Source organism: Urocitellus parryii, chromosome 1, assembly GCF_045843805.1.
Source record: "Urocitellus parryii isolate mUroPar1 chromosome 1, mUroPar1.hap1, whole genome shotgun sequence".
NCBI lineage: Eukaryota > Metazoa > Chordata > Mammalia > Rodentia > Sciuridae > Urocitellus > Urocitellus parryii.
This window is the reverse complement of record NC_135531.1, coordinates 66,134,517-66,206,605: the sequence shown is the minus strand read 5'-3', so window position 1 is coordinate 66,206,605 and position 72,089 is coordinate 66,134,517.

Genomic DNA, 72,089 nt, shown 5'->3' with positions numbered 1-72,089 from the left:
AGCTAGTAATGGGATAGATAAATAGTAGGTTTGAAGATGATAAGTGTTCTATGGATTATAAAAAAATGGGTACAGCTTGGTAATGGGGATCAACCAAACTGATGATGATGGTACATGGGACTGTTTTACTAAGAAGACATTTGAACCAACACTTGCAGGAAGTGAGGTATATAGATAACCAATGGACAATGACTCAGGGTTCCAGTTCATTCTGGGGCTTCCTATATTGATTTAGATTAAAGGGAGGCAGGCTTGAAAGCTACCTGTGGCACCAATCTACAAAGATAGAACTGGAAATGTAGCAAGGTACACTTGCCAGAACTTCTCTGAGAAACAGTATTACAGGTGGTAGAAAGAAATTCTTGAAAAATGTGTTTACAGAAGTGAGACCAGCTTCAAGAAATATATCATGTCTCTTAGCCTTAACTAAGTTCTTAAACTTCTAAGAAGGATAAATAAGTTCCTTTATCTGTAGGTTTTTATTTGGAGGAATGTTTCATTCATTGGGTGACTCTGACATTCAGAGTTGAATTTCTTTTGCTATTTTCCCAAGTAATTTTTAGCATCTCTTTTAATATTGGAGAATATTGGGCTGCATGGGTGACGTTATTAGACTATACATGTGTGTCGGGGGCTGTGTTGCCACACCTCAGATTCTCTTGGTTTGCTTTCACTAGCTCTCTGAACCTATCCCCAGTTGCTTCATTTTGCTCCTAGCAACTGACACAACTTCCCTTGGACATTGGAGCTGGGAGCTGCCTTCCCTGCATAGCAGAGACTGAAATACAACAGTTTCCTTCCCAACTGTCCCTATCCTGTCTCCTGAGTATGCTTTAGACGATGCTTGATAGGGGTAGGAACACAAGCCCTCGACCTGAGGCAACTGACCTAGAGATGAAGCTGAAATCACACTTTCTCTTAGCATCTTCCCCTTCCCTCTTCTGCTTTTCCACTCTAATCCTGCTCTCTCCTAAATCACTGTAGCTCAGTCTTTGCTCAGATTTGTGTTTGGGATAAACCCATACTATGATAACAAGGTGCCCACACTATTAGTCAAGTTATAGCTGCATAGTTCAGTTTTAGGAGTGCTAAGAAGTGTAAGCTGCTGAGATGCTGCTGGTTCTTCCTCTTTGCCCTGTTTGTCTAAACCATTTCCTTGAAACTGGGATGATCCTAACAAAGCCCAAATCCAAAGCACAAAGCACAGACAATGCTGGAGATCCCAGATCCTTAGATGTCCATGAGGAGCCAAAGTGTAGTAATTCTTTAATTGTACTGAGATAATCTTGCTTTTTTAAATTATTTTTTACAATTTAAAAAATATTTTTTTATTTGTTCTTTTTAGATATACATGAGAGTAAAGTATATTTTTATATATTATACAAACATGGAGTATAACTTATTCTAATTAGTATTCCATTCATGTGGTTGTACATTATGTGGGGTTTCACTGGTCATATATTCATATATGAACATAGGAAAGTTATGTCCAATTCATTCTACTATCTTTCCTGTTCCCATCTCCCCTCCCTTCCACTTTGTCTAATCCAATAAACTTCTATTCTTCCATACCCACCATTATTGTGTGTTAGCATCTGCATATTAGAGAGAACATTCTGCCTTTGTTATTTTAGGTTGGCTTATTTCACTTAGTATGATAGTCTCCAGATCCCTCCATTTACTGACAAATGCCATAATTTTGCCACAATATTGGATTGTGTATAAGTACCACATTTTCCTTATTCATTCATCTGTTGAAGGGTACCTAGGTTGGTTCCATAGCTTAGCTATTATGAATTGAGCTGCTATAAACGTTAAGTGTGGCCCTTTCACTATAGTATGCTGATTTTAAGTCCTTTGGGTATAAGCCAAGGAGTGGGATAACTGGGTCAAATAGTGGTTTCATTCCAGGTGTTCTGAGGAATCTCCATACTGCTTTCCAGAGTGGTTGTACCAATTTGCAATCCCACCAGAAATGTATGAATGCACCTTTTTTCCCACATTCTCGCCAACATTTATTGTGACTTGTATTCTTGATAACTGTCATTCTGACTGGAGTGATGTGAGATTTCAATGTAATTTTAATTTGCATTTCTCTAATTGCTAGAGATGTTGTACATTTTTTCATATATTTGTTGACTGATCGTATATTTTCTTCTGTGAAGTTCCTGTTCAGTTCCTTTGCACATTTATTGATTGAGTTATTTGTTTTTTTGGTGTTAATTTTTTAAAAATTCTGTAAATATCCTGGAGATCAATGCTCTGAGGTGCAGGTGGCAAGGATTTTCTCCCTTTCTCTAGGCTCTCTGTGCTGAGATAATCTATCATATTTACAGGACATGATACATTTACATTTTCAAACATATAAAATCACATTTAACCACTTAATACTGTTGATACTAAATTCCTTTATCAAATATTTTTTGAAAATTGTTGTTTCCTGAGCATTTAGTCATTAATCACCAGCATGATCAATGAAGTTTCTCAAAACATTTTAAACAACTAAAATATTGGTTTTGTTGCATACATCAAATGTTTAAAAATCAGACAGATAAACAAATCAATTTATACATAAATTTATTCTCAAACACTAACAACACAGATTTAAAACCATCATTCCCTTTATTTTCCACCCCTATGCTGGTTTCTCTATCATCTTGGGATTTAAATATACTGATTTTGCTGTTGTCCAAATGTTTCAATAATATAACCTTCTTAGAGTTGCACATATACTACCAGATTCCCACCCTCCCCAACAAAAAGCCTAATACACACAAAAACAAGAATACCTCTTCTGACCACGAAGCCACAAGATCTCCATGATCAATGGGCTGATTTCTTGTTAGGACAATGGAACTTGGATGTCCCTTCCCCACTGACACACACAGGTCATTTAGCTGGACATCCTTTTAAATTAAATTAAATTTTACTGGTTTGGTCAAAGGACTGTAAATTATACATCTAAATGGGTCTTAGTTTTTCATGTATTCACTATGTCGATTTATGGAACCACCTTAACCATTAAGAAATAGAATGTTCCTATCAGTTCCCAAATTCCCCTGTGTATGCTGCCAGTTACCCATCCCCAACACACACAAAACACACTGAATCCCAAGAAATTATTGATTTGCTTTCAGTCACTATTGATTAATTTTCTTCTTTCTGTAATTTCACTTAAATGGAATATTTTGTGTTTGACTCCTTTCAATTACATGGTGTTTTTGTGGTTCATCCAAGGTGTTGCAAGTACCAGTTATTTGTTCCTTTAAATAGTATTATAATATTTTAGTATCTGAACACTCCATAGTTTATCTATTCATCCATTGATGACTATATGGGTTAATAATAGTATTTTTTATGAATAAGCTGCTACAAACAGTTGCATATATGTCTTTACGAGAACAGTTTTCAATATGTTTGAGTAAATATCTCTGAGTGAAACCAAGTAAATATCTGAATGGAATTGCTGGGTAGTATGGTGAATGTATATTTTGATCTTACCAGTTTTACATTTGCATCAACAAGTTATGGTAGTTCCAGTTTCTCCATATTATCACTAATGTTTTCAGATTTTAAAAAAAAGTTATCCCTTTTAGTGAATGTAAAGTGGCATCTCATGCAGTCTTAATTTATATTTTTCTGATGATTAGTAATTTTGAACATACTCTCACGTATTTGTTTGCCATATATGTGTGTACATATATTTATATATTTGTGTAAAATGTCTGTTCAAATCTTCTGCCTACTTTAAAAAAATCAAACTGTATGTCTTTAGTTTCTTTGTCAATAACAAGATATTTATGGATTTCTTTTAAATTTCTTTATATTGAGCAACATATAAGCCTCATACTATCTTGATTAGAATAGTACAGTAATTCTTGAAATCAGATATTAGTAAGTTCTCTAACTTGGTTTGACTTTTTCAATACTGCCTTAATTATTCTATGTCTCTTAAGATTCTATTTATATGTTATGAGGTCACATCACGGCAACTATAATTCGTCAGACTTTCTCTGACTTGTCATTTTATTAATACTTCTCTTAAGTATGTGATTTTATTGAACACAGAGTTTTTTTTCTACTTAGCAAGTATCTAATTAGTTGTATTCCAATTAATTCTTCTAACTGTTTTGTCTTATAGTGTGGAAGATGCTCCTTTTTATAAATATGTATAAAAAAGTATTACATGAACTTCAGTAAAACTCATGACTATTAAAATCCTTACAAATTTTATTTTACCACAAAAGCCCATTATTATCAGCCATATTATTCAGGACACCAAATATTAATATAGTGGCTATTTCTTTTATTCCAGGAGAATGCAAACTGTACTGAAATTTTCATGTATTTAAAAAGTTCTCACTTATTTTATATAAGGAAGATCGCAACTTAATCCTATAAAAAGGTAAATCTTCCGGATATTTCTGGACTATAGAACACCCTTCTTTGACAATAACCATACAGACACCCAGCAAGGATTCTAGATTAATATTTTATAAAGTAAATATAGGAGAGGTTTTAAATATGTAGTGTTATGTTCATAGGGGATTTAGTTTCTTTCTTTTTTTTCTTCCTTTTTTTTCGTGTGTGTGTGTGTGTGTGTGTGTGTGTGTGTGTGCATGCATGCATGATGCTGAGGATTGAATGCAGGGCTTTAAGCATGCCAAGGAAGTCTTCTTCCACTGAGTTACATCCCTGGCATGAAATTTTTCTTTCTTATCTGCCTCTTCATGCTTCAGAGTTACCAGTGAAATAGGCTTAACCATAAATTGCTATATGTTATATATTCCACATATCCACATCTATACTTAACACAATGATGAAGTAACAGATTTACTTTTTACATATAAATTGATAGCTGTATTTGCTTTGATTACAGATTAGAATGTAAGTCATTACAAATATGCCTGTGGCTAATGGGGAAGAACGTATGTCCAATCATCCAGTTGGCCTACACCAAAAAGCCTCCTTTGGAGTTCATGAACTCAGCCATATCATTCAGGACACCATATGATCCAGCAGTGTTTCAGTAAGAGCCCTTTTGTGGCAAGAAGCAGAAACTCACCTAATTTAACTCAAGAATTGAATTAAAAAGACACATCAAGGTTCATAGAAATCCCAAAACTGGACCCACTATGTAATCAGGCGCTGGGACCTAAAATTGTGAATCTGCTAGGAATCAAAGACTTCTCTTTCTCTCTTTCTCTCTCCCTGGGACCTGTAGGGTTATGGGTCTCTGCAACTCTCTTTGTTTATGGCCTATATTCATCTTTCCCTGCCTTTTATTCAGCTTGTACACAGTTGGAGGGTTTATCTAGCCCTTATTTCATCATGAAATCCTACATTTCTAATCCCATCTGCTACCTAGACAAGTGCCTCTGTCTCCAGATTTCTAGGGAATATTAACCCCACTTATCATTTTTGGCCAAGTCTCCCAAGGCTTAAGTATTGAATCATATCAATCATTTGGAAGCATTACCTTTGGATCAATTGTTACATTGTATCCAATGAGCTGTGGTCTCTATCAAGCCATCATCTATACAGGACATGGTTATTCAGGCCATGAGGTCAGTTGTACAGTCAATGTTAAATATTTATTGAATGAGTAAATGAATAATGAATTGGTGTGGTATCTGGGAAAAAAAGAATAAAAGCAAAAGAGCTAAAGATGAAATTTGTTGAAGCTCTAGGACTAAAGGCAACATAAACAGAACAAAGGGCATTATATTATTTATATATATTTTATACTGAATATAAAGAGTTCATATTGAAAGATGTTATGCCATTTTTCACCATGTAATTATAAGCTTCAGGAGCCCTACTGCTTGAGAAGACGAGAGCAGAAGAGGAATAGTATGATTCTATAGACCTAATTTTTATATTATTTATTTCTGTTTTTAGGTGTCTACTGATTATTTTGTGAGTTTGCACTTTCAAGTCATACCATGCAGCAGAAGTTCATTCATAGATTTAATTATGTCCTGGGGGAACATCTGACATATTACAGGGATTTTTGCTTACAATTCAGTACATTTATTAATCTAAAAAAATGAAAATTAGAGATGATAATTATTTAGGTGAGCTGTTTTATTTTTTCAGGAAAAAACATTATTTTTTACTTTACAATTTTTAAAATTTGTTTTAATTGGTTATACATGATAGTAAAATACATTTATGCACTTTGATATATTATACATAAATGGGGTATAATTTCTTATTTTTCTGATTGTACATGTTGTAGAATCACATTGGTCATGCAATCATATATGTACATAAGATAATAATGTCTGTTTCATTCTACTGTCCTTCATATCCCCATATCCCCTCTCCTCCCTTCACTCCTTTCTACCTAATCTAACTATATGCTTTCCTAGTGCTCACCCCTCTTATTGTGAATTAGCATCCACATATAAGAGAAAATATTCAGCCTTTGTTTTTTTTTGGCGGGGGGGCGGGGGGTGGGTGGATTGGCTTATTTCACTTAGCATGATATCTCCAACTCCATCTGTTTACTGACAAATGCCACAATTTCATTCTTCTTTAAAGCTGAGTAATATTCCATCAAATATATATATATATATATATATATATATATATATATATATATATATACCGAATTTTCTTTATTATTGAAGGCACCTAGTTTTGTTCCATAGTGCAGCTATCGTGAATTGTGCTGCTATTGATATGGGCAAGTCACTGTAATATGGTCTTTTTAAGTCCTTTGGGTATAAACTGAGGAGTAAGATAACTGGGTCAAATGGTGATTTCATTCCACATTTTCAGAGGGATCTCCATACTGCTGTCCATAATGGTTGCACAAATTTTCAGTCCCACCAGCAATGTATAAGTGTAACATTTCCCCTACATCCTTGCCAATATTTTTGTTACTTGTAAACTTGATAATTGCCATTCTGACTAGAGATGAAATCTGTGTTGTTTTAATTTGCATTTCTCTAATTGCAAAATATATTGAACATTTTTTTCATATATTTGTTGACTGATCATAGATTTTCTTCTGTGAAGTGCCTGTTCAGTTCCTTTGCACATTTATTTGTTAGTCATTTGTTGTTTTGGTGTTGAGCTTTTTGAGTTCTTTATATATCCTGGATATTAGTGCTCTACCTGAGATGCATGTGGTAAAGACTTTCTCCTATTTTGTAGGCTTTCTCTTCAAGTTCTTGATTGTTTCCTTTGCTTCTTCAAGAAATAGTTTAGTTTGATACCATTCCATTTATTGATTCTTAATTTTTCTTCTTGCACTTTAAGAGTCTGGTTGAGGAATTCAATTCTTAAGCTGACATGATGGAGATTTGGGCCTACTTTTTCTTCTATTAGGTGTAGGGTCTCTGGTTTAATGCTTAGGTCCTTGATCCACTTTGAGTTGAGTTTTATTCACAGTCAGAGATGGGGATCTAATTTCATTTTGTTACTTATGTATTGGGAGAAAAACCATTTTAAAATGATTTACTTCTTTTGAAAAACTTTTTTTCTTAGATTTTTTTCCCCCTCTTATACTGGATCTCATATAACTGTCTGAACTTTCAGGTACATCTTTCTTATCATGTCTTCAGAGAGTTATGTTGTTTTAAATGCATAAAGTCATTTCTTGTTAGAATTTTTGTCTTTTTCCCATGATGTACTTCCATGTTAAAAATCATTTGCTTTCTGAACATAACCTGAGAATCAATTGGAATTTCAGGACAGAAAATGTATCCATTCACACCTCCCTCAGGGTTCCAAAACCCTTCTGTTTTAATCAGCTATTTCATTACTGTAACCAAAAGACCTGACAAGAACAATTTTAGCAGAAGAAAAGTTTATTTGGGATCTCATGGTTTCAGATATCTCAGTCCAGAGATGGCTGGCTCCATTTTTCTGGGCATAGGTGTAACAGAGCATCATGGTGGAAGTGTGGCAGAGGAAAGTGGCTCAGGACATGGCCAGAGAAAGAGAGATTCTTGCTCACCAAAGATAAAATATATATGCTAAAGGCATACCCTCAGTGACCCACCTCCTCCAGCCACACTTTACCAGCCCAGAGTTACCATCCAGTTAGTCCCTATCAGGGAATTATTGTGCGGATTAGTTTAAAGCTCTCATAACCCAGTCACTTCATCACTAAACTTTTTTGCAATGTCTTACACCTGACATTGGGAATAACTTATATCTACACCATAACAATTTATTTCTGAGAAGAGTTCTCTTGAGGTCTGCAATAGCCAGCCAGTAACAGCTTGGCCTTTACGACATCATACCTTGCCTTCGTTTCTGCTTGCCTCCACTTGACTTTCAAATATTTGTGCTGGACCCATTAAGTAGTGTGGACCGATTACAGGCACACAGGGTCCATAGCCATGTGTCTCAGCAATATTTATTAGATGAACTTTAACAATTAACTTTGGGAATTCATGAGCATAAACACTATCAAAAGACTCCTCTGTTGGTAACGTTAGGATGTTTCACTTGGGTATGTTTTATGTTTTTATCCTGGATTATGGAGCCTTTCAATAATCGTTAGTTCTACCCTTTCATCTTCTTCGTTGCTTTTGGGATATCTTGAACAAACATCATCTGGCCAAATAGATACCTGTGCTAGCAGCTTGGCACAGACCTGCATATCTAGCAGTACTCAGAAGAAAAGGTGTTAGTGGGGCATTTTTATTTTGTTTTTGAGTATCAGTGTTTTAAAGTATCAGAGAAATTTAACCAAAATCTTCCAGCAGCAGCTTCCAAGTCCCACTGCATGTACTCCAGTGTCCTTGCGACATTCAGAGAGTCTTCTCTTTAATTACAACCAGATGTGAAGATTGAAATATCATGGTTGATAAAGTAAGTAATGTGGCAAATAATTCAGAGAATTATAGCTCATTTTCTATGACAGGACAAAGAGAAAATCACCCGGAGAGGAAGCTCTTTTTGTTTTGCCTTGAAAATGTTCCACCATGGACATATTTCTTACTTAGTGTGTTATGGTGACCTTGCTTTTCTGCTCTCTCTTTCCCATCACATCCTTAGCCATAAATGAGAAATAGGAAACCACTACCAGGTGCCAGTGGGAATTGAATGTCAAATCCACAAAGCTGAACTTAAAAGTGTTTTAACAGGTTAAAAAATAAAGATCACAGAAACCACATGGACCACAGAAGGGGAAGAAGCCTGTTTACAAGGTCAGTTCAAAGTGCAGTCAAGAGAATGAGATGTATCTGGGACTGAACTGTGTCAAAAATAGCCAGGGATGCTCCTGAAAGTGAGATGAGGGCCTGTTGACTGTTGAAGCCAAACATGTAATTGAAAAGTTCTCACTTCCAACAGCTTTCCTAATCATCTTCTTTGTACATATATGTGGGTAGGTGGGGAGTGGGTGACTGTGTACATGGGTGTGATTGGGGTGGGGAGGGAAGGAGTATGCTTGTGTGGGGAGATGAGATGTACATATGAGTGGGGTCCATCCCACCACTGGACATAGGTGTTATTAGAGCTTTTCTCTGTTATCACTACAATGTTTTTAAAAAATGTTTCCTTTTATGTCTCCTTCAAACTTGCAGATTCCCCCCAAATTGATATTTTCTTCTATCATCAAGTCTGTGCCTTCCTCCCAAGATGCATTCAATTAAAACCTTCTTTGTCACTATCATTCATGGATGACTTATCATTATTAGATATTCTTTTGAAAGTTAGACACCATTCCCTCATGCAATAACTACGGCATATTTGTGTTGTGGATGATCTGTTTTTTGTTTTGTTTTGCTTTTAGTACCAGGGATTGAACCCAGGGGAGTTTAACTACTGAGCCACATACCAACCCTTTTTAAAAATATTTTACTTAGAGACAAGTTGCTAAGTTGCTTAGGACCTTGCTCAGTTGCTGAGGCTGGCTTTGAATTCGTGATCCTCCTGCGTCAGCCTCGAGAGCCTAGGGGATTACAGGCATGTGCTACCTACCGCACCTGGCTATCTGGGTTCTTAAAGATCAGAAAATTGAGTCTTAGAGAGGTGAATCTAAACACATTAATTTTTAAGTAAAGTGATCAATTAGCCCCTGAAGCCTCAATTTTAATAATTAATTATTCTGACTAAAGATGGTGAAAGGTTAAACCATCAAAAATCTTACTTCCCTGGAACTTAAGAACATTATCCTAACCAAAATAAGTCACACTCAGAAAGTCAAGAGTCAGGTTTTCTCTCATATGTGGAAGCTGGAGAGAAAAAAAAAAGAGGGTGGGAGAAATATGACAAATCAGTAGAGGAAGGGGAACCCGGGAAGGGAAGTACTCAGGAATGAAATTGATCAAATTACATTATGTGCATCTACAACTATGTCACAATGAAACCCAGTATTCTGTATAAGTATAATGCACCAATAAAATTTTTTGAGATCTTTCCAAAAAGACATGAAAGTAACAAGGAAAGAGGGAGGGGTTTAGAGGAGGCAGGAGAAAGGAAGGAAAGGTAATAGAGGGGTATATATGACCAAAGTATGTCATTTCCATGTAAGAGTGTGCCACAATGAAACCCACTATTCTATATAATTAAAATGCACTAATAAAAGAAATCTAACTCATCTGCTGTGAAATGAAAGTAACAAAATTCATTACTTAGTTAATGCAAATTTTAAATAAAATGTATGTGTTGTAAGACCAAGTTTAAAAAAAAATGTTTGCCAGAAATAACTAAACAAAGGAGCACAATCAATGGTGTTAATTTCAAAAAGGGACAATAGGAAAGAAGCAGAAACTTCTGTCCTATTGTGGCCTTTCCCTGTCCTTACCCTGCCTCTGGAAAGATATCCATGAATGGACATCATCAACAAAGCCTGGAAAACTACTAATGCTCCAAGTACAGAGAGAAGTAAATAGGGATCTCATTTCCTTTTCCTGAGAGGCAACTGGAATAGCAGCTGAATCTCTTCAGGAGAACAGAAAAAGAGCAGCTGGGCTGGCTTGAGAGATGGGGCTGGTCCCAGAGTCCTAGGCTGAGCTGGGGAAGTCGCAGGAGACAGACACAGAAATGGGACTCACCTAGTGCCTCCTCCTTGGTGGAGTTGATCCTGACATAGGACCTTTAATGGAGAATGGCCAAGTGTGGAAGACACGGCATCTGAATCCATGTGCTAGCCTGTGAGCCGGCAAGCAGGGCATTGAGTGTCAGCTGGGGCGATGAGAATGCTGAGAAGGCTTTACCTGGGTCACCTCTAACCAGCAAGAGTTCTGGCCAGGCTTCTTCCATTTTACTTTCAGAACTGTTTCTGACTCTGTAATGCTTTTAAGGGATTACCAGGTAAATTTCCCAAAGGCCCAGGGAGAAAGGTCATTTGGAGTACTTAGCCAAGAGCTCCCATTTGAAAGCTAGTCCCCAGAGTAGAGCTACTTGATACCTTCAGAGAAGCAGTCACTTCAAAGGACAAACCAGAGGCTATCTCCCAAAGGATCAGGATGTAATCCCTTCCTTGGGCAGAGAGCTCCAGCTTTCCATGGGTAGCTTCCCAGCTTTCCTAAGAGGATAGATCTTGCTAAGTCAAGTGGCTCTACTGCTAATTACTGCAAGAGGCTTCTAAATCTCAAATAAGAAGATTGGGTTGCATGCAATTTTTCATCCTTGATGGAGACTGAATGCCTGCAGTTCATTTCCAATAACAGCTTCTTCTCCTTGGGGTGGGATGAGACCAGATCTGTATGTGTTTTCCCTAAGCACAGCACTAATCAGCACAGCAGTTTTAAAATAATGATTAGATTTTATGGCTATTTTATTAATTCTGATGAAAATCCCAAGTACTAGCACCTCAACTAGAAGTTCTGATGTAGCAGGAAGGAAAAGGGCAACGATCCCATATTCCTCAAAAGAAAATGCTGATTTTCCATTATTCAAAGAAATTCCTAAAAAAATCACCTAAAAACATAGAATAATCTAGTTTTAAGGCTAAAAAACAAAACAAAACAAAACAAAAAAACAGACTATGCTTCCACAATTTCTTTTCCATGCACAGCATTTAAAATGCTCCTTTCTTGGGGTACTGTGAGCTGCTGATTACAGCACAGCAGTTGTATAATGCACAACTCAGTCAACCTTAAGAGCCCCAATATTGCTCAGGTCCACTCATCAGGACTGGAGAAAGCTCACACTCATTCTTCTCCAGGAGCAGGGAGCTTGCCTTCACTTGTTCTGAGTTTAACTAGCATTTTTCTTATTTTTTGTTAACACCTTTCTTCTTTTGCCTTCTAGGTGAGGCTCCTTTCCTCATTCTTATATCTTTTTTTTTTCAGAAAATCTCAAAACGCTAAAGAAATTTAGTTCTTTTCCAAAAATTGAGGCCCTAAGAAGTGAAGAAAGGCTTGTTCCAGGTCAAACAGTTGATTAGGGACAGAGCCGAGAACTCTCATGCCCTCTCTGTCTTCCTGTGAAGTGTGTCTTATAGGACTGGAATGGATATGGCCTGTCCAGACAGAGAACTTCTCCATGTCCTCCCATCCTTCTTCCCTTCTTCCCTCCTTTCCTTCCCTCTTTCTTCCCTGTCTTGTTTTCAAATATAAAATTCTCTTTACATATTTTAAATATAATTTTTATTTTATTTTTTTTACTTTTCTTGAGTTCTCTTTGTTGTTTTTAGATATACATGACAGAGTATTTTGACATATTATACCTATATAGAGTGCAACCTTTACAATTTTGACCCAATTCTTGTGGTTGAACGTGAAGTGGAATTACACTGGTAGTGTATTCATATATGAGAATGGTTAAATATAATCTTTAAATAGTATTTTTCTAGTTCTTTGTAAAAAATACCTATATATGTGTGTGTGTGTGTGTGTGTGTGTGTATATATATATATATATATATATATATATATATATATATATATATACTTTTAAAAATATAATTACCCAATCAGAATGAGATTCCTACCAGAATTGGTTAATAAATAAAATATTCAAATGTTCATATAGTGTAGAAAAGTGTCTTTGATTTTTATCCTTGTCTGGCACATACAGTAAAGCCTATGGTGGGACCTGGCCTGTTGTCTGACTGTCAGGGTGCCATCAGAAGTGACTGGATCACATCTCTTCTTCACCCAAGAAAAGTCTCCATTGCAATAGTATGGGACATTTACAGTAAGGCTGGTGAAAAGGGCATTCAGAACCTACTATTCAAAGTTTTAATATAGAAACTTAAAGGGCTCTTCTAAATGTCAAAGACAAGGAAAACTCCTGGGTGTTATTTCTGACAGAGGAAAAAAAAAAAGTCTTCCTCCCAGAATAGCCTCTGATACCAGAACATTTCCACTAACACTCACTTCTCATGTCATCTCCTGAAGTCCCTTCCTTCTGCTGGCAGGGATGTCAGGAGTCCTGTGTTTCAGAATTGCTAAAGAAATATACCACCCTCACCATGGGCCAAATTCTTTCTTGCAAAGTTTCATATTGAGTTGTTGGGCAGGAAAAGCAAAAATGCTGGTACATTCTATAACAAATATGGAACAGCTTCCCAAATCTGAACAAAATAGATAATTCTCAAAGGTTTGCTTACACTTGCTTCTTCCTTAAGATTCAGCACTGTGGAATTTACCAAACAAACAAAACAAAATGAAACGTGCCACTTCTGGAAAGGATTCTACCATAGGTGGCACAGGTGTGGGTGAACTGGCTGAGGTGGTAGGTAGACTTGCCCCCAACACAAGTCTGTTGAGCTTTGCCAGGGAGCAGCATTACCAGCTCTGTCTCCATATTGATATCTCCTGGCCCAGGGACTTATGAACCATGCCCTGGGCCACAGATTTCTTTCTCCTCTGGGGGTGGGAAAAATTATAAAATATAAAATAATATAAAATAATAAAATAAAATACTAATATACTTTAAAAAGCTCTCCAAGTGATTCCATGTGAAAACAGAATTGAAAACTATTAAGAGATCTCTGCAAATAAATCTAGTTCTTTGAAGGAATAATTAATCAAGTGAGCGTTAATGAGCCAGAAAAGTTAATTGTACCTGATTTTTTCAAATGCCCATATGGTGTGACTAACTTTTTTAGGAACTTACAAAAAAAAGGGATCTATATGATTAAGATTTTCTGAAAATATCTGAGTGAATGGATAGATTTCTCAGCACATGAAACTTTAATACAAATCTGGATCTCACTGACAAGAGAAACTACTATATTGATCCGTGGTATTAACAGGGATAGAAATAGCTTGTAATTTGAGTCAAATTGCTCAGAAAATTTCCCTGCAGACTCCATCTAGTAGAGGAGCATACTTAGACAATAAGGAGCACGTGGTCCCACCCCATAGACCCAATCTCGCCCGCTCAGGTTCACAGAGCCAGCACGTTGGGGACGAATCCTCCTATCCTAGAGAAACTCCCTTTTCAGGCAGGAAGCCCTCCTTCTCCATTACAGGGCTGTTGGATGCAAACACTCAGACCTGCTCAGCTCTATGGCCCTGTGTGTAGGGGTGTATGTGGCAGAGGTGAGAAAGTAGAGGACTGTTAGTCTTGCTGCAGACCTAGAGACAGGGAAGAGGCATGGAGAAAAAGGTCTCCGGAAAAGTCACAAGGGACTATGTACCTTCACAAGAATGATTTGCAATTCTCACTTACCTTCATAATTAGCTGCAAAGTTTTAAACATATCCCAATACCCTTGTTCCATTAGGATCAATTAAGTCAGCATATTTATGGGGAAAGTCTGTGGCATGAGATGGTTCTTTAAAACTTGGAGATTTTGAAGGACTGCCAGGGTTGAGAATGATTACTGTATTCTCAACTTCTTAAAGGATGGGTGAAATAGGTTGGCTATTTATGTAATATGTTCTCTTGAGTGCTTAAAAAAACAAACAAAAAAAAACATAAAACAACAACAACAAAACATTCCCTGAGTTTATCCTGCATCTATATTTTAATGCCTAACATTCTACAATTAGAGATATATTCCTTTGGCTTAATCAAAGAGACTAGATTCTTTGTGATAAAGCACACACTTCAAAAAGGCGAGTGTGGAGCTGATAACAGTCACTCAAACTTCTCTTTGTATTTTAACAGAGGAAGGAGAGACTATAGAGTCCGAGGAAGTATTAAGGTACCAGGGTGTGCAGCACTAGAAGAAGGTCAGGGAAAGGGAACTAAAGACTAAATTAGTCTTCTCCTTGATTTGGTGTGGAGCTGATTCCAAGCTTGACCTCTGCAGATGGACAGATTCAGGCAACTTGTGAGTTGGGACCTTTATCTCTGAAAATGAGAAGACTCAAGATTTAGTTACTTGGAAGTAGGAGGAAGACCCACTGCCAGCTGCTCTTCCAGGGCTCCATGTTTGAAGATCAGAGAGAAGATCAGGCCAGGACCATGAACTAATAAACAAGGGACCTGAGACTAGGAACCACAGAGATGGGACCCAGAGCCCGGAGTCTGCCCTGGCCCACACCACTTCTCACTTCCCAAGGTTCTTCTTCAAGTAAACACTTCTTTTGGATTTTCTTTGTTCTATGGCAACAGATGCTATTTCTTGTCCCTGGCGGCCCTTACTGGTAATCATGTCTTTTCCTTATCTGAATATGGAGAGCTTCCAGTTTATAAAGGAATTGCGTGCCACAAGTTCAGATATAAAAGTTGATTATTTGTGATTCAGCATAAACTCGCCAAGAGAAACAGTGTAATATATGGTAGTTAGATTCCCAGGCCAATTCGTGTAAAACTTCAATCGTAAAAATTCCTGAAGGAATGTGATCATATATAACCGTCATAGAAACAGGAGTTTATAAAGTCAGAAAAACTTCACTTGTAAATTCAGTCTCCCTGCCCTCCAAATAATTAATCAGGTGCTATCTCCTCAAAGGTCTTTCCTCCCCTTACCATAGCAACCTTTTAGGACAAGAATATCCATGTGAATAGTCTATACATTAGTGCATAACTTGGTAAGTCATTCAATTTAAATTTATCCTGCATGATTTGGGGTGGGGAATGAAAGAAGCATCTCTCCAAGCTTACATTTTATAGATGTGGGTATTTATAAATGAGGGGCACGGATGAAACCCACATATTCACTTTCTAGCAGAATTACTTCCAGTCTAAAAAAAAAGATTTCGGACTTAAAATCCAGTTAATAATATCCAATGTATCAGATACAGCCATATACAATAGCAAGTTAGTATTTATTATCTCAGAAATGGCATAGAACATGTCATTTTTGAGGATGCATGACATTTCAGTAATAAATCCAAGTGACAGTGACTTCAGTCAAATTGTAGGGCTATATGAAAGATGTATTAGTGGAGGGAGATGCGTGAATGAAGATGACTTTGAAAGATGGCATAGGAGTTTGAAAGGACTCCTCTATAAATGAAATGATGTCCTCTACAGCTAAAGACTCATCTTCATGCCTTATAAACTTACAAAGCTGCATCGGGCTCCACAAAGTAATGAGGTGCTGAGCCCCAGAGAGACAAAGTAAGCAGCCCTCTAGGACTTAACACAAAAGAACCATGATCGCAGACATCCATGGAGTAGAGGACCTGCTTTTCAAGTCACACAGAGGTTAGACGAAAGGAAAGAAAAACAACAGCTGAGGCAACAAGAGAAGAAACAAAAATCAGAGGTGAGGGGTCATTAGAGCAAATCCTCAACACTCTCAGCTTCTGACTGCTGAGCTGGGGATTTTCTTTTAATTCAGAAGGGGCAAAAAGAAGGCAGCAATTTTTTTAAAAATCCAATTTGCTATGAAAACCCATTTCTTTTCTCTGTCTACCTGCTACCCACTGAAGATACAAAAGCCATCTGAGATGTGAAATCAGTACCGAAGTTTCTCTATAGGATCTTCTGTTGCCTCTTAACTTTGAGGTTATATCCATCCATCCATCCATCCATCCATCCATCCAGTGACTGTGTCATGAGCATCTGCCTTGTTCCAGGCAAGGTTGCAATCTCTGGAGATAGAGCAGTGAATGAGACAAAGTGATTCCCCTTATTTTATATGGAAAACAGTTAGTCAGCAAATAAATAAATAATTATATAAAATAATGTCAGGAACAAGGGCTCGTTAGATGTATACAGCAGTGTAAGGAAATACTGTGGAAGGGAGCTATTCTAGATAGAACAGCCCTGATGAGGAGGGAGGTTTGAGTAGCATCTGAGGGAAGACAAGGAGGCAGCTGTTGGGAAATCTGGGGACAGGATGCCTCAGATAGAGAGGCCTGCTACAGCAAAGGTCCTGAGGCAGGGGGCAATCATGGCATATGGGAAGAAAAGCGTGACAATGCTTGAGAGTAAAGTGAGGTGAGAAGGTGGATGAGCAATAGAAGGGAAGCATGGGGCAGAACAGAGAGTCTTTTGCGCCTCAATAAGGAGTGTTTGAAGAGTTAATGTTGGAAGACTTGAAGTAAGGAAATGACATGAAAGTTTTACAAACGATTCTGGAAAGGTCGCTTCTGATGGAATAATAGGGATTGGATTTACCCTTTTGCCCCGAGTAATGAAAAGATTAGATAACAATAATGTACCCTCCTGTTTACCCTGAAATAACAGAAAGACTAGACAAAACTTGTGCAATACCTCTCAAGAAGTTGAACATCACAGAGAAAGATGTCTGAGAGATGGAACGCAAATGTAGTGAGTCTTAAAATTGCCCAGCTAACTACTTGGAGGAAGTTTCCAGGCCACAGTGCAAGGACGGGGAATGTAGGCACAGTCCAGGGCTCTCATGAGTTGAGGGAAGATTTGAATATGGAGAAGCCAAAGTAGCTAAAGCTCACAGAGCAGAGCTCTAAAGAGGAGAGAGCTACTCAAACAGAGAAACCAGAAGTGTGCAGAGGACCCCCCTGAGTCTCCAGCTTAGTACTGATTAGAACAGTGTGGGAGTAAAGTTCCCAGATCTGGGAGCAATGTTCCCAAAAGAATGAGAGGAAACAGTAACAACAACTGACACAGGGCCAGAAATTGTGTCTTTCCCACAGCTAGAGGGAAACCCTCATTGATGACAGCACTAAGAAGAGCCTTGTAACAACTGTGGATAAAATTAGCGTGGCATCCTGCTACTGTGATCCTGCTAATAAAGCTTAAAGACAAGATGCTTAAGTAAGAATAGACTGAGTACCAATACAGAGCCCAAAGTTGGGGAAAGACAGCTGAGTGCATCTGACCTAACTTTCCCATGCACATGTATGAATACACCACAGTGAATCTCCACATCAGGTACATCCACGACACTAATTGAAAACAACAATTATAAGTAAATGGCAAAAAGATCAGTCCAGTAGAGAGAAAGGAATAGGGCGAGGGAGGAGTTAAGGGAAAGGGGAAGTATGGGGGACTGAATTAAAACAAATTATAGTCTATACTTTTATAATCATGTCAATATGAACCATAGAGTCATGCGATAGTCATGTATAACTAAAAAGAACCAGTAAAAGAGAATAGGAATAGGAATAGAAACATATTTAGCACCTTACAAGGTAAAATTCACAATATCTGGTATCTCAAGGCAATCAAAGAATAAAAAAATTTAGAAGCAAATGAATCACTTAGAACTGACCCTGAACCATATAGTTGACGCTGATGGCTGATGATGGAATTAGCAGATTGCAATATTTAAAGTCACCATTGGGCTTATATAAATTCAGACAACAGAGAAGTGAGATTTAACTGGTTAAAGCAACCCAAATTTAGTTTATAGATATGAAAACTATAATGTATGATTTAAAATATTCATTAAATGGAATTAATAGCAGATGGGATGTTGCCATAGGAAAGATTAAAAAGCTTAAACATAGAGTAATAGAAACAGACCAAAATAAAATCAAAGGAAAAAGATTAAATAAAAAAGAACAGAGCATAACGGTGTGTGGGATGAGATCAAATGGCCAAATATACATGCAATTAGAGTTTCCAGAGAAGAGCAGAGAGACATAAAACATGTTGGAAGAAACAAGTAGGGACAATTTTCTAGCTAAATGAAGCAACAAATGAACAGATCCAAGAAGCTCAATAAGCCTCAAGTCCAAGAAATGTGATGAAAATTACAAGGCACATCATGACCAATTGACAGAAAAAAAGTTAGTCAGAGGTAAAACAAACAAACAAACAAAAAAACAAATAATACATTACACACATTACACATAGAGGAAGAGTCATAAGGTGAGCATCCAGGTTACATGAGAAACAACACCCATGAAAGAAAATGGGCAGTGCCATTAAAATGCTGTCAACCCAGAATTCTTTAACACATTTAAATATCTTTGAAAAAGGAATGCAAAGTAGAAATGATTTAAGAAATTTAAAGAAATAATTTTTCATCAGCACACCTGGATGATGATATGTTGAAGAACAGACATCCTTCAAAAAAATGATACTAGATGAAACTGTCGATTTTACAAAGGAATGAAAGGAACAGAAATATGAGACACCTGCATATATGTAAAGTGATTTTTTTCCCCTTAATGTTTGAAGAGCTTAGAAAAACGAATCACCCACTTTCATGGTGCCAGAGCTGTGCTAGGCTCACTGTGTTAGGTGCTGATGTCGCTTTACTCTAAATCCCTGTGGCCCTGAATTTTGCATCTCTTTCTGTGTTTCTCTGTTTCTCTGTATAAGTTACATAATAAGATATTGTGCTTTCCACTACCCCTTAAATTCATAGTGAAAATGGGTCTGGAATCTGGCAGTTTATTTCACTTGATGAACTGAAAATTTTACTATGCAGAGCTGTCAAGCACCTTAAAACAACTGTGGGATGACTATAAATTTGTAGGTTTGTTGCCTCATCTTTGGAACAAATTTTATTGTTCCCACGCCTAGTGTTTAGTGCTTACCTGGGAATAAAGAGTTAGAAAATTGCTTTTAGGCTTGAACATCTGTGAGGGAACAAATAAAAAAAAATTCTTTAGCACCAAGTTCCATTCTATCTCACTAGGCACAGTTTGGGGTCAGCCAGCATCTACAGCCCTAGAGAAAAGAGTCCCTTGCCAGGATGACTGGAGGGCTAAACGCCTGGCATAGACAGTGCAGTGTACTTAGGTAGTAATCTATCACTCGCTGTCATTCTTGGCGCTCTTACTTGGTCTTTGTCAGAAGTTCTCAGCAATCCACAAAACTCTCCTTCCTCCTACCTGTCATCTTCTCCAATTCTGAGATAAAAATCCTTTGTGTAACATTTATACTGAAGAATGACATGTGCTGTGTGGTTGTCATCAAACCCAATGCTTTCACAGGTAACCTCCTTAACACTTTCAATGTGGAAAAGATAAAGAACAAAACAAATTGTAAATTTCTGGTCAGTACAGTTGAAGTTTGTTTTGGGATGTGGTACTGGGGATTGAACGCAGGGGCACTCAAGCACTAAGCCACATCCAAGCCCTATTTTGTATTTTATTTAGAGACAAGATCTCACTGAGTTGCTTAGAGCTTCGCTGTTGCTGAGGCTGGCTTTGAACTCACCATCCTCCTGCCTCAGCTTCCTGAGCCATTGGCATTACAGGCGTTTGGCATAACACCCAGCAGTACAGTTGAGTTTTTTTTTTTTTTTTTTTTTAGTACAGTTGAGTTTTAAAGATAAAAATGGAATTCCAAAAACTTAACATATTCAGGTATATAACAAAAAAAAATCTATGTACATGGCGTTTTGTGAATGATTTTTAAAATAATAAAAAGATCTTACATAAAATAACTATTACTCATTTAAAGCAAAAGTAATAGCAATACACTGCTTGTAACATATATAATTAAAGTATAGGACTTTAATAGCATGAAGGCTAGGAGGAAGAAATAGAGGAATACAATTGAAAGTCCTACACTAATTGAGAGGTGGAATAATGTAATCAAAAGTAGACTGTGATAAGTAAAATTTATATATTATAAATGACAAAGCTGTCACCAAAGGAAAACACAACCAGGAATGGCTAGTAAGCCAGAAATGAAGATAGAATAGAATCATAAAATTATTCAACCTATAAGAATAAAGAAAAATATTAACAAAGAAAAAATGGTACAAATAGAAATCAAAAGCAAGCAGGTAGATTTAAACCCTGTCATATCAATAATCATATTAAATATAAATTGTCTAAAGACATACACTAAAAGGCAGAGATAGACAAATGAATTAAAAATCAAGGGCTAATTAATAATTTAAATGTATAGGCAAAAGTAGGCTAAAGAGAGCAGACAAAATAAGTCATGTAAAACTAATAAAAATACAGTTTAAATGACCTTATTATTAGCAGGTTTACTGAAATAGACTTCATCCTAAAGGATATTGTCAGAGATAAAGAGGGTCATTCATAATGATAAAAAGGCCAATTATTTTTTTAAAAAATTTTTTCAGAGGTTGATGGACCTTTATCTTATTCATTTATTTCTACGGGATGCTGAGAATTGAACCCAGTGCCTCACACATGCAAGGCAAGCACTCTACCATTGAGCCACAGCCACAGCCACAGCCCCCTCAAAAGGCCAATTCTTTAAGAGAATATAACCAGACTTATTTATATACTGAATATCACGATCTCAAAATGTTTAGAGCAAAAATTATTAGAATTGCAAGAAGATGTAGACATATGCACAATTAGAGCTAGATTCCAAGTACACATTCTCAATAATAGGACACAGAGAAATTGATAATAATAATAATAATAATAATATAATATCAGTAGAATTAAACGTTACGTACCAAACTGACCTAATTAACATTTATAGACCATTTCACCCTACAGTAGCAGAATATACATTATTTTCAAATGCAGACTAAACATTTATCAAGGGCTGGGGATGTGGCTCAAGTGGTAGTGCGCTTGCCTGGCATGCATTCGGCCCAGGTTCCATCCTCAGCACCACATACAAATAAAGATGTTGTGTCTGCCAAAAAACTGAAAAAATAAATAAATATTAAAATTCTCTCTCTCTCTCTCTTTAAAAAAATTCATCAAGATAGAGCTTATTGTGAGTTGTTAAAACAATTCAATAAAAATGATTACAATTTTTTAAACAATATTAATCATATATTCTGTGACCACAATGGAAATAAATAAGTAAATAGTAGTAAAATACATCTGTAAAATCCTCAGATATTTGCAAACAATATTACATACTTCTAAAAATGCCTTATTTAGAAGAAGATCAAAGAAAAAATTGAAAGGAAGTCCAGAAAGTATATTGAAACGAACAAAATGAACACAACATTTTAAACTTTGTGAGAAGTAGCTAAAAAGTAATACATACAAGAAAACGTACAGCTTTCAATGCCTACAAAATATTCTCTAATTAATGACCTTACGGATTCTGTTGTAAGAAATTAGAGAAAAGAAAATAAAAAGAAGAAGAAAAGTAAGTTCAAAATAGGCAGAAGAAAGAAATAGACAATAGAAAAATAATTTTAGAAAAGACTGATGAAATGAAAAACTGGTTCTTTGGAATATTTACATAATTAATAAACCTCTAGGCAGATAAATGAAGATAACCCCCCCCAAAAAGACACAAATTACAAGTTCTACAGATATTAAAGATATCAAGAAGATAATAAAGGAATATTATAAACAATGTTATGCCAGAAAATTTGACAACCTAGATGAAACATATTTTTTAAAATATTTTTTAGATAGAAATGAACATAATACCTTTATTTTATTTATTTATTTTTAGGTGGTGCTGAGGTTCAAACCCAGTGCTTCACGTGTGCAAGGCAAGTGCTCTACCACTGAGCCACAACCATAGACCTAGACAAATTTCTTGAAAGACAAACTAAGAAAACTCATTCAAAAAGAAATAGATTAGCTTAATAGATCTATACCTAATAAATACTTGAATTTATACATTTTTGACTATAGATAATTAAATTTGTTATCAAAATCTCCCACAGATAAAAATTCAGATCCAGATAGCTTTTCTATTAAACTCTACTAAATAATTAAGAAATATTCTATACAAATTCTTCCCCAAAATTCAGAGTCAATACGTTACAACCCATTCAGTGAGCCTATTATTTGAAACTCAAACCATGCAGAAACATCTGAAGGCAAGAATAAATAGATCAATTTGAGACTTTTAAACTTCATTTGTTTTAACAAATGTTCATGATGAAAAAAATCACAATATCATTATATGTAAAATGAAAAGTAAAAGTCCTCGGCCTAACCATTCCCAATTTCTCTTCTCCTTAGTTAAGCACATTTAAAAAATGAGAGATATCCTTCAAAATTGTGTGTGTGTGTGTGTGTGTGTGTGTGTGTGTACATGCACGCATATGTTTATATGTGTATATGTATTTCACAATTTTATGTAATGTGTTATTATGAAAGAATGTATCCAACACCGAATACTTGAAAACACCCCAAAACCCCAGACCTTACCATTTTTATAAATATAATCTCCTCTTTCTCTTCTAATACACTTATTATGAAGATTTATTCTCAATAACTTCTCAAATGAATTAAAAAGTCTCAAATTTATAATGTGTAGTAAAAATTTTTTAAAGAGGAAAAACATAAATATTATCAATTCATACAGATGTGCACAATGTGTAAGATGTAAATCAGGGGACATCTTTCACATTACATGAATGTGAAATTGTGCAGTGACCAACCACAAAACTATATAGCTCATGGGGCCTTTAATCTTCTGTATCTAAGCAAGTGATTAGTGTTGAACTGAAATAAAATAAACGTGGTGAAGAAAATTTAAAAAGTATAAATAGAACAATATCCCCTCATAAAAATAGTTATAAATTTTAAAGTAACAAATCAAATTCAACAATATATAAGAAGTGTAATACAGTATGACCAAATGTGATTTATCCCAGAAATATATTTTAAAAACAGAAAAACAATTTTAATAGATTATTTAAGAAAAATTACATGATGATATTGATATATGCAGAAAAGCACTTGACAAAATTCAACATGGATTCCTGATAAAACATTCAGTAAATTAGCAATAGAAGAAAATTTGCTTGATTTGATAAAAGGCAACTTAGAAACATTTAGAACTGACTTCTAAGCCCTCTAGTATGATCCATGGATGGGCAGCATTGGCATCTAGGAACTTGCTAGAAATGCAGAACCTCACCTCTACCATGAAGCTGCTAAATCAAAATCAGAATCTTAGCAGAATCCTCAGGAGATTTGATGTACAATTTATACTGAGAAGAATTGTTCCAAGTCTGCTTCATAATCAATACTTATTTTCCATCACTTCCCTAAAGCCCTCCACACAGAGAGATTGTAAACATTTTATTATACTCCAATTCTAACCCCCTTTTCCCCACAGGTACAATGGAGATAAATATTTGTATTTCATAGGTTGCTTTGAGAAATAAATTAAATGAGATAATAAATACAAAATGTTTAGGATGGGGTCTGTTACTATTTTAAATTTTAAGTCAATGATTAAATTGAAATTTTTATCCTTTGTAAAATGGATTTATACTTAATAAAATGAATTCATAGAAACTTAAAATGCCATGTAGTCCATTCCCTCACTTCACTGATGATGAAAATAAATTCCAGAAAAATCAAGTGACTTTTCTCAGTTTGTGTATCAGAAAGGCTTCTTGTTGTTACCCATAATGTGTTCTTGGCTACATTATAAGTTCTTACTTATTTAATTCTATGCCATAACAAAAATCTGTAAAAAAATAAAAAGACAAAAATAGTCACTGATTTTATGCTTCTCTTTGTCAATCAGATAAAACTTCAGTTATTCTGAGATTTCAAGAAAAATAGCATTTTTAGAAATGTATGTCAGAAATAAAAACAAATTTTACTTTAGGAATAGAATATAGAGAGCTTCCTTTTTTTCTATGGAAATGAAATATATAAACAACAAAAGTTACAATCTCAAGAAAAATGTCTTTCTCCAATACTGCTTAGTAGTTTCCATTTTTTAAACCAGGAATTTTATATCATTTAGGAATTTCTTGAAATACAGCAAATGAAAATAAAATTAAGTTGAAGAAAGTGGTTAGCACTGTGAATTTAATACAGAAAATGGCAGACTAACCAAACCAGGTGAAACCATTCATTTGCTACATAAAATTGTATGAATATTAAAGTGTTAAGTTGTTTTGTTTGATTGGCATTTGTAAATGGCTCTTCACGAACACGGATTATGATTAATTACTTTATGAAGCAGTATAAAAGCTGCACCATGATTAACAAGTGATTTAGAAACTACTTAGTAAAAACAAATATGGAATGCGAGAGAATTGAATGATTGTAATTCTTAGAAGAAATTGAATTCTGCTTTTCAAAGTGGTATTCCTGGAGACTGAGTTATTTTCTTTGCAATTAAAAAGAAAAATAAATCTTTTCAAACTAGTTACCTGTCAGTTAAAGAATTAAATTGGATTTACTGTGTGGTACAATCAATTGATGAATGTGCAGAAATCCATGTTTGAACCAGAAGAAAAAATTATTTGCTAAAAACAAAGTTGTATCGCTTTTGTGTATAAACACATTCCCTCTACTGCTGACATACTAAAAGTACTTACCATTTTCTTTTCTTTTCTTATTTAAATAATTTTTAAAATTTATATGATAGCAGAATACATTAGAATTCTTATTACACATATACAGCACAAATTTTCATATATCTGGTTGTATATAAAATATATTCACACCAACTTGTGTCTTTATATATGTAATTTGGATAATAATGTCCAAAACATTCCACCATCATTAATAACCCCATGCTCCTCCCTTACCCTCCCACCACTCTGCCTTATCCAGAGTTTGTCTATTCCTCTCATGCTCCCTCTCCCTACTCCAATATGAAACAGCCTCCTTATATCAAAGAAAACATTCAGCATTTATGTTTTTTTTAGAGGGGGATTGGCTACCTTCACTTAGTATTATCTTCTCTAACTCCATCCATTTACCTGCAAATGCCATGATTTTATTCTCTTTTATTGCTGAGTAATATTCCATTGTGTATATAAGCCACATTTTTTTTATCCATTCATCTATTGAAGGGCATCTAGATTGGTTCTACAGTTTAGCTATTGTGAATTGTGCTGCTATAAACATTGATGTGGCTGTGTCCCTGTAGTATGCTGTTTTTAAGTCCTTTGGGTATAAACCGAAGAGAGGGATAGTTGGGTAAAATGGTGGTTCCATTCCCAATTTTCCAAGAAATCTTCATACTGCTTTCCATATTGGCTTTACCAATTTGTAGTCCCACCAACAGTGTATGAGTGTATGTTTTCCCTCACATCCTCGCCAATACTTATATTTGTTTGTCTTCATAATAGTTGCCATTCTGACTGGAGTGAGATGAAATCTTAGAGTGGTTTTGATTTGCATTTCTCTAATTGCTAGCAATGATGAACATTTTTTCATATATTTGTTGATTGATTGTATATCATCTTCTGAGAAGTGTCTGTTCAGGTCCTTGGCCCTTTTCATTTAATTTTTTAAAGTTATTTTTTAGTTGTAGATGAACACAATATCTTTTATGGAGGAGTGGATGCCAGGGATTGAACTCAGGGGCACTGAATCACTGAGCTACATACCCAGCCCCACTTTGTATTTTATTTAGCGACAGGGTCTCACTGAGTTGCTTAGCACCTCAACCACTGCTGAGGCTGCATTTGAACTCTGATTCTCCTGTCTCAGCCTCCTGAACTGCTGGGATTATAGGTGTGTGCCACCACGCCCAGCTGAACACAGTTTCTTTATTTTATTTATTTATTGTGGTGCTGTGAATTGAACCCAATGACTCACACATGCTTGGAAAGTGCTCTACCACTGAGCTATAACCCCAGTCCCAGGACTTACCATTTTCTTGAAGAGACAAAATCTAAATAATTGGAATACAAATATTAGTGAATTCTAGCTTTCCAAAACTTGATTTTTTAAAAGACAATAATCAGACCATTGCTCTGAAGTAAAAAAGCAAACATTTTCATATAAGAAGAAAACTAATGTGTGAGAAAACTGGGCAAGAATCTCACTTCATGTCAAATAAAACTAAACCCAGATCAGATAGAAAAAAAAAAAAAGATTGTTACTTTGGTCTGGAAGGCAAAGAAAGTATCTATTTTACAGATAGCTGGTACAGCTGAGAGGGATTTTATAGCAGTGTGATGTTTTAATAAGAATTAGTCATCACATCTTTCTAGTTTCTTTTGTAAGTAAGAACAAATGATGTGGTTTCAATTTCATTTTTGAAAACTGTTATAAACTCCCGTAAGCAAGGTCTATAGCTTCAGCAGTAGCTCAAGATTCTTCCATTTATATTCTTGGGGCAATCTCTCAAAAACAATCAAACCATTAAAAGAAGAGGGAAATGGTCATGTCAGAGTGATGTGCATTCTATATAGTGGCATGGAATGCTTCAGGGACCACAGGAGTGCAGGAGATGAGAATCAAGGTGAGGCTCTGACATCCTCCTCCTCAAAGTCTCTCCCCTGACCCCACCCCAGTTGTTTTTCTCCCTCCTGTTTCTCTTAAATTCCTAGATTTTCTTAATGAGCCAGAGCATTAAAAAAAAAAATAAATGTGAAGGGGGATGAACGGGATTCACACTGTCATTTAAGAGTCTCCTCCTTTGAATTTTCTTTTGAATGGAAATTAAAAAAAATTAAGGAAAGACGGAAAGAGAAAAAATTTTGAAATGCCAAAAATTGGAATCATTTCTACTGTGAAAAAACTCCCAAAGATTGCCTTAACCTATTTATTCTCATCAATTTGTGGCACATAGCTATGTCTAATAAATATTTTTAAATAAAAGATATGATAGATAAAAATAAGTAAGATATGAAATTTAGGGGAGGAGGGAAAAGCAAACCTAAGCAAATATTTTAGGCACAAAGCAAACTTTGTGCTCTGTGGAGTTTAATTGAAAACACAATGGCAATGTTATGCACAAATAATTAAGGCCTCCTATTTGATTATCTTCATTGTATATCTTAAGGAAAATTCCCTAGAAACTATTGGACCAGTAACCAAAGTTGAAAAAGAATGTGCGTTAGTTCAGTCCTGCTCCTTTTGTGATCTTTAAGAATGTTTACAGGTTGGTTGAAATGGCTCCCAGACATAGGAAGAAAAGCCTTGCTTCAAAGTCATCAAAGGAACATTATAGAAAAGCATGGCTTTAAGGATTATGGCTGGTGACAAATTTCCATTAAAACCCCCTGAAGTTTAGACATAAACAAACCTGACATGAGAGTGGTGGTGTTTCCAGAAAACTAAGTCCGAGTCTACTAAAATATTTTCATAACAAATGGCTTCTTTTTTTCTTCTTCTTAAATATGAATACCATTAATAATAGGACTAATATTTATTGTCTTATGAAAAGGTGGATTTTTTAATTTAACCCTGATTATGCTACCATGAAAGGTCTTAAAACACTTTATCAAAGCTTTAAAATTTAAAATACCTCCTAGAGTCTGATATGGTCCCTTTCAATTTCCACTTAGTATTTTATGCAGACAAATATATATTATGCATATATAAATAAAAACAAAACACTTTCTTTGTCCATAGTCACAGACAGCTATCATTTTTGCTCTTTAGATGTACTTGATTTGCATGACTTTTGTCTAAGGCAGGGACATAGGCCTACATAGAACAACTCCATTTGTTAAAAAGCAAACAGGAATCTGCCTAATTTATCCTTTCCAGAGAGGGAGAAAAAAATAACTGTAGAGTAAACACATCTCCTGTGGATGGTTCACCCCTTTTCTTTGTCCCCTCAAGATGCTTCTGGGTTTCCAGTGAGTGGCAGATGCCATATTATTCACATGTTTCTCTGTGATGATCTGAATTTCCCTTTGAGTTACCATTCTATAAGTCCTATTTTGTACGCCAATGACCATTTCTCTTCGTGAGTATAGGAGCCATAAGAAATATATCAAACTTTATTTTGGCCCATGTTTATAAAACACAGTAGACTGGCAGTATACTTCTCTTGCCAACAAGCAAACTTTTATTATTTTGTATACCAATTTAAAACTATCACTTCTTGTTGGATTATGGTACATGTTAGCATACTACTCCCTCCCCATCTCTTACTTTGGGGAGTTTAGTTTTCTCTTAGCCATGGAGAGGTGGAAGACTAGGTTGCTCTTAAACTGTGGCTAGTCAGTGTGTCTTAACAAAGTTCTCTCAGTGCCATGGTCCATGGGGGAGCATGTGCTACCACTGTGAACTGGCTTTCATATGGGGTTAGATACGGGTGGGATCAACCAGATGTATGACCAAATACATGGTCATACATGTATGACTTTCTCATGGTGGCTCATGGGCCACTGAGGAGGGAAAATGAAACTTGGTTGTAGTGAGCATATAGGTGGAAAATATTCCTGAACTTTGAAATCAAGGTGAAGATACTGAAAGGGAGCCTTGCAGGGGGCAGTCCCCCCAACTCTGGTATGGGGCAACTTCTTTCAGTAATACGTCTTGTTTGAAAGGTGACCATGTTATTTAGTGCCTCAACTGGGACATTTTTGGAGTGAAATGAGGTCCCATAAATAATTAACTTGGGATAACAGGAATAATCAGGACTGTCTCCAGAAAAATAGGATCTATACTCACCCTACTTAGTTACAAGTATGTCAGCTCTCACGGCCATCCCTCCCTCCATCTGCAGATCATTTTCTACTGTTTACAAAATCCTTACATCTGTTTTCATTCTTTTGTTCTTCAATAAACCAAGTCTATTTTTGAGGTTCTTTCCACAGTGCAATGGAGTTGACTTCAAGCTGCAGAAATTTAAGACTTTCTTTAGAGACTGTTGGGACTGAAGAAGAGAAACCTGTTTCTCTCTAACACCATGTAGAGTATAGCAGAGTAACAGATATACCTGGTCCCTTCCAATGCTCTTTGTTTTATTCTTTGTTGAGAACTTTAAAAAATAACAAAACAACAACAACAAAAAAAAATAAAGAAAGAAAGAAAAAGAAATTCCTTCTCTTTTGAGCTATTTAGCAACACTTGGCTGAATCAGGAACACATACTTGAGTGGTGTGGGTGCAGAAAAGGAGTGCAGCTCTACTTGCTTCAAAGTGAATAAAACAAAAAGTTCTTCCAAACCCCAATTGGTCACCCAAGCTGACTGTGTTGATGTGGCAGCCTGAATGCCAGCGAGGTCTACAGGGCAAATGCTGCTCTAGGGAAAATGTTCCAGAACTGGGGATGTTAGGAGCTGTATCTGTGCATGGATGAGAATAATCGTAGAGACTTATTTTCAGATCTGGGAAATACATTAGAAGACATCTGTCTGACCCTTATGCTTTACAGATGAGGAAACTAAAGACAAGAAAGGTGAAGCAATTTGTCTACTGTGGCAGGGTCCAATCCTAATTTTCCTGTATTCTTATTCAGAACCTCTGAAGCAGTTCAATTGTGCTGTGCAATCTCAAGGACACTATTCACATGGACTCCCATGACACAATTTAGAATGTATCACATACAGGGAGTCATTTTCATTAAAAATTTGAGTTGGTTCAATATCTGAATTTCTATTACCCTCTGTTTGTGAATGCATAACATAGACTATCATTAGTTCTCATTCCAATTCTCCTGCCCACCAAGGAAAACCACTTCTCAGGATGGTTTCTCTCCTTGCAAGTTATAAGCGATGCTAGATGAAGTTCTTTCAAAGGTTTATTCAGCTCAAATTTGTACTCAGCTTTTCTGAGTTCACCATCTGGATGTGTGGGGTCATTTAAATGATATATGCAGTATAAAACCTAAAGCTGTAGGAAACTAGTGGAGGGGCAGGTCCAACTTTGTAGAGTTAATAGTTGTTGTCTTGCATCTTATTCTCTTTCCTACTCTACACTCCTAATAATTCTCCCTCCTTCTTCATCATTTATTATAATTATATTTCTTTCCTTTCCATTTATTTCTAAATTTCCTCACAGTTATTCTATTAAATACAAGAACACATACAATGAGGGCAATGTTAATATCAAAACAAATATTCCGTTGAATGTACTAAGCCCAATTTGTCTTTCCATGAATAGCGAAATATTTGCAGGAGGAGCCATAGATGTGTCATATGACCAGACACTCATCTCTAGAAGGTGACATATGGCCATTGAGATATTATTTATAAATCTTGCATACATGGGAATGAAAAGTCATCAATGACTATTTTCTTCCTCATAAATTGAAAATCAAAAGGAACCTTAGGAGCTTGAATGATCTGCAAAGACTAAATTTGACTGATAGAGTCTATCTGTTATGAAAGACAGGGAACATTTCAGATACTTCAAACCTTGCACTTTATTCACTTGTAACTGCTGGATTGTCCTGGAAAAAAAAAAGTGGGGCGGGGTGGGGGGGATTAAATTTTTCTCACTGCTTCAATATAGCTTTGAAATGAAAACAGCAATAAAATGTTCCATGTTGTAGATCCATTATTTTAACACGTGTGCTACAAAAATGGAGAGGAAAAAAAAAAGAAAAAGAAGATTTCAATGGTAGTGATTTGAAAAGACTAACAAATGTTTGCATTTTCTTCTTATACTTTATTGGCAGTTTGTAACCATATTTTCCACAAGGAATTTACAATCCTACAGTTATACTTAGAGTAACTAAGTCTTGAACAAATTTTGAGCAACAACTCTTTTTTTTATTCTGTATTTTTAATTGGTGCAGTATAATCGTGCATAATGGAGGAATTTGTTGTTACATTCTTGTACATGCACAAATTATAACAATATAAGTTGGCCAGTATCATTCCCAAGTATTTTTCCTTTCCTTCCTTCCTTCCTCCCTCCCCCTAGCATCTTTTTTCTACTCTATCTCCCTGCGATTTTCATGAGATTTTCTACCCTTTCTTTTCCTTTTTCTCTCTAGTTTCTACATAGAGAAAACATACAGCCCTTGACTTCCTGAGTTTGGCTTGAGCAGCAACTCTTTTAACACAATGAGAGTTTCTTCAATGTTTCCCAACATTCGGGGCTTCTAAGGGAATATAAAGAATCTTCTCAATGTAGATAAATAAATTTAATTTGTGGAGAAAGGCAGATTGTGTTAATTGTAGTTACTGAGAGGGACAATACCACTTGTTATTCGTTGTTGGTTTTGAATATGCAGATTCCTGATTTCATATTAAAAGTATTATTTTCTCTCCTTTAAGTATATTTAAAAGAGAGAAAATATATGATAATAAAAAATTCCGTTTAGTCTTTCACTGGAAAAAAATTAGTAGCATAACTTTGACTATATGAAAAAATGTTGTTCTTTACATACACTATAATCTCTATATTTGCATCAATTCAACCCTTTAAAAAGGATAGAGGCGTTATCTTGTTCATCAAGCCTAAATATCTGAAAAACTTGAAGAAAATATTGCCAAATGAGAGCAGCTATAAATTCAATTATGATGGTAGAATTCTGATTAATTTGTATAAAATGTAAAAATCTCAACTGAAGAATTGTGGTTGTAGATAATAAAGGTGAAAATAGATTAACTGGACTGTATCAAAATTAAAATCTGTGCATCAAAGGACAATATCCATACAGTGAAATACAACCTACTAGAATAGGAGAAAATACTAGCAAATCCTATATGTGCTGAGAAGTTAATGTCTAGAATACATAAAGAACTCATACAACTCAAACAACACAAAAGCATTCTGTAACTGGACTAAAGCATGGCAAAAGACTTAAAAAAAATTACTACTCTAAAGAAGGCATACAAATGGTCAATAAGCATATGAAAAGATGTTCCCCAGAATTAATTATTAGAAAAATGCAATTCATGAGGCTGGGGTTGTGGTTAGCAATAGAGCACTTGCTTCCCAGGTGAGCAGGTGCAAGGCCCTGGGTTCCATCCTCCGCACCACATAAAAATGAATAAGTAAAATAAAGGTGTTGTGTCCAACTACAACTAAACAATAAATATTAAAAAAAGAAAAAAGCATATCAAAAATCACAATGAGCTATCATTACACACCATCAGAATGGCTTTTATTTAAAAAGAAAAATAGGTGCTGGAAAGAATGTGGCAAAATTGGAATGCTTAGGAACCACTGATGGGAATATAAAATGGCAGAAATGCCATGTAAGACAGTATGATGGTTCCTCAAAAAAATTTAAAAATAGAGGTATCATATGATTCAGCAACTTTGCACTTAAGAATATATTGAAAAGAATTAAAATTGAGGTCTTGAAAATATATTTGCGTATCTATGTCCACAGCAGCATTATTAACAGTAGCCAAAAGACAAAAAGCAACCCATGTATTCACTGATGGATAACTGGAATACAAAATGTGATATAAACATGTTATTTTGTCTTAAAAAGGAAAAAAAATTCTACAAATGCTACGATATAGATGAACCTTGAGAACATTGTGCTAAGTGAAATAAACTGATGACAAAAAGTCAAATACTATATGGGTTCCACTTATCGAAGGTGTCTAGTGCAGTCAAGTTCTTAGAAACAGAATGATGGCTGCTAGGGGCTGGAGGGAGAGGGGTATGGGAAGGTGTTTAATGGGCACAGAGTTTCAGTTTGTAAGATAAAATAACTTCAAGATTGGTTGCAGAACGCTGTTTTTTATAGTTAACATTACTGGAATGCTCATTTAAATAAAGTTAAGATGGTAAATTATATGTATTTTGTAAAAAAAATTTAAAAATTAGGACAGGATAATAATAACAACAACTATAATAATAACAACTGTGTTATTATAGTTTGCATATTTGTGCAAACTATAGTTCTTCAATCAACCACTAAGTATTTCTGCTTTTTTTCTTTATATTATATAATAAAAAATTTAGTAACCATTTTAGGAAATATATATTCTAAGATATCATTGATTAAAATGTGAATAAACGTAGAAGCTTAATGACAAACACACTAAGAAGGTTCCTTTAGCCCATGGAATAATAAAGGAAATAAAGTTGGCTAATGAAATTGAAAATGACTTGTTGCAAGAAGTGGTTATAAGCTATTTTCCGAAACATGAATATATGCTCCAAACAGAGCATTAAGGGCAGTGTGAGATTCTCTTATTTTCAGATCTTTTATCATTATTATAAGTTTTCAACAATTTTATAAAAGCCTGGTGAGAATAAAATCTTTTTTACTCAGTACCTCTGCCAACAGAATTTTTAATGGTAGTAAATTTTTGGTAGCAGGGACCTTTATAGAAAACACTTTATGGAAATGAGGAGTTATTTCCTATTTATGTGAAGAGCTATCTAAATTCAAATAAGTGGCAGTCTCTGCTTTTATGATTGGGGATCACCTTGAATTGGAACAAGTCCTGGGCCATGAGTGCAGCTTTAATGCTGGCTACGATCTTGGAAGGAGCACTGGTTAATACTCCACACTTAAGGAAACCAAAATGGAACTGCCCCTCTAGAAGGCTCTTAGTATGAACCTGGAACCCATTCCCTTTTTCTTGGGAGTAGTTTATGTACCAAATATTTTTCTGTCTATATCTGCATCAGGAGTGAGTATTTACACATGTGACTAAGGCAAATCAAGTATGAGTTTGTAAAATTAATATGCCCTAATAGTCTCCATCAAACTAAAAGGGAGTCTAACACTTCTACAAAGATGGAAAATCTAAGAAACAAACTTCAATTGCATACAATAAACAGTTCATGGAAACTTATTTGCCCAAGCTGTCTTTCAAGTTTGTCGTTTGTTTAAATCTAGGAGTTAGGAAAAGATGTTAACTGTTCCCAGGAGCTGGCGTGTGACCCTAGTAGAGAGGTGCTTTCTACTGCTGAGTACTGTTCTCAGGGCCCATCTGAGGAGTAAATGGACCTACTGAGAACACGGATTCCAGGACATAACAGTGGTGGCAGAGTCTCTGGGTCCTAAGACAGAATTTTAAATGTGTTTATGATTGCCTTCCCATTCTTCGTCACTCATTTGTACTTTGCTGTTTGAAACATTTAAATTTTAGAGTCCCATTCAAAGTTCCAACCTCATGCCATGTTTATGCGTTTGTTCACATTCTTGTTAAAAAATGTTATTTGTATCTCAACCAAAGACAAATACAGTGGGGTTTTATTTCATTTAGTTAGAATTTCCTGAGTCCCCAAGGGAATTAGAATTAGGGTTGGCCGTTTAAACAATACATCCTGTATAAAAGTTATAGCACAATGAAGGCATCTACAGAGACCCAGTCCACACACCAAAAAGGCTGCAAATCTCTACCAGGAAGGTCAGCGTGTCTGTACCCAAAGCATCATCAATGACCTTCCTGAAATACCCAGTTCTTTTCCTTTGAAGAAAATGCATCATGAGGTAGCGATGTGCCAGTGTCTCAAGCAATGTGTGAGTTGCTGTGGTAAGTGGTTCCGTTCTTCCCTTATGGAACAAGTAATGCATTGTAACCCCTCACAGAAAACTCCAGCTGTCCCTTTACACGCCAGTCTTTTTGGCAAATGTTCAGATTTTTTTTCCCCTTTGAATAGTCATAATTCATAGAGAGAGCCAGACACACAGATTTCTTTTTCCAACTAAGGCTGTTTCTTTGGCTATCTTATCCCTAATTGCTCCTTACAAACCCACCCCTCCATGCCGGTAAGGTGGAGGGAACCAGTTTCATGAACCAGTAAATACAAGATTTTAAAATTCACATTTCGAGACATATACAACATTTATTGCCAATTTTGATTCAAGTCAAGAGGGAAATTGCGCAAATCGGTTATTAGGAGCTGCAGGTGTGCTTGGAGAGGGAGAAGTCTTCTTACTCAGGAACTATAGATAATCCCTCTTATAAAACTTCTCTAGTTATGATTTTTTCCCCTCATCCCTTGGGGAAATGCTGTAAGCAGGAAATCACATATGTGCATTAAAAGTGAGGTGATAAGCCAATTTTACCAGACGGTACTTTCGGGAAATGACTGTGAATTTTGAAATTGTGTTGACTTTTTAAAAATTTCTGATTTACTTGAACTTGATTTTATCTAATGCATACAATGCATGACAAACTTGGTTTTTGTGCCTGTCTTTATTACAGGGCTGTGGATGAACTTCCAAAAAAATGCTGCCATTTGAATTGGTAGGGAGTCTCTATTTCTTGTCCTGCAAGGTTCTGTGAGTGAGAACAACATCTGAACAGGGGTCCCATTCCTTGCTTCTTCTCTGTTTTCTTTTGTTGTCTGCTAAGCTGTGTTTTATGAGTTCCCACTGAGGCAGGAGCCCCCCATGTGAGAGAACTAAACGAGGCCCATTCATGAGCATGTTTAAGAAGCCAAGTTCTTTCTTCTAATAGCAGACCCGAGATGAGTGAGTATTTAAATAAATGTGTTTTGGATGACTCCAACACACCAGGTGCAATAGACACCGTTCTCACCTGCAAGTAGTGAAGTGAGAGACAGAGCAAGTTACATACATGTCTCAGACACAGGGCCCCATGGAGTGGGGCATACGCAAGACCTGAATGAGTGGAGCAGGTGGAATGATCTGTGTGTGTTGGGAAAGTAACTGCAGCAAAGGCTGGGAGAGGCTCAGAGATGAAAGAAATGAGTTGCCTTTAATGATGCACAGGGCTTCAATTACCAAAGGATATTCCATGCAGTGGAAAACCCAAGAGCTAAGGAGCAGTAATTCTGATGTTTGGGGATGTGTCCCTTGTAGGGCTTGGATGGCAGTCAGAAACATGTGAACTTAATTACGTGGGAATGAGAGAACATGCTCAAAAGTATAAAGCATATTGTTGGATACAGACATGAACTTGTCTGATATGATCTAGACTAGATTTTTCTAACCTCAAGGTCCCTGCAGATAGGTCTGCTTTAAACCTTGTCCTATGCCTCCCAGATGGCCCTTCAGGACTAAAGAATCTATTTCTTTGGTAGCTAGGAATTCTGCCTAGAGACAGACCTCTTTTGTCAGACCTCTCTGGAAACTGCCTCAGTGGAACAGAGTTGCTTGCCCCTTCTTGGGGCAGCCCACATCTAAAAATGTGTCAATGTAGTAGAAGTGAGCATAAAAGGACTCATCCTCTCGCTGATCCAATTTGGGAAGACTCTAATCAGTTATCCTGGCCAGCTTCAGTGCCAGCTATAGGATCTGCAGAGGTCACATTGTAATTGTTCTGCATAGAGCACATAGAAAGGCGAAAACAAGGGTCCCACACAGGGAGATTAGAAGGCAAGACCAATGCGGGGTGGTATGATTGGGGATGGGTTCCTGCAGGACCTGGTAGGAGGAGAGAGGAGACAGAGAGGAGGAATATATGTGGGATTCCAATTAGGGATATAAATGAGAAGAACTTGGAAATTTGTATTTTAACGATTTGAAACCAATAAATTTGTCAGAACTTGAGTGATTATTTTAGGCTTGAAAAGATGACCTGGGAGTTTTGAGCAGTCAGTGAGCTAAAAAGTGACGTTGTGCCTCAAAGCCTCAAAGCCTCCAATATCTCAGCTGTGACAAGAATATAGTGGATAGGTGTTTTATAAGTGGATTCAGGAACTAGGAAGGCAACTTGAACACAGAGGACCTTGAAAATGTTAGAGTCTTAGAAGAAAAAGAAGGTGAGCTTCCTCAAAGACTCATTAACCAATAAGATTTCTGAAAGGGTACCTTTCAGTTTCCTCCTTCTCTTATTCTGAGGAGGAGAAAACCAGGGCAGAGAGAGTTTCAAATTCACATATCTACAAGTCTTTGTCTACTAAGTAGACAAACTGCCATTCAAACCTAGATTAGCCCATTCCAAAGCTGGCATACCCAAGCATTTCAAAATCTCATATTTCTTTTGCCAGAGTTCTTACAATAATTCTAGTGAAATGAGAGAGGTTAAAATTTAAAAATAGTTTATAATTTCCCCTCAAATAATAGTCAAAAACTTATTATTTTCATCTATTCTGTTTCTTTTAAATTTTAGTACCTGTATACACATAAGTGTTTTTCTTATTCATAAGCTTGGTTGGATATAGTACCTTATAGCTCTGAGTCTAACTCTAGGCCTTCACTACCCATTTCTTTATGCAGTTAATTAACTATGACATCTACTACATTTTTCCTAGTTTAAATTCTCAGAAAGAAATACCTTTGGTAGAGGTCATCTTTTAGGACCAGAAAATGTCCAGTTATTTCCAGGAATTGGATATTCTTGGGTCACTTGTCTGTGCCTGATCTAGTCAGCCACAGTTGCTAATGTGGGTTCAGGAGAGAGAAAACATACCTAGCCCAGCATAAGGGACTGTAGTTGTGGAAACATTTCCTATGAGGCAGGAATGGCAGTCCCTGCAGCCAGGCTGGTTCTAATGGGACAAAGCCACATGAAAATACTACTCCACACTAGGTGACAATTTCTTTCCCTTTAAGTTCCTTCAGAAGAGTTGTAAGGGAAGGAGCATAATGTCACTGTCCCCATTCCTTCACTGCCAAGCCCTTGAAAGAAGGAACCCTCTAGGCTTCTCAGAATCTATCTTAGTGCTTTGACAATCAAATACTTGTTTAAATCCAAAGGCAGAAAGATTAAGTAGAACTTTTTTTTAACCTTCCTTCTAGAGTAAAATTTTGATCTTGTCAGAGATGAATAATGACTTTAACAGGATTAGACAAATTCTGTGCTTGAGGTGTTAATATTGAACAAAAGCTCAATTGATGTGCAGTCAAACTTTCTTCAAAAACAGGGGTGGCTGCCTCCTTGTGACCTTAAGATCCTGCATAATTTACATTCCTGCTTAAATGTCTTACTCTTTGTTACCATGGAACCATTTTTAAATTACTTTTTACTTAACCCAATAATCTAAACCTTGATGCCAAGCATGATTCATAAATTATGACTGAAAACATCTGAAGAAACACAACCTAATCTAAGATAAGGGAAAAGATTACTGATACTAACAGAAATCTCTTTCAAAATACAGTTGTTGCCATGTTGAAACTGCTTAGATATGAAATAGAAGTTTAATTATGTATCCATAGGAAAAGATCAATCAAAATACATTTTTTTTATCAAAACCTATATTTTCTATGGTTTTTGACTATCGTTAAACCAGTGTTCTCAGCTATTATCAATTTTGTCTCCAAGGGACATGTGGCATTGTCTAGAGACCTTTTGGTAGTCACAGTGGAGAATGAGAGGGGGAATGCTCCTAGAATCTAATGGGTAGAGACTAAGGATGCTGTTGAACACCCTGAAGTGCTCAGGACAACCTTTTATAGCAAAATGACCATTCCCAAGTGTCAACAGTGCCAAAGTTGAGAAACCCCAAGTAAATCACAATAGGATTCCTACGGTGCACCATAAATAGATGGTCACCAAGAAACACAGTCCTGTGTGTGGTAGCAGCCCTAAAAGGTTGGGCATGTTTATAGCAAGTAACTTTCTTCATCAAATTTCTTCATGAATATGGAGTTCTCCTTCTTGAGAAGACTTCCTGTAATGAGGAAAAAAACGTCTTTAAAAATACTGAACATTGCAGCATCTTGTTTTGGTTTACACAAATATCTGAAGGCATGGGGGAGACTGCTACAGATCAACAGAATCCCGTCTTCCTTTCTTGCACAGGGATAGAGTCAGTTCATTGCTGAGCACATGACTGCACAGCCATATTCCATGTTTCCTAAGCTGCTCTCCAATGGCTCCTCCTCAGCTCTGGTAAATTGCTACTATAGGAAAATACAGACTCATTTTCCAATTGTGAATATCCCAAATTTGAAATTTTAGCAACCTAGGCAAAGTTTTTATTGAATGTCTTGGGTTGAAAATTAATAAGTGAATCAATAAATTCATTCAGTTCTAAGATAGATAGATACCTAGTCACTTTGGTAGACTGATGAAGAAGTCTGTAGCAGAAACAACCACAATCTAGAGGTGGGTACAGATGGAAAGGAAAAAAAAAGAGTGAGGATTGTTTTTATGGGGGAAAGGGTGGGAAGAGATCAACTTGAACATGATTATCTAAAAAAATTCTAATGTGGTTTTTAATATTTTATTTTAGAGTGATTATACAAATAATCTATACTGCCAAGGCAGTAAAAATGTTTTTATGAAAAACTTGCTTTGGGAATAAAATTATAGAGTAGACTTCAGAAATACTCTATTTAATGGTCATAAAATCATCTGAATTTTTTTTATAGAAAACCAAGCCTTTAAAATTAGTAAGTCAGATCTCATGTTCCTCAACGTATGACCCCATCAACAGTATATGACAATATAGCATGCAAGTTGGGATCTGGAATGGACTCCCAAAGAACCACGTGTTAAAGCCCATGGGGGTACTGGAATCCTTAAGTGGGACCTCATGGGTGGTCTTCCGGTCATGGGGGATGTTCCAGTGGGAACCCAGCTCTTTCTTTTGTTTTCTAGCCATGGGGATAGTTTTGTTCTACTTCATGCACCTTCCATGTGCTGCTCCCCTATCAGAAGCCTTACAGAAATATCACAGAATATTGTTCACCCAATCATAGACTTAAACCTCCAAAGTTGTGACCCCAAATAAATCTTTTCTATTTAAGTAGATTTATCTCGTGGTAATGGGAAGCTGACTGATACATATGAACATGTCTGTTTCCCTGTAGGTCCTAAGGGAATGTTGTTACTGACTTGCTTTAACTCTTCCCTGGGCATAAGCTTAAGCACTTTCACTTAGTTTTTAAAACCTATGAGCCCCAAATAATGTTCACCTACCTGCTTCACCCTTCCTCTAGCCCCCTTTCACCAGACTTCCAATTTGGTCAACTTTCTAAACTGTTTTCAGTGACCTGTGTTCTCTTCTACTTCACCCTTCACATGGGTTCTTTCTGCCTGTGCCCTCTCCCCTCCTCTTGGTCATTACTTTTACTTGGCTTCCTATTGTTCATCATGCATGCCCCTGCAGTCTGTTCAGTAGCATCCTGCACCTCCCCTGATCACATTGTGTGTGCATATGATATGTGGGCACTAATGAGTTCAATTGACTGGTTTAACCACTAGGATGAATGATCCAGTAGATCCATAAATTTTACTTACTATTTTATTCACACTATCTGGCTCTGAGTTGGCATTCATTAATTATTTAATGAGTACATAAATCAACATAGACCTGGGAACTCAGTGTTTTCTGATTAAAAACAATTCTGGTTAGAGATAAGTTGAATGGATCTCAGTTTCACAGCTCAGAGATTGTTATTACCTGGACTTGTAGGGTTCGTCTGGATATTTAACCATTCTTCTGACAAATCACTTTAATTTCAAATATCTAGCCTACATGCTGTCCTTAAGAAGAGTCCCAACTAGTAAACTTAGAATTATCATTAAAAAGGAGAGAGCAATGCAGAATAAGGCAAAGGAAAGCAATTCTTAAAGAAAAGATCTGTGGAAGTTTTGGCAAGCCACAAGCACAAGGTTTTGGAGAAAAGTGTTTGAAGATCACTTAAAAGGCTAAAAAAACTCAAACTGGCTATTGCCAAAAGGCTAATTGTGGAGACACAGGAACTTATAACTTGGGAGAATTATTCTATGACTCTGATCTATGAGAAGAGAGGAAGTTATTATGCCTTGAAGTGCCCACTGTTAGTTTTTCATACGACCCATGGCTCTACACTGAGTCAGAAGAGAAGTAATTGCAAATGAATGTTCGTATGTGTTATTGCTTAACCTCCTCTTTTATGTTTCCACTCCAATAAAAGAACTGGATTACTTTTTCTCTTTTATATCTCATTTTCCCAGGCACACAGTGAAGCAAAGCTGGAGTGTACTACATGTTGGAATGATTAGTTGATAAGTTAGTCCTTCAGTGCAAGTGCTTCTCGTATTCATCTTCAAATGCTTGGGATCACCAGGGATGCCATGGTTATTGGAGCTGCCATGAAGGAACGAAATAAATGTGAAACATACAGCGACATCCCCCCCCCTCCGCCCCCTCCGCCTTTCTTTGGTTGTAAGTTTTTGATTTACTATTCTTCAATTGTGTGATGTCAACTCAACTTGGATAATGAGGCAGCCTAAGTTTTGCAAAAATACTGGATGTTGCAGTCAACTAAAATTCAAATTCCAGCTCTACTACTAGCTGGGTGATCTCAGGCTAGCTGCTAATTTCTTGAGTCTCCCTGGCCTCCTCTTCAGTAAAGTAGGGATAAAAACACTATTTGAAATGCAGAGGGAGTGAAATACTCTGTGTAAAGTACCATTTCTCAAAGAAGACTATTAAAAAAAAACCTGTTCTGCTTCTTTCATTCTGCCTTACTTTAAGAAAGAAAATGATTTTTGATTATTTGTAAAGTTGGCTAGTGTAGCATTAAGGTTAGCACCTGAATTACTGGTTTAGATGTTTTATGATTATTAAAACTCACAATTTAGAATTTGTCCTTTATGTTGTGGAAATATTTCTAAATAAAAGTCCACAACTTGGGAAGCACCACATGGGAGCAGAAATTGTGTGCCTTAAATGAGTCGGATTTTGAAAAAAAATTTCTAGGAAAGAGATAAATACCCGGTAAGAAGAGAAAAATGGAGGGATAGTCTTGGAATAGGTTGATTGATTTTAGACTCTTGGTTCCATAAGGAACACATAAACATTGACCTGTTCTCTGATTGTGTGGTGCATTATTTTTGGAACATTCATATTCCCTTTGTCCCATTTATTCATTGTAGGGGCCATACTTGGTAGATGATGTCTTAAAGTCTAGCCAAGCATCTTACAAATACACTTATTATTCTCATATGATTATTACTAGGATATTGCAAAAGTATATGCTCTGTTGATAGCGGATTAGGAGCATCCTTGTATATATTTGGTAGCAATGTTTTCTTTCTTTCTCCCTCCCTTCCTCCCTTCCTTCCTTCCTACCTTCCTCCCTTCCTTCCTTCCTACCTTCCTTCCTTCCTTCCTTCCTTCCTTCCTTCCTTCCTTCCTTTCTTTCTTTCTTTCTTTCGATAAGGATTGAATGCAGGGCCTTGTGCATGAGAGGCAAGCACTCTACCAACTGAGCTATATCCCCAGCCCAACAATATTTTCTAAACGAAAAGTTGGGATTCATTGCCTAGAAATAGGAAAACATATTTTAAATCTTAAGCACTTTACATAATTGGATAAATCCAAACTTTAAGGAAAGTGCATTTAGTATTTCAATGAGCAATTGGAAGCTACTATCATGTAACATAAGAATTGTGTGTGGGGTATATAAATGTATGCTCATGTGCAGGCCTGTGGTCTAATGTATCCCGGAGCACAAGTAAGTGAGCTAGCAAATCCAGGACTGATTTGCTGGCCTAAATGATGTCCAAAAAATGTTCTTCACTGGGTAAAGGCAGAGTTTGACTCAGCACATACTCTCACACGGAATGGAGATTTCTGCTGTTCACCAGGGGACTTGATGGGCTAATTTAGAAACCACCTTTCCTATGTGTTGTGTCAGGAATTGTCAATGAAGTGCATCTATATGATAAATAATGTAGCAGGTAGAAGGTCAGGCCTTGCCCAATTTTCTGAGGTGTTAGGGATAAGTGCAGCTAAGACTAGGTGTTTGTGAGAAGACAGGTTGTGAAAGACTATTCTCTCTCTGGGCCTAGAGGATGACTTTAAATACCTAGTCAGGCTAAATCATCTTCAGGGATGGGGAAATATTTATGGTAATATGCACTATAAAAATGAATTTTAAAAAGTGCAATTTTACAAGCCTATGGAAAACACAAGGCTACTTTTAGAACTATAAGACTCTATACACTTATTCAGTCTTTAAGATTATTGAACATCTTTTCCCACTGGAAATGAGTTGAAGAAAATCCTTTAGGTTCCCTAGCAAAGGGTTCTCAAAAAATAAGCAGCATCTTAAAAATCAAACCTAATTAGCAATGTTCCAGAATTTTTGAATCTTATACAAAACAAAAACTCCAGGTTGGAATGCAAATTATCTCTCTCTTCTAATACTAAGAAGCTTATCTGTGACTCTTAGTATATACTGAATTTTCCTTTTCTTTGGGGCATCTCTTTCTCTCCTTCAGATTATAAACTCTTAGGAAATAAGAAGTTTATTCATTAATTTAAAAATAATTTCTCACTGGGACTAGTTTGATGTTATCATATAATAGACACGTGGAAAACAGTAAATGGTATTAATTGAGGATTTTGCAGTAAGGCAAAACCACTGTGGCATGTAAAACAAGAGATTTGAACCTAGGGAAAACCTATTGGGGTTCTGTTCCATCAAGGTCCTGGCATTTGGTCACTGAATCAACTGAATAACAAAGGATTTTTATAGTCAGACATTGCAAGTCTTGAGAAAGATCATAAATTATCTTCATGACTCATTTCCTCTGTCTCTCTAGTACTTCTAAAATGGGGAGAGCTTTCCGACACTTTTCCTTAAGATAAATGGGGGCACAATCTCTGAAATTAGGGTTGTTCAATACTTGTTTTTAATGTTCATCTAAAACTTAAACTGTCTTATAACAATGTTAATAATCAAGTGATTCCAAATCCCATGCTTAAAGATGGCTATTTTCTTAGTGCCATTTTGAGGAAGTGTTGCTTATGACCCCAAAGCGTTGTTTGTTTCATCTTAAGTCTCAAAGTATATTCGCCATATACCATACACAGGAACAAAGGCCTACTGTTCTTACACAGATATTGAAAAGAAATTAGAAGGGAAGTGTCTAATTTCTGAATGTTTTCTATTATTGGATTCTCTGAAATGAAATTCAAAACCTTAAAATGTTATGTCATTTTTAGATTCCTCTCTGTCTGTATCTAACTCACCCATAATTTTTATACAATTATGCATTCATTGGAGACAAAAGGCTTTGTTTTGCTCTTCAGCTTTTTGCATATAATATATATAATATATGATAATAAATATAATTATCTTAAAACAGTACTTAGGACACTACTAAATAAAATAAATGCTGAATAATATTTCAGAATTATCTTCTGTGAACCTCTCCTGGAAATTTGCCAATGAATTAGTGCTCTGTGGCTGCTAATTGTCTCATTCCCTTGTCTTTGTTCTCATTCCAGAATCTTTTGGCATCTGCTTCATTACATTGTTCTCCCATTTCTCATTTATTCACATAAGCCAGACTAATTAACTTTAGCACTGCAAGTAGTAAGGAAATCCATTCTGTACAAGTCTTTGAAATAGACTTCATTTGATATTATATATTTATAGATAATTTTTTCATCTTATGCACTTCCTCCTTATACTGCCCTTTGAAGAGAGGAAAGAGACACTAAGCCTAGAGTGTTGAACTATGCCTACTTCACCTCACCACTAAATGTTTCCATGAATGTTACATCTCTCATTGCTGAAGCTTGGATGTTATGTTTTTCATTAGAAAACCTCCTTTTTATTGTTGGTGTATATTTCCTGTTTTCTTTTTTCTCAATTCCCACATCTTGCTTCAGGACTCCCCTCAAATGATGGATTTACAGAGGAACCTGTTAACAGGGCAATAACCACAGCCTCCCCCTCAGCTACTGCCTGTCAGCGCTCCCACCCAAGTGGTGCGAGACCTCCGGTCTCCATGTGGTTCCTTTCTTTTTTTCTTTCTTTTCTCTTTACTGCCCAGAGCCTTTTTCAAGCATGGGGATATCTCAAATGGGGGAATCTTCAGTTCCCAAAAGAACCTCAAGGGACCTTGAAGTTTACCTCTAGCCAGTAAGATGTAGCAAAAATTAAAGGAAATAGAATTTCCATATTCAATTCTCCTTGAATTCAGAAACCAAGGAAATATTTTCTACTGTCTTTGGAGATAAACTGAAGAAAATCCTGCTTGGAACAACCAGAGCTGTTGGAAGAATGTGGGAAAGTATTAGATAACAAACTACCTCTGAGAGATAAGTCCAAGGGCTCTGACCCGTCGTCTTCCTTTGTCAGAGGTAGATGTAAGATTTAACAGATGAGGGCAGACGTGTGAGATTTTTGAAAACAAGTTTGGTATTGATATTTGAAGTATTAGTGCTGGTTCAAATTCTGAATCCTTTAACTTCTGGTTTTCACCCATTGCTTTCTCTCATGACAAACTTGATCTCAGTTTGTCTGACTCAATCTCCCTCTCTCTCTCTTTCAATAGACCTTAAACAATTAATTAAAACCCTGGTGTAACACAAAAGTCCATGATCTTTAATAGTTTACCCTTTTGTAGTGGGTCTTTGGTTGAGTAAATAGCAGTTAAGTTCATTTTAAACAGTAAATTATTACTTTCCTCTGCCTTGTTAAATATCCCTAAAAACATCATGAACTCATTCTCAAAACACCAGCTTCATCGTGCCCGAATCATGAAATTGATTTAGAGAGGTGAACGCTGAGGAGAATCCTTTAGTGAGTCAAAGATTCTCCTTCATGTGAATTTGCTAACCACATTTGAAGATCAGCCCAGGCTCAGAAATGAAAAAAAAAAGTGATAATTTTCATACATGATGTTTTTAAAATAACATTATTACCCATTGATAATCACAATAACCCTTGAGAATTCCAATCTACCATGGAATTCTGAATACTTTAGGGACATCTTTATCTTTGTATCAATACATTTTTCTCACAAGTTGATTTGTTGAAGGAAAGAAATAATCTCTTTACATGCTTTTGGAAGTTGTCATTATAGGCTTTGGGATCTCTAATGACTTGTTAAGAGGAAGTGCACAGAGAAATAGATTAGTAATAGGTGAAGATTTAAGAGTGACAATGACAGAAGGCAGAGTTAGAAAGTTCTTTTTAAATGAAACTGTCCCACAATGCAGAGTAATGAGCTTCTTATTGATAAACACATTCTAGGCAAAGATAAATGACTCTCACACATGGGTGCTGAACAGTACATTCCTAGGCTGGTTAAGAGAAATATTAGTTTGTTTAACACTGACAGAGCTGCTGAATTCTTTGCCATTTGAAGCTTCTGGACTAGCTAGGTCCTTCTTACAGTGCATGTCCAGAGTTTAATGTGGTATTTCAGGTATGGTCTGGTTAGCTCGGAATACAAAATAACTGATACACAAATGGACTTTTTATTAATGGAGTCCAAAATTGTGTTAGATAAATAGCCAAACCTTATTTCCAACTTTTCATGAGTTTATGATAAAGTAAAACTCCTAGATTTTTTCCTCATGTAAATTCAGAGAAATCTTACCTTCATTACTCTTGCTTTATTGATTTTTATATCCTAAATGTAAATCTTCATATTAATTGCTGATTAATTCAGTATTATTGATTCTGATGTCAAAATAAATTTTCAGCTTGAGTTACCTTATTTCATTAAATATCCCTCCCAGCTTGGATCGTTTCAAATGGCAAAAAGATTTCCACATCTTCAAAATTGCTGATAGAAGTCAAAAAATAAAAATGAATCTTAGACTGAGAAGTCTGAAAGCTCAAATAGAGACCTTCAACCTGCTCTGGGTTAATCAATAAACTTTCATTTTGAAAAAGGGGGGAAAAACCATCTGTGACTGTTAAGAGTGAATTGAAATACATTAGAAATGGCATTACCGGGTGACGGTAAGGCTGCAAACCAGAGGTTACCCGTCTCCTGCTTCTCTGGGCAATAGAAGTGCCTTTCGGTCTCTTTGAAAGTCTTTCACATCTGGAGGGTGCTGAATGAATCTACTGTCAAACCGTGGCTGCTCTGGTACCTGGTTTCTTATGAATTAATTATGTTTTCAGAACAGAGGACTTAGGGGCATCTGGGGACCCATGGCAGAGTTCACAGAGCCTCTTTTAAACAAAGAAGGCTCTGTCTTTTCTTACACTCATGCTCTTAACAAGGAAGTAAGTTTGATCATGACCACGTTAGGGATCCCTTATTTAACAAAGTCAGTAGTGATCGAATCAACCTTTTTTCTATATGGCATTTGTGCATTAGCCCATAAGGGAGGTTATGGTTCTTATCACTGGCTAGGGTGAGAGAAAATAAAATGCCTAGAGTGTGTTTCCACAGAGGTATGTGTGCATGCGCGCGCGCGCACACGTGTGTGTGTGTGTGTGTGTGTGTGTGTATGTGTGTGTATTAATAATAAAATATGGGAGAAAAGCAGAGGTCCTCTCAAGACAGAAAAACTGGAGAAAACTATCTTGTTTCAGAGAACAAGGACTCTGTTTGCATGGTGTTTTTACATTATGACCAGGAATTTATTTTTGAATGTTTGGAGGAGGTTTGTGCTGTCTGGAGAGAACTCTCTAGATGACAGTAGAATGCTTGTGATCACAGCACATCTCAGAGATCCCACCCCAGAAGTTGAGTCTCAGAAATTTAGAATATTTTTAGATTGGTATTACAACTTGTATTAAAAGAATTTTCTGGATCAATAGAAACAGCAATGAATAAAAACAAGAAGATTCAATCCATGTAAAACGCCAAGTAAAATTTAAAGGTGTCTAATTCATCATCCAACTAAAAACCCAGCAGAGACAAGACACCCAATACCATAAAGTATGGCAAAGCAATTGATCTTTAGTTATCAGAATCGTGAATTTTGCTTTTTGTATCCTTAATCCAGAAAAATAATTTGCAAATGTTATGTAATATATATGTAAGTGTGAGAGTATGTATATGTGTGTGTGTGTATATAAAACAATATAAAAATATATCATCCACTTGTAACAATGGTTGAAACACATTGTCTTACACACTTCTTTTAGGCAATAGTTGGTAATGGTACATAATACATTCCATAAAACCACCAAGATAATAAGCAATAGACAATAAATACATGTCAGCTGTGTGGTAACATAAGTGACACTCCTATCTACCCATGCTAAGAAATTATATAATATTGTCAGGAAAAAAATGCCTTTAAGACCTGGCATTCAAAAAAATGACTTGAAATCTAACAAAAGGGGTTAAAAGGCTTCTACAATAAAAACTATAAAACTCTAAAGAAATAAATTGAAGAAAACTTTAGAAAATGGAAAAATCTCCCATATTCTTATATAGGCAGAATTAACATTATCAAAATGGCTATAGTACGAAAAGTGCTCTACAGTTTTAATGCAATTTTCATCAAAATCCCAATAATGTTCTTTACTGAAATAGGAAAAGCAGTTATGAAATTCATTTGGCAAAGTAAGAGACTCAGAATAGCAAAAGCAATCCTTGGCAAGGAAAGTGAAACAGGAAGCGTCACAATACTACACCTCAAATTATGCTACAGAGCACAGTAACAAAGTCAGCATTGTGCTGGCCCCAAAACACACATGAAGTCCAGTGGACAGAATAGAAGATACAGAGAAAAACCCTTGTAAATACAGTTATGTGATAGTAAACAAGGATGCCAAAAACATCCATTAAAGAAAAGATAGGCTCTTCAACAAATGGTGCTTGGAAAAGTGGAAATTCATAGGGGGTAGAATGAAATTTAACTCCTATCACTCACCCTGCATAAAACTCAAGATGGATCAAAGATCTAGCAATTAGACCAGAAATCCTGCACCTACTGGAAGAAAATGTGGGTCCCAACACTCCATCGTGTCAGTTCAAGAGCTGACTTCCTTCACAAGACTCCTTAGGACAAGAAATAAAATTAAAAATCAATAAATGAGGTGGCATCAAATTGAAAAACTTCCTCACAGCAAAGGAAACAATCAAGACTGTGAAGAGAGCCTGCAGGATTCGAAAAAATATTTGCCACCTGCTCCTCAAATAGGACATTAATATCCAGGATATACAAAGAACTCAAAAACTTAACACCAAAAATGTTAATAACCCAATCAATAAATGGGCAAAGAAAATGAACAGATATTTCTAAAAAGAAGAGATATGAATGGCCAACGAATATATGAAAAAAATGTTCAACATCTCTAGCAATTAGAGAAATGAAAATTAAAACTACACTGAGATTTCATCTCACTCCAGTCAGAATGACAAGTGCTGAGAGTATAAGGAACAATAAATATTGGTGAGGATGTTTGGGAAAGGTACACTCATGGATGGAACTAAAGACTCTCATGCTAAGTGAAATATGCCAATCCTCCACATTCCAAGATCAAATGTTTTCTCTGTTATGCAGAAGCTAATCCAAAATAAGGAGGGTGGGGAGATTAAAAAAAAATGAGTGGAAGAAAGGCTTTTGGGTCAAACCCCTTTCAAAAAATCAATTTAAAGTAGCACAACCACAAAGAAAAGTCAAGAAAGTACTGAGAAGTGATATTAACCAAATTATTATACTGTGTGCATGTGCAAAATATGTTTGTTTTGGTACTGGGGATTGAACTCAGGTGCACTTGGCCACTGAGCCACATCCCCAGCTCTATTTTATATTTTATTTAGAGACAGGGTCTCACTGAGTTGTTTAGCACCTTGCCTGCCATTGCTGAGGCTGGCTTTGAACTTGTTATTCTCCTGCCTCAGCCCAAGCCACTGGGATTACAGGTGTGTACCATCACACCCAGCACATGTACAAATATATAACAACAAATTCTATCAATATGTAAAACTCTAATGCACCAATAAAAAGTGTACAAAACAAAAAAAAAAAAAAAGAAGAAAGTCTCCAGTACTGGAGTTTGGAGCTTAAATTGGGTTGAATTGGAGCCATCATAAACTGTGTCTGTTAAATGTTGTATGTGGTCCTGTACTTACTACTGTGAAAAACAACTTCCTAAGACGTGGTCCTATCAATGGTTGAACTGTACAAGGTGCTTAAAAGAAGGGAAAGGGACACAGAAAGGATGACCAGATAAACATGAAATAAGTAGGAAGAAGTGACACCTTAAGCATGAGACTTACTAGCTCTTGGAATTCCAAAACTAGGTGAGAGAATTTCCCTTCTTCCCACCCTTCAGCTGTCAGAAACTTGTTGGAGAAGAAAAACATCCAGGGTCAAAGAATTAACACAGCAAGAGATGGAGGATGCAAAGTCCTGGGTACTGTTTTGTATATTGTGGCGTCTTTTTGCAGAAAAATTTCATTGTGCTGAATTTCTTTCTAAAAGTAAACTTGTCGCATGCATTTTAACTAAGCATTGTGAATCAGGACACAGGGAGGAAGGAGATCTACCCGGACTTTGCAGATCTTTCTGTATGCTTTTTTCATGTTGAAACTAGTAAACACAAATCTGCAACTCCTCAAAGATCTTCTGAGAATGTTCCTAGACATGTGTTTGTGAGAAAACGAGCAAGCAATAATGAAAAAGTGGTTTGTGGTGGGTTTGTTTTCAGGTGTGCCTTGTGCACAAGCTGTTAGTTGGGCAGCTGAGTTGTTGGAGTCTACACATGAGAGACAAGGGGAGATCGAACAGATAATTTAAAAGGACTGTGCATTACCAGAGTTTAGAACTCTAACTTGACTTGGGAGCAGAATGAGTCTCAGCAACTTGGAAATGCGGGAAAAGCAATCTAAAGCAAGTGAAGGAGCAACCTTTACGTGTGAGAACTATGTTTAACTTTTGTATAGTTTCCTAAATAAGTAAACAAATTTACTTTAGCAGCTAAGCATAACTAGTGAGCGAGTGCTCAGTTCTCCTGGGGCTATGCTATTTTAGTCACCTACTGGGCTGAGAGTTTGAAAGCATTCTGGATCACACCCAAAAGTCTAATGAATCTGGCTTTTATATATTTATTTTTTTCCAACTGCAAAGTAAACCTAATGCTGTGTTACTGAGAAGGAGAACAGGTAAGGGCTGAGTGGGGGTCACACAATTTTAAAATTCAATTGTATTCTTTCTTTCTCCTTAGACAAATTTCCCTTATATCAGAGAAGACATTCGGCATTTGTTTTTTAGGGATTGGCTAACTTCACTTAGCATAATCTGCTCTAATGCCATCCGTTTCCCTGCAAATACCATGATCTTGTTATTTTTTAGTGCTCAAAATGGGGTAGGAAGGAAGAGCATGAGAAGAAGATTATCACTGAATAAGGAAGAGAGGTGGGGTAGAAAGGGAGGGAGAAGGGGAATTGCACGGAAGATGGAAGGAGATCCTCATCGTTATACAGAATACATGTATGACAACGTGAGGAAAAAGAAAAAAAAAGAAGTATGTCACATTAGATTGGGTAGAGAAAAGTGATGGGAGGGGAGGGAGGGGAAAGGAGGAAAAGAAGGACAGCAGAATAAAAAAGACATTATTATTGCTGTATGTTATACGTGACTGCATGACCAATATGTTTCTGCAATCTGTACACTCAGGAAAATGAGAAATTATACCCCATCAGATTCAAATGTATGATATGTCAAGATCATTGTACTGTCATGTGTATCTAATTAAAACAAATTTAAAAAATATGAAAAAGGAGCCTTTTAATACTCCAAACATTTAAATGCTTTTTTCCAGTGTTTAACCCAAATTGATTTATTAATTCATCTAACCCAAGTGCATAAATGTCTTATCATCTCATTAAACTGTTTTTCCATGTTTATCTGGGAGATAATAAAAGATTAATAAAAGTTTAAAAAAAAGAAAGACAAATTTCCCCTTTATATATTAAAGTTGGTATGTAGAATAAAACAAAATGAAAAATGTTTCTGAATTTGTCTTTAGATTAGATCGAATTATAAGTTACTTTTTTTTTTCAGAAAAATAGAGATAAGACAAGCATTAGCAAAGCAGGAAGTCAGTGACAAAGCAGTTGGTTTTCTCAGGGCTACTCAACGAGTCTACTTGGGGTTGGAAGTGTGTGTTGGAGTTTAGCCTGAATTACTCTTCTCTTTTGGCTCCACAAGGAGGAAAACTATTTGGCATCTGTTCTAATTCAGTGTTGGAAAACTGCACCTTCAATGTTTGTATGTGGTCCTGTACTTACTACTGTGAAAAACAACTTCCTAAGACGTGATCCTTCATTTCATGAATTTTACAGTAGTTTACTATAACACTCATGTTGGGATTGAAGGGGTCAATACCTAACACTCTGTGTTTTACTACCTGAGATCTGAACCAGTTGGGAAATAGAACCAAGGGTCAGACAGATGAAGGCCAAAGTATCAATTTTATTGCTGATAAACTGGACAGCATCCCTTCTGATCCACAGAAGAAAGGGGCTTGTAATTTTATGCCCCAGCATGAAGTGGACACCCCCCACAGTTCCTGACAAAGCTGGGCCTCTACAGGTCTCCCCTGCAGTGTCAGGCCCCAGTGAGCCTCGCAGGTCACAGGTGGGTAGTCTCATCAGACAGCTCTGCAACTCTGAGCCCCCAGGCCCTGTCGTCTCTGACTTTCCCCTTGCCTGGACAGGAGTCGGGGAGGAAGAGACCGAGGTCAGCTGTGTCAGTCCCAACTTCCTCCAGGTGGAATGACCACAGATGGAGGAAAGGAGGCCCAATATGATGACCTTATTTCTATAGTGATTTGCCACATCTATTTATCATCACAGTTTGAGGAGGGGAAGAGGTCTTAGCAGGTAAAAATGACTGATTTCTGAGAGGAAAGCAGGATGGCACTTTGTGGCTGTAAGACAGATTTACCTCATTTCGAGGCTTACGTGCATCTCATTTTCATCCCACTGGTTTTTTTTGGTCCCTCCCTCCCCTCCCCAGGAAATGGCAGCTTTGCATTCTTGTTTTAGGTCCTGGCCATATTCTCTTTGTTACTGCAGTTATCTTAAGGTCAATAAAAATGACTTTAAATTTTATTTTCAGAAGTTGATATTGCAGTTTTCAGTGTAACATATTTGGTAACATTTGCTTTCTTCTTACCCAGATTGTGAAATAAGTGATTTTTTTCCCAAAACATAAAGAAGGCAGTTTGTCATATTCATGTTTTTTTTCTTCTTAATGCAGAAAACTCGATTTCATTTTTCTTACTCTTCTCATCAGAAGTATAAAGAACTTAGAATATGCAAGACTTTCTTTTTCCTTTCCAGAACTGGGACTCAAATTCTTGATGGTTAACAAGCAAGGTCAAACAAGGACTGGTGAGAGACCAAGGCTCAGGGCTGCCAGTGTGTGTCCTGATACTGTAGGAAGGGCTACAGCAGGTGAGGGACAATGCAGAGTCAAGGGAGACAGAAGCAGTCAAGAGGTGGACCAAGAGAGCCCACAAACCCCTCTGCATGTCAACGTCTAGCAAGGAAATGAAGCAGGTGGTCTCCTTGACTTTGCAGTTTTGTGAGCCAAAAAATGACCTTTATTACTTCAGGTGAAGTAATAAAGGTCATTTTTTCTGTCACAGAATGTGATACCTCAAAATATGGTACTTGGGTGTGCTGAGTACTTTGAACTGAAAAAAGACTGCAGGGCTTCAAATGTAAGGTCTCTGTCCTTCTGCTCTCCTTTCTCTTACTCCTCATCTTTTCGCCCAGTGGGTTGCAGAAGCCAGAATTCCATTTCCTGTAAGCAGATACTAAACTCCTCTCCCCCAGAGCAGGCCATAAAACCTAGAAAGCTTTCCCTCTCCCCTTCTCCCTTTCCCCTGAAGAATGTCATTCCAGAGGGGAGAACAAATGCTACAGAAAGGCCAAAGGCATCTGAACAGTTAGGCCTTGCTGGGTTTACTCTTCAGTGTGTTCCCATTAGATCACACTCTTTTGTCCAATGACATTTCTGCACAATGTTTATTATTCATCAAACCTAAGCATAAAAAGAGAGTTTTCCCTGGGTCTTTGACTCTTCATTTCCAAAGGCTCTTGCATCGCATGTATGTTTGATGAAATACATGTGTTATTTTTTTTCCACTTGTTAACCTTTCTTTTGTTATGGGAATATTGGCCTTTATCCTTATCATGACTGCAGGGAAGCATCATGCTTTTCTACATCTAAGATTATAAAGTTTAGCAAGTCTTAAAGTTTCCAAGGAACAGAAGAGAATTATAACAGAGATACAAAACTGGCTCTAGAGCTAATCCTGCAGCACAGACACTGACTTAGTACTAAGGAAAACTCTTGGTGGTGCCTCTATGCCAGAATACAGGCCCCTCCCTGTCCAGTGTTCCTCCCTTCCTCGTTCTTGTGTCTCTGTTTGGCAGAGGTTCTCTTCCCTCTCCTATGATCTTCTCACTCTCAGCTGCCCTCCAGACTGCTGTGTTTGAATGTATTTCCCCAAAGTATGTGAATTGGAAACTTCATTCCCAATACAACAGTTTTGACAGGCAGGACCTTCAAGAGGTGATATGTGGGCTGAGGTTGTGGCTCAGCAGTAGAGCACTTGCCTAGCACGTGAGGGGCCCTGGGTTCCATCCTCAGCACTGCATACAAATAAATAAGCAAATTAAAGGTATTTGCCCATCTACAACTAAAAAAAATATTTTAAAAAAAGAGGTGATTAGGTTATAGAGGCTCTGACTTCATGAATAGCTTGATGCTATTATTACAAAAGCAGATTATTTATCACAAAGAGGATTTCCAATTAAAACTTAAAAAAGATTGAGCTTGACTCTTCCCCCACTTCTCACACATCCACACACACATTCTTGTCCTTACCCCTGTATCCACGGGATGACACAGGTCTTTTCTAGGGTTGCTGAGGTTGTGACCCAGTGGTGGAGCACTTGCCTAGCATGTGTGAGGTGCTGGGTTTGATCCCGGGCACCACATAAAAGTAAACAAATAAAATAAGGTATTGTGTTCATCTACAACTAAAAAAAAATTATATATATATGATTTCTAGATGGGGACTTCCTCAGCCTTGGACTTCCTAGCTTCCAAAACTATAAAACAAATTTTTTAAACCATAATTTACTCAGTCTGTGAATATAAAACAGACCTAAAATCCAGATTATGTCAACCTTCTATTTCTTCATTTCTTGTCCCAAGATTCACTTATTCTCAGCATAAATGGCAGATGTGGTTGTCTGCTTCCCTCATAGGAGAGAGAAGATAATCCTGATATCTGTAAGGGACATGGCTCGACATCCATATTTTATATTGTTGTGATCTTGACAATCATATCAGAATTAACTCTCCTACAATATCAGTAGGAGAGTTACCAATCTGGTAATCAAGGGCATTCCTCCCTCACATTTCTTTCTCAATTATAAAGAGAATAGTTAGACCTTTTCTTGTTACAGTACACTCTTGATTGAATATTGACAAATTTCACCCAGGGATTCTTCTCTTGTGTGAAATAATGTGAAATAATAGGAAAGTCTCATAGTGGAGTAAAGAGACAGAAATAGGTGTTGAAGAAAATCAGAAATTTAATCTTGTTTCATCATCATGGTGAGTCCATTTCTGAAATGAGTGGCTTCTGGAAAATTCTTATCAACCCTCAATTTAAGGCTTTCAGAAGAAAAGGATATCAAGCCATTAGAAAAAAAAATGTACATGTTTTTCAAGTTAGACAAAAAATACAGTCCTGATTGAACAGGGACATATTCTGTGCAAGAATACTTCCTCTAGCATGACATAGACTGTGCCTATTCACTCTTCTATTTTTTAGATGTTGAATCCTAATTTTTTGGTTACCAATTGCTCAAATCAAAATATCCACCTCGACAGGAGAACCCAATAGTGCTCTGCTTTAGCACGATACAAATCTCTACAAATTTGGAGATAAATTCTCTGAAATAGTCAGAGGCCCTAGAAATGCAGCTTTATAGACAGAACACATCAGTTGCTTCTGCACACGATTGTGCATTAGACTCATCCATCTGAGACATTTCTCTAACATGGTTTCTGCAGACTTGCTGATAAGAATTTTTTAGAATGTTTCTTGAAAATCTGAATATTTTTCAAGTTTCCAAGATAATCAGATTCTACATTTTGGGACCTTTGGCTTCTACTATCTGTCTTAATAAAAAGAAGGCTTCTCCCACCCATAGCCTGGTAGGAAGAACTTTAGAAAGCAGAAAATCTACTTTTTCCTTAAATATTTTGCCACATTACTGCCTTTTCTTTATGTGGATGGTCTCTGAGATATTTGTCAAATCCTTCCAATGTGTACTTAGATTCTGCTGGCACAAGCTGTTATGCTTGTCCTGAAGTTTTCAATAGTAACTTTACTACATAACAGAAAGGTGAGGGCTGGAAGAGGATGAAGTAAGGTTAACTAGAAGGTACCTCACCTAAGCTAGCCTAGAAAGACTAAGAATATTAATCAATCTCAGAACACAAGGTGGAAAAGAGTGCACATTTTCAAATGATCTCAACTAAAATACGTGTGAGCAATGAAATATCAGAACTGGAAGCCAAGAGGTCATTTATGTTCAACTTTAAAAATTCCATGGAAATATAGCTACACTTGGTGTGAGTTCAATAATATTTCTACTAAGATCCAAAGGAATATATCAATATTTTCTAAGATTTTAGCTTCTTACATTTTCAAAACCACTCTTGTATGTCTTATGTTAGTGATTCAAGAACAAAGAGACTTTTGGCTCAATATAATATTAGTCATAAAAAACAGAAGTGTCCTTTGAATCAAAGCTCACTCAGGTGAAAAAGCATTGCTGTCAACAAGACATGGTGTGACCAGGAGAGCAGTCCTCTTTCATCTAAGATACTCATGGTCTCAAAAACTCTAGTGTGTCCAACAGAGTTTGGATATATCACAATAGCACAAACAGATGAAATACTTTAAGAACTTTTAACAAAAGCCAACATTGACCTGTGATCCATTTCACTATATTTTAAAAGTAAATATAAAAGATGATCTTATTTTAAAAACCAGATGACACAGAAATTGCATTTGTAAGACTTTTTTGTTGCCATGGAATAATAGAAATTTGAGAATATGTTTAAGGTAGAAACTCAGATGAATGGAAAGTTGAGAATAGGGACCTTACTAGTAGCCATTATCAATAAATGTGTATTTCTGTGTGTGTGTGTGTGGGGGGGAGTGTGTGTGTGCGTGTGCCCCCAGGCTCATGCTCATGCAAGTTTGTGTGATACCAACAATTTCATCTTTTGGGATTTTTTTTTTTTTACTTTAGATAATTTAATAATTTCTTGGAGGTACCTAGGTAAGCAAGTAAGTTGCTAGAACACTTGGGGTAATTTTTATAGCCTTGCACATCATAAGTGCAGTGGCTTTATAAAGTGTCAACAATATTTTCCAGAATTAATTTTCCTGTGCATTACCTGTTAGGATGGACCACATGAGACACAGTGAGATTTGGCGACCAAAACTAACATAGCAGCCATTTTGTAGCTCACACTGGAGGAGACAGAAACTATACTTCCTTCCCTGGATCTTCCTTCAGCTTCTCTGTTTTCAGATCCAACTGTCTATATTGGTCCCATGACAAATAGCCCCTGGCACATGTGAGTCACATACACCATCAAGGTTTGACAATAATAAATGACACGGGTTCCAATGCTTCCTCATATGTTCCAGCTTGTGCTTGTGACTTCCATCCACACTGTTCCTGCTCATCCCCATTTTATATCCACATATTCTTCCTCACTACCTGCCTTGTGAACTTCAGACTCCAGCATCATATGCAACAGCAGAGATGCGTAGCTCTCTTTTATGGTTGTGTAAGGTCAGATTGCTATAGAAATGTAAATAAATAAGAATGGATGATAGTCCTATGTACGGATGTGTCCATTTACCTACTATCTATCCGTATCTTAGTGGTTCTATCCTGACAGAACCCTGACTGACACCATAGCTACAGGACTTGCATGACTTCCCAGGTCAAGTTCTAGTAAGCCAATCTCACATTAACATATAGACATACATACACACATACCTGATGTCTTCTCTAGCCATTGATCTTGAACCTCTCCTTTTCCCAGTTCAAGGTCTGCCTATCAGAATCATCTCTATCAAAGTCCAGAAATGAGTCATAGTTCTGGGAACTTAGCCCAGGTGTTAAAACCTTAGTTTAGCTTATTCTTCATTCCTTGTGTATATACTGTTCAAATTGACTCAAAAGTATTTCATTTATTATTTAGAGAGAATCTCATATCAACAGACAACTTATTATTAGTCAATGAATATCTTTTGAAAGTCTAGTTAAATACCTATACAAAACTAATATGATTGAGGTAAACATATGATATACTGGATATATATGCATACATTTTCCCTATATATGCATATATGTGTATATATGCAAACTTGCCTTAAAATTAGTAGGATTTTATCTGCTTTAACAAATAACTACTTGGGAAGAATAGAGTCTCACAGACTCTTCTACAGATTCTAAATTATATTCCAGGAATAACAGAGTTCCGATGAGTTGCTGTATGAGTTTCTCTCTATGGCAATGAGAGATTATGTGCTGTGAATTTCTGAGAGATATCGGTTATCTAGTCCTGCTCTTCCTGCTTTAGCAGCTTTGGGGATAACTTGGAGCATCACAGGTTTTTAACTTTATTTTATTCCTGAAGGATTTGGCTTTTAGAGTTTATTTCACTGGATAAAAGAAAAATGTACCAGATGTCACAGTTAAGGAGTGGTAAGGGAAGTCTTATGCTCTCAGGGAATAGGGCTCCCAAGTTCTGCAAGAAGACATTCAAACAGAAGATAAAGAGAAGAGCAAGAAACAAATGAGGCATGCTAGCTCAGTGCTCCCTGGTCTGGTGGGTGCCTTGCTCATCCGTAGTAACAAAGAAGCTGGAAGACGTCATTCTGCCACCCTGGCCCCCACCCCACAGGAGGAGGAGGAGGAGGAGGAGGAGGAGGAGGAGGAGGAGGAGGAGGAGGAGGAAGAGGAAGAAGAAGAAGAAGAAGAAGAAGAAGAAGAAGAAGAAGAAGAAGAAGAAGAAAGAAAGAAAGAAAGAAAGAAAGAAAGAAAGAAAGAAAGAAAGAAAGAAAGAAAGAAAGAAAGAAAGAAAGAAAGAAAGAAAGAAAGAAAGAAAGGCTGTTAGGTTGGCAACTCATGATCTCTGCAAGGATAAATAATACAGAAGGAAGTTTATTTTTCTTTCTTCTGTTCTCTAGGAACATACCCCAAGAAAATAGTCAAAGTAAGCAAACATAATTTCACTCACTTTAGCATTACTTCTTTTTTTATATATACTTTTTTTTTTTAGTCAATACCTTTATTTATTTTATGTGGTGCTAAGGATGGAACCCAGTGCCTCACATGTTAGAGGCTAGTGCTCCACCACGGAACCACAACCCCAGCCCTTACTTCAGCATTACTTCTAAGAGTGACATTGGATGGGACCGTAAAATGGTCTGGTCCTACTTTCTCTGACCTCTTCTCCCACCTACACTCACTCTGCCCCTGCCTGCTGTTCTTCACAATGCCAAGCACACTATTTTGTTCATTTTTCTCCCTTTGTCTGGGAACTCTGCCCCAGGTATCCAAATAGCTTACTCCCTCGCTTCAGGAATCTGCTGCTCAAATGTCCCTACCTGGAAAAGCCTTACCTTCTCAACCTACCTGAACCTTACCTCACCCCATATTTCTTCTTTTTCACCTCTATCACTTATCAGCACTTAACATCAGATTATTTATTTATGTTTTATTTTCTCTCTCCTGACTTTCGACTAAAGGAGTCTAAAAAGATGACTGGCACAAAATATGCATGAAATATTGCTTTATGAATCTCCACTTATTTAGATCTTCTTTCATGTCTCAAAAAAAGTTTGTGATTTTTTTCCATAAAGATCTTACATGGTTGTTAAAGGACTCTGGCCAGGTAGCTCATGGTTTTCACTGCTCTGGCAAATGTTACATGTTTCTCCTTTCACATTTTCTAATTGTTTTTTTTCAGGCCTAGAAGACTGCTATTAATTTTAAAATATGTTTAACAGTTAGGATGACCTTTTTAAATTGGTTTTCATACATTTTTTTCTAGGTTATCTTGTATTTTCCTGAAAGATGAGAAGTCTGAATGGCAATTTTTATTTGAATTCTTACACTTTTCTCTTTTCTGGTATGTTTGGGTTTTTATAAGTGAGGCCTTCTGTGGCAGACGGACTAGTGCTGGTGCCCACTGGCATTGCTGTCTACTCTCCCATCCTTCTTCCTACAAATGAGGAAGAGGAGGCCCAGGGTCTTAGATGATGTCATTTGTGGCATCGCTGGCCAGTGGCAGACTCTGCATCAGGCTTTTATGTCCTGAAGGGTTCACTACTCCATGTACTAATGCAGAGCACCAATTTACAATTTTAAAAAATTTAATCTGAAACTAGAACTCTTGTGTGTTGTCATCATGCAATGACCTAGGGCAAATGTTTTAACATTTGAGCTTGTTTGCTCCTATTTAAAATGATAATATTGTCATGTACTACACAGTGTGTAACAAATAAATTGATTTAATATTTTTAAAAACACTCAAAAAGATCCCAGGAAAGTAAATAATGAACAAATCTTGATTGACATAAGTTTACGTTAAGATTCACTTAAATCTACCTACACTTAAGATTTGTATTTGTGGTTTTTCATTTACATGTTAAATACAACACATGTTTTAGACACTTGGATTAAGATTTTTAAAATTTCTATAAGACCATCAAGATTATATGAATTTCTGGTTGGACTTTTTCCAGATTATCAACAAAGTAGATGTAATCATCTTTTACTATGAAGATCTTTCTCTCCTTTCCCATTTCCCACTTCATACTACCTTCTCTGTTCATACACACACACACACACACACACACACACACACACTCCAAAACCACAATCAATTCAATTCAATGATAGAATATTCTTTTTCTTTTCTTTTTCAGTAGTGGGATTGAACTCAGGTGTGTCTTACCACTGAGCTACATATACAGCCCTTTTTATATTTTACTCTGAGACAGGGTCTTGCTAAGTTGCTAAGGGTCTGGCCTTGAATTTATGATCTTCCTGCTGAGGCTGAGGCCTTCCAAATAGCTAAGATTACAGGTGTGTGCCACCATGCCATGCTAATCCAATGACATCATGTTATTCTTATGACTTTCTAGATTGTAAATTATGCACAAGTTACTGGCATATAGAATACACATGGTCCTTTTGGAGTTTGAATTCTTAGCTATATACTCTAAGGCCATTCCAAGAACTCTTCAATGGTATCTTCTAATCCTTTAAATTCAGAAGGTTAAACAAGCTTTGATGAAAATCTTTTTTAATGCTACACTATATTACTAACAATGCATTTTTTTTAACTTAGGCAGAGATTCTTCCTTACCTTTTGTACTTTTACATGGAAAATAAGCTATGGAACTGACTAGAAGAATAATTCACTCAGTCTTTAATTTATACTATCCTTCAACTTGAGTTAGACCAATCCTGTAATTAACCTATTACTTATTAATTTTAGAATCTAAGATACTGAAATGTTAAGCCAGTGTATCAGTCCCTACCCACTGGTGCTTTCCCTTCCTGAAAAAATTAAAAAGGAAGTATTTTAGATCAAATCTAAAATCACCCTTCAACCAAAAGGACCTAAAACTTTTAGATCTAGGTCTGGAATCATTTTAAGTCTGCTATTAGATACAAAAAAAAGTAAGGCCTTGTGATAACACTGTCTCCTCCTCCAAACAATATCTATGGAATGTGAATCATTTTTGGCTATAGACATATTGTTAACCACACTTTGGATATTCTGTGGTGAACCATTAAAGGAATCTGACCAGTAAAAAAGGCTAAATGATAAAGGACAGAGGGAAATCTGAAAGATTAAGAGAAAGAGGAAAAAAAGTGAGAGAGTGAAAGGAAGGAAGGTAGATAGGCATAAGAAGTATAAGCAAAATAATTTTTTTAAATTAACCCAAAACAAGAAAAACAATGGATTAAAAAAGTGAGATTCAATTTTTCCTATGATAATGACCAACTCACGAGGTTTCTGTGTGTAGGAAATTGTGCATTAGGAAGCTGGCCTAAGTGGAGGGTTTTGGGGTAAAGCTGGGCAAGGATGCAGACTACGAGGACTGAATGTTGGGTGATTGAAGGCAAAAGTTGGCTTAGGGGTTCAAAAGAAAAGAAAATGTAGCTAGATACCAGAGCTAAAATGAAGAAGAGTATACTCAGCAGAATTTCCATATAGCCCTAAAAAGACAATAAGAATTTTTAAAGAGGTTATATGATTTCAAGGTAATTCTCTCCAAAAAGGTTCAGACTCCTTAAATAGCAACCTCTGTCAAGGAACCAGAGTTCATTGGCATGCAGTCTCTCTAGGAGATGCCAGTCTCTCTTTCAAACTCCTAGAGAACCTTGAACCATCCAACTGGACCCTCCATTTCCAGAGACACCCTCTACTGGACTCATATGCCCCAAATCCTTCTACCAAGGAAGAATGGCTGAGCCTGGTTGCTACCCCTAATTGGCAATAGGCACTGGAGGAAAATAGAGATGAGAAGGAGTTCCCAGAGAAACAAGAGGAATTTTAGTAATTAGTTGTGAATCATAGCTATAGCAGGAGGTAGGCCCAGAATGTGTTGAAGAGGAGAAATGGGGAACCTAACCCAGTCTGGGTGACTGAGGGTAGGGATCTGATCGGAGAGAATTTCCATTAGAAGATAAGATTTTAAAGGCCTTCAGAGATCCAATTAAGAGAGTTGAATCCTTCCTTCCCTATTACAGGAGATTTTGGGGAAAAGAAGCCATTCCAATTAGAGGCAGAATATAATTTGCAACACACTTTTGAGGAAATCCAAGACCGAATTGTAAAGGGCTTCAGTTATTTTTCTAATGAGTCTGGGGTGGATATTGATGCCACCTAACTAAATAATGTGATGAGATATGTGTTTTAGAACTAAGAACCGCCCTCTTCACTAGAGATCTGATGGAGAGATGAGTTTAAGTGTGAATCTGCTTTGTACACATCCCAAAGGCACTTCCCAGGGCAACTCCCTTCCCAGGGGATTAAACTCAAACAGCATGGAGAAGAGTTGGACCAGATTCTGGAGCCAAGCTCAAGTTTCTTTGTCTTGGGAAAAATCACTCAACTTTCTTCACTACCATTTCCTTTCTGCAAATTAGGAATAGATATAATATTACCTTATAGAGTTTCTGTGCCCATTATGTGAGAAAATGCATGGAAATTATATACAATGTCTGGCACATAATGAAAGGGCAGCAACTCTATTTATGAGAAAGAGCTGATGCCCACACAGACAGCAACTGGAATTCCCCTACTCTTCTATAGTATCATACTGCTCCCACTCATGGTGCTCACAGTATTTAGCTCCAACAAGAGGAGGCATGAACATCACAAAGACTCCATTCCTCTTCCTCCTGTACTTATCTACTATTGCAAATAACCTAAGTCTCAATTGTGCTGTGAATATATGGGTGCACACACATACATGCAATAAACACACATTTAAGAAAATGTTGCTGTGCCCTTGATATCATCTCCTTTCCTCAAACATGGTAAGAGATCAGAGAAGCATAGGAGAATCTATCATCAAATATCAAGTACTCCACATTTAGCTCAGTGCCTTTCCTATGTCCAGTAAATTTTTGGTTGGTAAATGTCCGTAGAAGGAATCAATCAGCAAATTGTCACTAACATCTACTATGTGGGGGTTCTAATAGATTAAACACATCACCATTGTTAAACAAGCTTGTTAGTCTATTTAAAGAGAGAGAACACACACATACAAAAGTACCAGTGAGTAAGTCTGCAGAGTAAGGGAAAGAGGGCGAATTCATCAGGAAATACTGAGGTGGCTGATGGCTATTACATGTCTCAAAATCTATTTATATTAGTTCTTCTCTGAGTGAGGCCTGTGGACAATCTACAACAGAATTACAGAGTGCTTATTTTAAAAAACACATGGCCACCCCCAGCTCTGACTCACTGAATTTTACCCTAGGGGATTCTGATGCTCACTCAAATTGCAGAAACACTGGTGTATAATTTTCTAATTTTTAGAGGACAGATTCCTTTCAGTCAAACCCTGATCATCTAACCTTACCTTCCACTACTCCCCTGCTCCCAGCCCCATTCCTGTTCAGGTGCTGAGAGTGAGTGGTTAGAAGCTGTCTTCTCCCCATAAGTCCTCCATCTTTCCAGCCTCTGCAACTCTTAAGCAAAGCCCGTGGTGACACATGACTGACAAATCATCCTTTGATCTAACTTTTCCGGACTTGGTTGATCATAATAATCAATTGTTGAGTTGAGTTAAAATTCAAATATCTAGTCTATTTATAATCCAGTGGAATTGAATTAGAATCTTCAGAGGAGAGCCTTGGAATTTCTACTTTAAACAGACACACCAAAGTAAATCTTACCATTAGTCAAGGTTTGGAAATAATTACTTTAAACCATTGTGAATTCACTGATTGAGAAATCCATTTCAGGGTAATAATTCTGACCATGCTTTTCTTTTTTAATCATGGAAATATTATTTTGGACATTTGGCTGATGTTTGATTTTATTTCTTCTTGTGCCCTAAGAAGCAAAGTGAATAATAATGAATACTGCTTTTACTAATATGTTGGCCCACTTTTTGTCATTCCGACCAAAATGTCTAACAAGAACAACTTAGAGGAGAAAAGATTTATTTTGGTTCATTGTTTCAGAAGTTTAGTCCGTGGTTGGCCAACTCCGTTGCTCTGGGCCCAGAATAAAGCAGATATGATAGGGGAAGGGCTTTACAAAAGCAAATCACTCACCTCATGACATCCAAGAAGCAGAGAAAAAGAGAAAGAAAAGGACAAAATGCAATCTTCAAGGGAACATTCCTAGTGATCTACGTCCTCCACCCATGCTTCCTTGCCTACAGTTATTACTCAGTAAAGTAGTGCTTTCAAATTGTCAATCCATCAAGTGGATTAATCCATTGATTAAGTTACAGTTCTCATAATCTAATAATTTCACTTCTGAATATTCTTCTATTGTTTATTGTGTTTACAATGTGTGAGGTTTTGGGAGCACTCTTTATAACCAAACTATAACAGGTAAGGTCATGCTTTTATAAATATTTCTAAAATTACACACTGATGAATTCAGCTGAAAATATGAGAAAGAAAAACACATTTAGCCTTACTGATATATTGGACAGACACATAGCAACAATTTAAAACTGAAATGATTTGTCTTACTTAGTTTCAAAAAGTACTTCATATTTTATTATTGTGGAGAGGGGAAAATCTGCAAATTTGGTTTATTTTTCCTTGACTTGAGAGTTGTTTAATAAAGTATAACTATTAAAAGTTTGCACATTGGAAAGCCTTTAAAATGTGTTATTAATTTCTAGTTTAATGGTTTACATTTGAAAAGTGCTATCCATGTCATTTCTATTTTTCAGATTTTATTGAAGTTTTAATTCTTTAGGTGGCCTAAGAAATAGTTTTCATGAATGTTCCCTGTGCAACTGAAAATAAGATATATTCTTTAGTATTGCAACACAGAGTTTGATAAATCTATAAGATCTATTCTAGTAATTATTTTCATCATGTTTTTTAGGTTTTATTCTGAATTTTTGTCCATTTGCTCTGGCTTAGACTGAGAGTGGTTATGTTAAAGTTCTTGATTTTAGGTGTGTTTCTATCTATAGTTCCCCATTTCCCCTTATATTTCTTGCTTTATAAAAAGTGTTGACGTATTTTTGGTCACTCAAACAATAATAACTATTACAACTTTATTATAAATTGTATCCTTTGGAATTTAAAATGTACTTCTTTTATTTCATTTTGGTCTGAATCCTGTCTTGTCAAATAAAACCTGTTTTCTTTTTATTTGCATTTTTTCTGGTATATATTTTTGTACCATTGACTTGTATTTGATTTGTAGATTTTATTGTATTTTGCTTTGTTAGAAAAATGTGAAATTTATTTTAAAAATAGGTATATTAACTTCATTTATGTTGCTGATATGACTGTGCAACATTCTATCTTATTCTCTCTCTTTCCCATATATATTTTAACATTTGAAGTGTTTTTTTTTTTTATTTTTGGCAATGTTTGCATTTAATATAACACCTTATATACTATCCTTATTCCCTCTTATTTTGGGAACTGCTTGCTGCTTTCTTCCAATAAAAAAATCCTCCTCCTTCTCAATCAAGATTTAATTTTAGGTAATATCCCTTTTGTCTTAGTCTGTTTGTGCTAGTATAACAGAATAGCACCGACTGAGAAATTTTTAATGAACAGAAATTTATCTCTTACAGTTTGAAGTCTAGGAAATTTCAGATCAAGTTTCTGGCAAGTTCAGTGTCTAGTGAAGTCTGCTTTCTGCTTCCAAGATGGCACCTTGAATGTTGCACCCTCTGGAGGGAAGGAGCATTATACAAAAGACAGATGAACAAAAGGGCTAAGGGGTATGTGAAGATTTATAAAAGCCTTCTGTAATACATTTTTCAGGATGGGTTCATAAGAACAATATTCTTTAAATATTTTCATGTTCATATTGGTTGTTCCAGAATCTGCATATGAAAGTCAGTGTGGCTGTTCATGAAATCTTTAGCATATAGTTTTCTCATGCATGTATTAAACACAGTATTCAGTTTTATTTTGACATAAGTCATTTCTTTCAAGAAAGCTATGGTCAATCTAATTTCTTCCTCTTATAAGCAATTTTTTCATTCTTTTCCTAGATTCCTGAAGAATTTTTTTTTCTTTTTCCAAAATTTGAATAATTCTTCTAGAATATCTCGTGGTCTTGTCATTTTGGGGTCAAATTTTCCTGCTGCACTGTGTGCCCTTTCAATATATAACTACAAACCTTTCTTAAATATTGTTTTAGGAAAATTTTCTTGAGTTATAGTTCTGGTTTTCTTCTGTTCATTGCTTTAATTCTTTGAGAACTCCTATTATTCTTATATTAGATCTTCTCTGTCTGCTTTTATATGTACCACTCATTCCTCTCTAGTTCTATCTCTTCAAATTAATTTGTCTTTTATTTTCCTCCTTTTCACTTTCTTTTTTATGCTATTGCCTATCAGATTTATTTGCTTTTGAATTTCTTTAAGCCTCATTTTGAAATATTTCTCTTCTATTTATTTTTTAAACTTTATTTTATTAGTTTACTTTTTTATACAGTGCTGAGTATCAAACCCAGTGCCTCACTCATGCTAGACAAGCACTCTAACACTGAACCACAACCCCAGCTCCTATTCTCTTTATTTTTAATTATTTTCCTGGCTTCTATCAATTTTCACTTAAAGTTGTTATTTCATAATAATTTATTTTCTGAGTTCTTTCTGAATTTTTCTTTACACTGTTGTTTCATAATTACAAATTTTTCAATTTTTTTCACCAGTTTTAGAACATTCAGATATAGTCAAAATCAACTTTGTGAAAATATCTGTTTGGTATAAGTTTATTGTCTCCACAATAATACTCTGCTTATTATTTGTTTTTTTTCTGCACTTAATTTTATAAGATATATGACCATAATCATCATCATCTCTCCCTCTTCCTCCTCTTCCTTCTTCTTCTTCTTCTTCTCCCCACCACCCCCCCCCATCATTTTTAAGCCTTTTTGCCATTTGTTTCATTCTGTATACTCATTGCATTTTCTCTTCAGGGATATGTTTTGCCCTGCAAGCAGGATTCATTAGGTTAGTTTTAAGATTTCCTGAGTCAAGATAGTCCCAGCCCTGCCCCGCCTTTCTATAGCCTCTTCTACTCAACTACAAACATAGATTGATCTATGATACTTTTCACTAAATATGTGTTGGTAAATTTGAGATCTCTAGTTTTTCATGCCAACCAAGATTCTTTTGACTGCCCCCTCTGAGGCAAATGCTGCTATCTCAGGGGTTTGTCCCTACCTGCTTCTATTGTCAGGACTGTTGAGATGCCTTGTCACCTATTTTGTTTGCATGTGTTGTCCACGAGTTTTAAATTTTTACACACTAATTGCTCTGTCTTTTGTGTATGTGCTTGATTCAGGGTGGCCAAAGGAATTCAAAGACTATGTGGCTGCCTATAATTTCATCTTATCTAGAATAATCTAACTTATGTTTTAATAGTATTTTGCTCATATACTCATTGCTATGGGGAGGACAGGTTGTAGGGAGACAGGGGTTGAAGCAGTAAGACCATTTCCCTTAGCAAACAATGAAGATAATGAGAAGTGACAAGATTTTGGATATGTGTTGAAGTTAAAGCTGAGAAGAACTTCTGTTGTTTGGTTTTGGGGTATGAGAGTAAAAGAATATCATGCTAAGTGAAATAAGCCATGCCCCCCAAACCAAAGGCCAAATGTTTTCTGATATGTGGATGCTGATCCATAATGGAGGGGGGCTAGGGAAGAATGGAGGAACTTATATTGGGCAGAGGGGAGTGAGGGAAGGGGAGGGGAGGGGACACAGGGGTAGGAATAATGGTGGAATGAGATGAACATTATTACCCTATGTTCGTGTATGATTGCACAAACTGTGTGACTTTGCATCATGTACAGCCAGAGAACTTCTGAGAAGTTGTTCTCGTGCATTGAGTTGAAATACATTCTACTGTCATATATAGCTAATTAGAACAACAGCAACAAAAAAGATGTAAAAATATTTGGCAACTAGGGAAAAGGAGTTCTTCCCACCACCACCACCACCACCCCCCCGCCCCCCCCACCCCCCCCCCCCCGCCGCAAATTTAGGAAAACATTGGATGGCTGGTATGGGAGCAAGGAAGAGTGACAAATAGGGAGTTTGGGTTTTAACATATTGACTTTGGCATGAATTTAAACATTCAAGTGCTGATATCAGGTAAATAGCGGGCCAAAGTTCAGTGGAGAGATCTGGAATGGAGATGAACATTCTGGGTTGTAGAGAGTATTAGAGTGCAGAACTGAATAAGATAACCCAGGCAGTAAATGTAACTAGAGAATATTCAGAAGTTACAAACATGAAGAAAATCCAACAAAAAGACTTCAAGGAGTGTCTGGTATGTTAGGGAAGGTATTGGAGTCCGAAGTGCAGGTGAAAGTACTTTGAGAAAAAGAGTCGATTGCTACATTGCATTCATTTGCATTTTTTGTTCAAGTATCATTGAACTTGTGCATCTTTTCTATATTGTTTTGTGTCATCTCAAATTACTTTTTAAAATGCATCTAAGATAATCAATAGTGAAGTTAAAATTTGGCCTTGTTCTAATTAATATCAATTATATTCCCAGCTTTCACTAATTTGCCCTTTTTTTAACCTTTATCGCCTCAACTAAGCCTTAAAACCAAGATAATTTTGTCTACAGCTTAAAATTTGAAAAGCAGCATTTTTCCATATCCAGACTCAACTACAGTGAGTCATAGAGAGAAATGAGAGGCTAATCAAATGTTCATAAGGATCCTCATTATTGTACAGCAGTCATTGGCTTTATCCCCTATTAAAACAGCAGCATGAATGCATACCAGAGATTTTATGACCTGCAGCCACAGTGGGTGATTCAATTCAACCCCAGATTCCTATGATGCTTTCCACCTTTTTAATTCTTTTCCAGTGAGTTGCTTGCACAATATAGGTGGGTTCTCAGCAAAACAAAAGCATTTTAGTCTCAGGCCTGGAGTTAATTTAGTTGAGATCTCATTAAAAAAATATAGAACAAATATATTGCACAATATGTACAATTAGAGGACATTAGAGAAGCTAAAGGAAGATGCCAAAATAAAAAGATAAAATCTCTTGCATGGTTTCTGAACATGAGCCAATTTTCAGATCCAGAATCTATTGGCAGAAGGTCCCCAGGAAAGAGGATTTCATAACACCATAGTAGGTACATACACAATTCTTCCAATACCACCTTCACAATGACTTTACTACCTACCTGATAACCATAAAATAAAACATTTAAATAGCTGTTACACAGGAATCAAGTAGACACTATACCTATGGACCTATTGGATCATCATGTCTCCTTCTTAAAGCAGGAGTGGAGTGTATGGCAGCTAAGTAACAAATGAAGTCAGGCCTTACATTTGGTTGACAGTGGATCCATTAGGACCATTAACCTATCCAGTGGTTGTTCTCTGGATGGCCAAGTGTATAATTACAGTTGGCATACTTAGTAGTTGGCAGAACCTTACTAAGTTCTATGTACTGTGGATTAAGAATTATTGCTATGAGGAAGGCAAAGTACAGACTTATAATTGCGTTTCAGTTCTTTCAAACCCTAGCTAGTGTGTTTGTCAGGGTCTCCAGAAAAATGGAAGGAATAGGATATATATATATATATATATTGTGGGCATCAGGGGACAAATGATCAGCATTTGGTTCATACAATAGGCTGAGAACACCCAAAATCTGCAGTTGACAAGATGGAGATTCAGAAGAGTCAATGGTAGAGCTCCAAACCTAGGTCAAAGGCCTGAGAAGCAGAAAAGGCATCCAAGTCAAAATGTAGAAGACAGAGGCTGGGGTTGTAGCTCAGTGGTAGAGCACTTGCCTCACATGTGTGAGACACTGGGTTTGATCCTTAGCACCACATAAAAATAAATATTTAAAATAAAGGTATACAAAAAAAAAAAGGTAGGAGAGAACACATTTCCACTCAAAGTCAGGCAGAGAACTTTCTCTTACTCCACCTTTTTGTTCCATTAAGGCCTTCATTGGATTGGATAAAACCCAACCACACTGTGGAGGGCAATCTGCTTTAATCAATCTATAATTCAAATGTTAATGTCATCCCAAAACACCTTCATAAACATACCCAGAGCAATGTTGAACTAAATATCTGGTCCTCTTATGACTAAGTCAAGTTGGCAGATAAAATTAACCATCATAGATAGTAAATCAAAACAAATATTGTATCTTTATGGCATAGATTAGCACTACCCCAAAGAATGCAGTACCCATGCCTTCATATTATCTGCATTTTATTCCAGTGACAGTGGACTCAATCCAACAGAAGTCCACATTTTTGTTTCTGTGGGATTTTCATGAGACCAGATTAACCCAGCCTTAGGCGCATGATCCATGATAATTTGGTCTGGAGAATAAATTCTTTTGCATCCCTATCATAGTGGAGGGCAGAAGCTGTTCATATCACAAGATGACAATAGTACACATTTGTGATTTTGTTCCATGACTGTGACTTACCCACTCTTTGTCATGGAGTAGTCCGAAGAAACTTGTTGGCATTTCCAGACATTCTACAAAAATTGATCTAGCTTACTACATTGCTAACATCCTGTATATTTGATTGTGTTTTCAAGTTTATCAGTCATTGCAAGACATACACAGTCCAGATATAAATCCTACCAGGACTCAGGGATCAGCCATATCATTGAAGTATTCAGGATCCAGTTTAAGGAATATCTATATACCTTTCCAAAGTAAAGGAAAAATGATTTCATTTTGCATCTCCCACCATTAAAAAATCATCCCACCTGTTAGTTTATTTATGGTCTAGAGGCAGGCAGCTTTGACTCTTAAGTGAATGACTTGGAAGGCTGTCAGATTCTGTAGAAGCCAGAGCAGAGAAGATTCTACAGTATCTCTAGGTTGCAGTGCAAGTGCCCTGCAGAGGAGGAGATGCTCCAGGGTTCTGCAACAAGAGGATATCATCAACAGTAGAGAATTGTCAACCACTCAAAAGAAATTGTGATATGCTCCTGTGCCCCAGTACAAATGGAGCC